This window comes from Myodes glareolus, chromosome 2 (genome assembly GCF_982192425.1).
Source record: "Myodes glareolus chromosome 2, mMyoGla1.1, whole genome shotgun sequence".
Lineage (NCBI taxonomy): Eukaryota > Metazoa > Chordata > Mammalia > Rodentia > Cricetidae > Myodes > Myodes glareolus.
Window position 1 is genome coordinate 107,086,723 of NC_142027.1, and position 53,022 is coordinate 107,139,744.

The 53,022-nt window shown below is 47.2% G+C and overlaps 7 protein-coding genes across 11 annotated transcripts in view; 3 read left to right on the plus strand and 4 right to left on the minus strand.

The window, feature by feature from the left end:
- Positions 1-628: 628 nt before the first annotated feature.
- Positions 629-1,807, minus strand: Mblac1 (metallo-beta-lactamase domain containing 1). The gene has a single exon (XM_048428847.3). The coding sequence runs from the start codon at positions 1,715-1,717 to the stop codon at positions 935-937; it is 783 nt and encodes a 260-aa protein (XP_048284804.1). The 5' UTR covers positions 1,718-1,807; the 3' UTR covers positions 629-934.
- Positions 1,808-2,566: 759 nt separating this feature from the next.
- Positions 2,567-8,742, minus strand: Cnpy4 (canopy FGF signaling regulator 4). The gene is made up of 6 exons (XM_048428848.3): positions 8,492-8,742; positions 5,432-5,558; positions 5,234-5,330; positions 4,215-4,337; positions 3,490-3,607; positions 2,567-3,404 (listed from the first exon to the last, which is right to left on the minus strand). Exons 1-6 carry the CDS (start codon positions 8,625-8,627, stop codon positions 3,277-3,279), a joined length of 729 nt encoding a protein of 242 aa, XP_048284805.1. The 5' UTR covers positions 8,628-8,742; the 3' UTR covers positions 2,567-3,276.
- A 189-nt stretch (positions 8,743-8,931) lies between these two features.
- On the plus strand, positions 8,932-17,613 carry Taf6 (TATA-box binding protein associated factor 6). 3 transcript variants are annotated; one of them, XM_048428840.2, is made up of 15 exons: positions 8,932-9,071; positions 11,867-12,082; positions 12,326-12,412; positions 12,529-12,682; positions 12,889-12,945; positions 13,053-13,172; positions 13,713-13,858; positions 13,943-14,020; positions 14,121-14,222; positions 14,335-14,517; positions 15,018-15,092; positions 15,196-15,321; positions 16,283-16,456; positions 16,629-16,826; positions 17,077-17,613. In XM_048428840.2, exons 2-15 carry the CDS (start codon positions 11,927-11,929, stop codon positions 17,455-17,457), a joined length of 2,037 nt encoding a protein of 678 aa, XP_048284797.1. In that variant the 5' UTR covers positions 8,932-9,071; positions 11,867-11,926; the 3' UTR covers positions 17,458-17,613. The 3 variants fall into 3 exon arrangements, with proteins under 3 accessions (XP_048284797.1, XP_048284798.1, XP_048284799.1); XM_048428841.3 differs by having other exon boundaries at positions 9,013-9,157; XM_048428842.3 differs by lacking the exon at positions 8,932-9,071 and adding an exon at positions 9,174-9,476.
- Positions 15,395-23,217, minus strand: Ap4m1 (adaptor related protein complex 4 subunit mu 1). Its single transcript, XM_085682966.2, has 15 exons — positions 22,983-23,217; positions 22,803-22,891; positions 22,328-22,434; positions 22,152-22,248; positions 20,968-21,078; positions 20,803-20,883; positions 20,069-20,131; positions 19,919-19,985; positions 19,774-19,827; positions 19,561-19,667; positions 19,370-19,464; positions 19,068-19,112; positions 18,305-18,355; positions 18,098-18,209; positions 15,395-18,005 (listed from the first exon to the last, which is right to left on the minus strand). Exons 1-15 carry the CDS (start codon positions 23,038-23,040, stop codon positions 17,781-17,783), a joined length of 1,362 nt encoding a protein of 453 aa, XP_085539092.1. The 5' UTR covers positions 23,041-23,217; the 3' UTR covers positions 15,395-17,780.
- Positions 23,218-23,347: 130 nt separating this feature from the next.
- Positions 23,348-30,995, plus strand: Mcm7 (minichromosome maintenance complex component 7). 2 transcript variants are annotated; one of them, XM_087903401.1, is made up of 15 exons: positions 23,348-23,506; positions 24,835-24,914; positions 25,595-25,759; positions 25,847-25,971; positions 26,044-26,224; positions 26,492-26,629; positions 26,947-27,096; positions 27,262-27,376; positions 27,462-27,593; positions 27,865-27,948; positions 28,057-28,450; positions 28,713-28,796; positions 29,437-29,605; positions 30,359-30,468; positions 30,642-30,995. In XM_087903401.1, exons 1-15 carry the CDS (start codon positions 23,476-23,478, stop codon positions 30,841-30,843), a joined length of 2,160 nt encoding a protein of 719 aa, XP_087759527.1. In that variant the 5' UTR covers positions 23,348-23,475; the 3' UTR covers positions 30,844-30,995. The 2 variants fall into 2 exon arrangements, with proteins under 2 accessions (XP_087759527.1, XP_087759528.1); XM_087903402.1 differs by lacking the exon at positions 23,348-23,506 and adding an exon at positions 24,222-24,373.
- A 767-nt stretch (positions 30,996-31,762) lies between these two features.
- Positions 31,763-34,809, minus strand: Cops6 (COP9 signalosome subunit 6). Of its 2 annotated transcripts, XM_048428845.2 has the most exons (10): positions 34,659-34,809; positions 34,328-34,450; positions 34,005-34,136; positions 33,572-33,660; positions 33,416-33,478; positions 32,976-33,023; positions 32,510-32,624; positions 32,339-32,431; positions 32,143-32,243; positions 31,763-32,010 (listed from the first exon to the last, which is right to left on the minus strand). In XM_048428845.2, the coding sequence occupies exons 1-10, from the start codon at positions 34,792-34,794 to the stop codon at positions 31,870-31,872; spliced, it is 1,041 nt and encodes a 346-aa protein (XP_048284802.2). In that variant the 5' UTR covers positions 34,795-34,809; the 3' UTR covers positions 31,763-31,869. The 2 variants fall into 2 exon arrangements, with proteins under 2 accessions (XP_048284802.2, XP_048284803.2); XM_048428846.2 differs by lacking the exon at positions 34,005-34,136.
- Positions 34,810-45,974: 11,165 nt separating this feature from the next.
- Znf3 (zinc finger protein 3) overlaps positions 45,975-53,022 on the plus strand; it is a 12,350-nt gene continuing 5,302 nt past the window's right edge. The window contains 5 exon segments of the mRNA XM_048428862.3: positions 45,975-46,107; positions 47,690-47,832; positions 49,238-49,364; positions 50,942-51,033; positions 51,893-52,019. Of these exon segments, the coding sequence (XP_048284819.3) occupies positions 47,794-47,832; positions 49,238-49,364; positions 50,942-51,033; positions 51,893-52,019 (385 nt within the window). The 5' untranslated portion in view covers positions 45,975-46,107; positions 47,690-47,793.

A 53,022-nucleotide genomic window follows, 5' to 3' on the forward strand; every position in this document is an offset into this window, starting at 1 on the left:
TGGGACATATGACTTCTGTATGAAGCAGGGATCTGCCACGTGCTCACTGTAGTGGTATCACATGACCTACATCAGTGCCCAAGACATTACAGGTGTTAAATAATTGTCCACCGGATGAATTCAATGAATAAGTGAATGAACTAACATCATGGGAAGGCCAGGTGGCACTGCACATACCTGTAATTCTGTAATCCCAGTACTTGGGAGGTGGAGGTAAGAGAATCAGGAATCAGACTGGAGTACAGGAGACGAGAGAGAGAGAGAGAGAGAGAGAGAGAGAGAGAGAGAGAGAGAGAGAGAGAGAGAGATCCTGGGAGAAACAAGCCATTGGCCACAATGTTCCTCTCTTGTAGCTTCTGGTTATAGTCCCCCAATGATTATTGTTATCAGCATTTTGCATTTACATCAGGACAGTGTGTCGTCTAGTTTTTGGGTTTTGTTTTTCGGAAGATCTTAACAAGAATATTCATCAAGATGGCTCAGTGGGTAAAGGTGCCTGCTGCCAAGTCTGACAACCTGACAACCTGAACTTAATCCTGAGGATCCACAGGGTGGAGAGAACCAACTCCTCCAAGTTGCTTTCAGTCCTTCACGGACACACACACACACACACACACACACACACACACCAAATCAATATTTTAATTTAAAAAATATTTTCTCTGAAAAAAAAGAAAAATATTTTCTTTGAAAAAAAAGAAAAAAAAATTGGTGTGTTTTACAAAGGCTCACAGAGGATGCAGAGATGACCTAGTCCTTCGTCCTACTTAGGTTGCAGACATTGATAAAAGTGGCTGATGTCAGTCATTCCGTTCTGTTTGGAAGTTGCCTCCTGCAAGGCTGAACGTGACAAGCCCTGCTAGCTCTGACTGTGTCCTTTCAGTCTCCTGGACTCCAGTTCCTCACTGGAAGGACTTTCCTGATGGGAGTCCAGTTAAGTAGCTTCCTTGTCTTCACATACCAAATCCTCCGATCTCTTCACTGCTTCCCTGACCACCCGAAAGGGGGCTCCGTGACCAGGCACCACCACATCAGCCACACCCAGGATCCTCTCCCGGCTCCGCTGCTGAGCTACTGGGTCTTCGCTCAGGGCCTGCCAAGAGTCCTCGTCCCCAAGGCGCTCGAACACATCGCCAGCCACCACCACGGTGCCCAGGCTGGTGCCCTCCACTACGACGCTCACATCGCGCTGTCCTCCGTGGCCCGGCGTAGCCCACACCTGCAGCCCGGAGCCTAGTATCAAGGGCTGCATTTCACACAGCCCATGAGGTAGATAGAGGCCCCCGGGAAGGCAGAAGTCATGGGACACTAAGAGAGCCGCCCGGAGAAACAGCCCTAGGTTCCCGATATGATCTGAATGCCCGTGGGTCCCCACCACCAGAGTCACGTCTCCGGGGACCACGCCCTGCCTAGCGAGGGCTTCCAGCAGCGCCTCCCGAGCCCAAGGGCCCCCGGTGTCCACGAGGATGGGGCCACGCACAGCCTCCTCCAGGGCAGTCTCCGTGCCACCGTCTACGGACGGGGCCATTGGGCGACTGGAACCCGAAGTCCAGGCCCGGGGCAGGACGAGGGTCACAGTGCCATCAGCACGGACCACGTCGCCCGCCCCCTGCGGCTCCGCGTAGCCGCGCTGCAGAACCATCACCGAGTAGGAGTCGCTGGTCGCCAGCAGAGGAGTCTCATCGTGCAGCGGCTCAGTCCGCACTGGACCGCTCATGGCGGACACGGACGTCTGCACAGCCCAATTCTTACGGCAAGCCCCGCCACGCTTTCCTTCTCAACTCGTTGCCACCCCCAGTACTTAAAGTGGTATCGCCCTCCACCCCTTGCCTAAGATGGTATCGCCCAACCCGCCTTTCCACGCGACCTCGCCTACCTAAACTTTCTGGCTCGGGTCCCATTAGGCTTGTAGTCGGTAGGTCTTCACCCATCAACGTTTTAACGATATCTTTTCCCCCCTCATTCTAGCTCTAGCCGTTGACTAATTTGAAAAAAACAAAAAACAAAAGCAATCGCTGTCCTTAAATCTTTTTTACTCTGGGAAAAGTCAAAAGTCGGGAATACGGGAAGAGTTTTGCTCTTCACAGGCTTCCGTACAAATTTTGGCCGCTTAAACGCTAGCCACGTTGCTTAATCCTAATCTCCGTGTAGTTTACACCTGTGTTGCACGAACTTCGAATTTTGTTTTTGTTTTTTTTTGTATTTTCTGATACAGGGTGTTATGTAGCCCAGGATGGTCCTGAACTTGTAAGGAAGACCTTAAACTCTTTTTTTTTTATTTAAAATATTTTTTTTTCATTTATTTATTTATTTATTTATTTTTAAAAAATTTCTACTTCCTTCCCTCCTCTGACCTTAAACTCTTGATCCTTTCGCTTCCCCCTCCCAAGTACTGGGATTATAAACGTGTACCTCCACTCTGGTACAGTTGCTTCCCCAACCCCTGCCAGTATCTTTGGGGCCCAAAATTATCAGCACCATTAGCTGCTGATAGACAGCTGGCCAAAGGCTCCACTGTTTTGGTGCTTGGATAATGTGTACATGTTTGAAATGGGGCTCAGTCAAGTCATACAGAAAAGGTTTAATCGCGATATAGAAAATATGGTACTTGTAAAATATGAAATAGATCATATATCTACCCCACCTAACCTATTGGCATTGCTTCCAGTGCCCTGTTCACAGACTGATGACATACAGTCTCATGTTTGGCTTCCCTTTTTGGCTTCTTATTTTGAGAAAGGGTCTTGTGTAGCTCTGGTTGATCTTGAACTGCCATGTAGCTAGATGACGGCTTTGAACTTCTGATATTCTTGCCTCCAATTCTCAAGTGCTGAGATTATAGGGGTTTGCCACCATCAGGTTTTATGTGATCCAATTCACATCCTTGTCCATGCTAGGTAGACATTCTACCAACTGACCTACATCTGTATCCCTCCTCTGGCCTCTTGAACAGGTCAAAATAGACCCCCTTCAAAAAGTAAGGAGACTTTCTCACAGCTCATACCATCACTGACCAATTGGTGCAGGTGAGGACCAAAAAATATAGAGAAAGCTTCAACACTGTCACCACACACATTTGGTCAATTGAGTGGCGGCATGTGGCTCATCTCTGAAGGCAAAACTTGCCCCAGCTTCTTTGCACCTTTTTCTCCTCTCATGTTGCCGTTCTGGGTCCCCAGGATCATGCCTGAGATCATAGGGAAAGGACGGTCACAAGCTTTGGCATGGGGAACGGAGAGTGAGTTTAGAAAACTCCCCATGACCCTTCCTGGGGGTTCAAAGGTCCTCTGGGTCATGCTTGGAATTGTCTGAAGCCTTGGTTATCTCCTCCTCTTCCTCCTCCTCTTCCTCCTCATGCCCATCACTGATCTTCTCCTTTCCAGTCCAGGTTTCCTGTAGACAAGCTAGGTCGAATGAGAGAAAACAATTTCAGGAGTAATGTTGGGGTAGGGGAAGCTGGGAGAAGAGAGGCCCAACCTCTACACTTACCAGTTTCAGAGGCTGGAAGCACATGACCTTTGCAGAGAAAATGCTGCAGGGGCTGCTCCTGATGGTGGAAATACCAGTCTCCCACAACATCTTCAAATTCCTCCAGCATTGTCTCACACTGGGGAAGAGCAGGAAGAGGATCTGCTCAGATGAACTTTGGAAGGCCTCTGCTCTTCATTCCCTGTCTTCCTTCTCCATTGACTGCTTTTCGAGAGGCAGGCAGCCAGAAGGTTATACCTGTATTACTAGATGTGTGATTCTCTTCATTCAACATTTGCCAGTATCTATTACTATCTGATACACAGTATATCTATGCAGCTAGGTGGCAATGTCTGTAGCCCCAGCGGGTAGGTGAAGGCAGAAGGGTCATATATTTAAGCTCGTTCTCAACTACATAGCGAGTTTCAGACCAGCCTGGACTACGTGTAATCCTGTCTCAGAAACTCAGTATGTCTCCAATTATAGCCTGTAAAGTAGGAACTGGTAATCACACCTGTCACATGGGAGTAACACAAGGCAGCAGTGTGTGGCCCAGAACCCAGAACATAGTAGGCACCCAGTAGGCAGTGAGAGGTATTATTAGCGTCACAATGTAACTTCTTGGTAAATGGCACTGCCTTCACTCTTTGTCTCCCCCCTGCTCAAAGGTCGACATCCCCCCTGCATTGAGTTCAAGGGGATGTAGCTCTTTTCACCTCCCTGGACAGAGTAGTCCCCCATCCTACCTGCTTCTTGAGGAATGTGACCTCCACACTGGGCTCGTCCCACAGCTCCAGAGGGATCCCCAGATCCACTTTCACTCCCTTCTGTACCAGGCCTTTCAGTGTTGCCATGGTCTGACTCTGACCCTGTGGGATGGAAAATTTGGTATTAGTCCCACCCACCTCACTTCTCCATTTTCACCACATCAGCCCTATCAACTGCTGGAGTCTAGATAGTGTGTTCTGTGAGGGAGTCTGGTTATAATAGGGGGTCAGATTGCCAATTATTCCTCAAAGATCTTCGATGATATAGGTCTCTGTTTCTGAGAAACAGGGTCCTGGGCTGAGGAAGAGAGCTCAGTTGGTAAAATGTCTGAGGACCTGAGTTCAATCCCTAGACTCCGTATTTAAAAAAAAAAAAAGGCATGGCAGCACAGGCTTACAGTTGCACCCTGGAGAACAAACAGGTCAATTCTTTGGGATCTCTGACTAGCCAGCCTAGCTTGCTTAGAAAGTCAGTAAGCTAGTGAAACCCTGTCTCAAAAATCAAGGTAGGAACTGGGTGTGGTGGCACACGCCTTTAATCCCAGCACTCAAGAGGCAGAGGCAGCTGGATCCCTGTGAGTTCAAGGCCAGCCTGGTCTACAGAGCGAGTTCCAGGACAGCCAAGGGTATTAGTAGAGAAGCCCTGTCTGGGGGGGGGGGGGGGGGGAACAAGTTGGGTATGGCAAGATGTCTTCATGGGTAAAGGTGTCCCCCACCAAGCCCAGTGACCTGAATTCTATCCACAGGACCCACATGGTGGAGAGACCCAACTCCCACAAGCTGTCCTCTGACCTGAGTAGCGTGTTGTGACACATTTCACACATAAAATAATTACGGAAAAACAAAACAAGGTGGATGGCTCCTGGGGGAAAACGCCCAAAGCTGTCTCTGGCCTCTCTACATGCCCGTGTGCACATACATGAACATACAAGGGCACATGCAAAGACTTGGGGGGAAAGAAAGAAAAGCAGCAAGGCCCTTCCTAGGAAACGCCTGACCTTGGCATATCTCAACGAGCCTTTGCGCTCAGCATGAACACTGTAGTCCAGGATCCGCTCACACAAATTCTCCAAAGCCTCTTCCAATCTTGTCTCGCTGTGGGAACAAGGGAAATAAGACTCCGTGTCAGGATGTGACGTGTCAGGAGCCTGGCAGCTCCCCTGAGGTTGGTTAGAAGGTGGGCTTAAGAGACTCACGAAAGGCTATATGGCACGTGTCTCTTCCTCTTGCCGGTGTCTAGCACCTGCCCCAGCTCCAGCACTTCTCGAGATCGACCCGTGCGACTCAGCTCTTCCTGAAGCTCCATGCTCAGCAGCTTACACACTGGTAGTAAGGAGATAACCAAGGGGATGAAGACAAGTGACCCCACCAGCGTCCTTCTGCTCATGATCCAAGGCAGCAGAGCACATAAGCAAACATGCTGAGCCATGAAGACCGGAAGACGAGACTGACTCAAATCTCAGTAGCTGTGTGACACTTGGTGTGTCTCAGCTTCTTCACCTCTAACACGTGGGTGAGACTGTGTCCCTTATAACTGTGTGATGAAAATTTAGGTCCATCAGCATATGTAAAACCCCTAGAGTCGTGTCTGGCATACAGTGAGCATTGTGTAAGTATGTGGTATCGCTCTGACCTGACTCATTGAGCTACTTCTCTATGTATACTAGAGTACAGATAGCATAAAACCCATCGGTATAGTTTGGGACTGTCACGTAAACAACGATGATACAGTGGTAGTGCTCCAGGGTTACAATCAAGAAACCTGTTTCCAGGACTGGTAAGATGGCTCGACAGGTAAAGGAACCCGCTGCCAAACCTAGAGGACCCACATGGTGGAAGGTGAGAACAGACTCCTCCATGTTATTCTCTGACCCGCATACACTGCACATATTTACCCACATATGCCAAAAAACAAACAAACAAGCAAAAAACCAAAGAGACTTAATCTCACAGCAAATGGAAAAATACAGAACTCATCAAAGGCCACCTCCTCTACTGTAATAAGGATGGACATATCTTTTCCACTGTTGTCTTCCTCAGTACCTTATCTGGTACAGTAGACTGGGTTCTCAAAGTAAGAGTCTCCCCTAGAAGTGACAAACTACACGGGTAAATAACAATAGTGCTTACTCAGCTACAACCTGAGACACACAGGCACTCCCTTTTCCCTAGGACATGACACAGCAGGTGACAGCAAGGAAGGAGTCCAAAGGAGACATTAAACTCCACAAGAATGGAGAGGAGCTTAGCAAACACAGGAGAGTGGGGTGGGGTGCACAAATTTAACCCCAGGACTCGGGAAGCAGAGGCAGACAGATCTCTGTGAGTTTGAGGCCAGCCTTGTCTACAAAGCGAGTTCCAGGATAGCCAGGACTGTTACACAGAGAAACCCTACCTTGAAAAACTTTAAAAAAGGAAGGAAGGAAGGAAGAAAGGAAGGAAGAGAGAGAGAGAAAGAAAAGAAAAAATACAGAAAAGTGGGAAAACAGCGAAGGGCATACTCATTGACTGTGAGAAGTTGGGTGTGTCTGGAGCATAGTCAATTTTAGGATGGGAATGAAATATGAAAGTATAAGGATGGGCCTGGCAGTGGTGGTGCACGCCTTTAATCCCAGCACTTGGGAGGCAGAAGCAGGTGGATCTCTGTGAGTTCGAGGCCAGCCTGGTCTACAAGAGCTAGTTTCAGGATAGGTTTCAAAGCTACAGAGAAACCCCGTCTCGATAAAACAAAAACAAAAGAAAAGAAAATGTGTGGATGTTTGACATTTACAAATACAAGACATTTACAGACCCTGCTCCCCACCCCAGAAGAAGGTTGGCTTAGGGTCTGGGAAACCATTCAGCAAGTAAAATGCTTGCAAGCTTGAGGACCTGAGTTTAGATCCTCAGAACCTACAGAAAAAGTTGGGCAAGGTGGCACTTGTAATCCCAGTGTTTTGAGAAGAGAGCTGACTTCTGTACCTAAGTTCCAGGGGAATGAGAGAACCTGTCTCAAACAAAAGGTAGCCATTTCTCCTGAAGGAATGACACCTGAGGTTGTCCTCTGACCTCTACGTGTATATCACCCAGGCGCATACAAGGGGTCTTTGTCTGACAACAGCAGTGGTAAAGCAAGAGGCCAACATTATGCCTGTGTTAGGAAGATTAAGGAGTTCTAGGAGAGCCAGGCAGTGGTGGTGCACGCCATTAATCCCAGCACTCAGGAGGCAGAAACACACAGATCTGAGTTCGTGGCCAGCCTGATCTACAGAGCAAGTTCCAGGACTACACAGAGAATCCCTATCTCAAAAAAACAAACAAAAAAATAAGTCTTAGGAGAGCAGGGCATGGTAGTGCATGCCTTTAATCCCAGCACTTGGAAAGCAGAGCAGGCGGATCTCTGAGTTTGAGGCCAGCCTCAGCTAGAGAGAAAGTCCCAAGGTAGCCAGGGCTACATAGAGAAGCTCTGTCATGAAAAACCAAAAAAGAAAAGAAAAAGAAAAAAAAAAAAAAACAGTCCCAGGAGAAGAGTGGTGCACAGATGCAAAAGATTAGGATCAAATAATGAGTGAGTAACAATGATAAAATGCAGTTGGCTGTAAGGAGAAGAGAAAAAGAGTCCAAGAAAAAAGTTAATGTCAGGGAGAAAACAAACTAGGAAACTACAGGGTATTCAGTGACTTGGCTCCTGACTAATACAGCCAGAGACCATGCTGCTTGCTGTAAAATCCCTAAAGTACACCTCAACTGCAAAGCCTCACACCGGTGGTATGGTGTCTCCATCTTTTGTTTATGAGCGTCAGTCACTGACCTACTCACCTTTAAATCCCTGTCATCAAGCCTGTAATTTGCTAGCGTCTCTGCCTGGGCGAGGCACAGGATGTCTATAAGGTATGAACCTTACACCCCACCTATGCAGGCTGTCCAAATTTAGGTCTGGTTAACAAAGCGGGAAACGCACCGAGGAAGATGCTCGGTAGGATCCGCGCTATAGGTTCTGGAACTACAATTCCCACAATCCATTTGGGCCCGAGCCTGCAAGAAAAACCTGGCTCCTTCTGGATGCCGCCTGGGAAATGTAGTGTCATCAGAACCCTGCTTTTTGTTTTTTTTTTCCCCCATCCCTTGTTCCCATTCAAGAGTTACCAAGCTCCAAAAGAACTTCTTTCAAGAGGGTCGAGTGACCCATCTATCTTAGTCCATTTGATCCAGCCTAGAGTTAGAAAAGCAGGAGGTGGGATAGACAGATGCAAATAAGAACAGCTTCTTTTCTATACCTTCGCATTTGCTGGGCAAACGTTCTGTATCATCGTCCTCCTTTTTCGCCGTCTCAGTCCACGCACTGTACGCTACCAGGATGAAAAGCAGTATTTCCAACCGCACAGGTCCCATGACAAAACGCTGTCCACACATACACACAACCACCGTGTCCCTTCAGACTAACTTCTGGAAGGGAGCGGGCCCTTTAAATTTAGACGCAGCGGGCCACAAGCTTTTTTAAACAAACAAACAAAAAAAAATCCGTCGTGGAACGGTCAGCGCATGCTCAGAGCTAGCCCGAAAGTGGGTGGAGCGTCATGGCTCAGGACTTCCCCGCCTCAGTTTTGTGGCGCCTCCTGCAGGTCCTGGCAGCTGGGTATTGAAGACACAGATTTAAGTAATTAGAATATAATAATATCATCTTTACACATCTACGTAGAATGTAAATTTTGTATAATTTAAGACCGTGAGACGAGATGATCTATTTTGACGTACGGAAGAGCAGCGATAAGCTCTAGGCTTCTGCCAGGACCTACTCCTGCCAGGGGGCGGGGCCAAGATGGCGCCGAGCGCCGGGTGAGCGGCGCTTTGGCAGCGGTGAGAGGCTTTTACTGCTCCCAGTGCTTTGCTGGCGGGGGAAGGTGTGAGGTGTATCCGTGAGGAGACCCTTTGAAAGGGCCCATGTGAGAACTGGGAAGAGGCCGGTTGGTTGTGTGTCCGTGCTCGTGGGGACTCTGTGCGTGTTTGCACTGGAAGGATGTTGGGGAGATGTAGTGGATTGTGAACCTCCTGTAGCGCTGCCGGGGGAAATCTTCGAATCAGTTCTCTTCTGAGGAAAATGGTGCACAGATCTAGCTCAAATTATCCGCCCTCTGAGAAGTCTTCCTGTCGCTTCCACTGATCTGAGACGCTCCTGAGGCTGTTAGAGTGTTTTATGAACCCTAGTGGCAGAGGGTACCGCAGGGGACTGGGACACGACTACTTCTTGTATACTGACACCAGGTACAGAGTATGTGCTGAGTAATTGTATTCCCTGTAGACAAGAGTTAACAAAAGTCTGAGAAAACGTGGGATGGCTTGAAAAGAACCAGTGCCCTTTGGCCTCTTTTCCCTCGTCTCCCTAGCGCTCAGTTCTGAACACTCCTGAGGTTGCTCTTCCTCATGTCCAGTGTCAGGCAAGCGCTTTTCCTTTGGCCACAGAGTAAACTCTAAGCTTGAGTCTGTGTCTTTTTCATTTTGGAAATTGTTGTACCAAGTATTTAGAGAACACTTACACCTTTAAGACTTAAAATCCATTTATTTTCACCATGTCCCAGGTACCAAATAGGTCAGTAAACATAACAGACATTCCTGTCCACTGGTGAGATCGGGATGATAAACAAGAAGAAATGATAGCTGAACTTGGTGCTGCACAGCTGTAAAAGGCAGGAGAATCTCAATTTCAAGACTACAGAGAGAGTTCCAGACAAGCCTCAATAACTTACTGAGACCCAGTTTAGCGGGGTTGTTTAACATGTAGAAGGTCCTAAATTTTATATATGTATATATATATATAGTTAAGATCAGTGTTGTCTCCATAGTGAATTTGTAGGCCAGTCGGGACTACATGAGACCCTGTCCCTAAAGGGGTGGGGTCATGTAGCCAAACTCATTTGTGAAGACATCAGCAAAAGCTATAAAACCAAGGGCATGTCTGTCAGATGTAAAGGACAGCAAGGAGAATGGTATGACAGAATCAGTGGGAGAAGGAAGGATAGATAATCAGAGATATGATGAGAGGAAGAAAATTGAAAAGAGAAAAAAACACTTTAGACAGGAACTTACTGCATGGCCCAGGCTGGCCTCGAACTTCCTGTCTCCCTACTTCAGCCTTCAGAATGCTGGGATTACAAGTGTACCCTATGTAGGGTCTCACTCTGAAGCATATCCTGGTATGATACACAGGGGCAGTCCAACACCTGGACAGAACACATTTTGGTTTGTTTTTGATTTTGTTTTGTTTGAGACAAGTTTCTCTGTATGTAGCTTTAGAGCCTGTCCTGGAACTAGCTCTTGTAGACCAGGCTGGCTCAAACTCACAGAGATCCGCCTGCCTCTGACTCCCGAGTGCCGGGATTAAAGGCGTGCGCCACCACACCACCCAGCTACAGAAGACATTTTGAAGGGAGGGTTTGAGGAGGGTTTTGGAAGGGTTTTATGGCAAAGGGGCAACAATTACAGCAAAGAGATGGTAAACTAGACTATATTTCGACAGCAGCACTTTGGTTTTAAGGAGTAAATGCAGGGAGGCTCAGATGGAAACACGAACACCTTGTCTAGGGACTTTAGATTTCAGCAGGTGATAGGTGATGGTCACCTGGGCCAAAAAGGGTTTGATTGGGCTGTCTGGTTTTGAAACAGTGCTGGGAATCAAACCCAGGTCCTTGTGCATGCCAAGTACTTTACCATTGAGCCACATTCTCCAGCCCTGACCTGGTGGATTTGATTCAAGGGTTCAGATGAGAATGAGGTGTGCTGGGTGTGATGATACATGCCTATAGTCCCTGCACTTGGGAGGTATAGATAGCCGTATCAGGAGTTCAATTTCAACCTTGGAGTAGGAGGCCATCCTGGGCTACAAGAGGCCCTACTTAAAAGAAAAAAAAAAAAGCCAGATAGTGATGGCCCATATCTTTAATCCCAGCACCCAGGAGGCACAGAGCAAGTTTCAGGCCAGCTAGGGCTACACAGAGAAACCCTGCCTCATAGAAAGAAAGGAAAATACTAGTGTGGAGATGTAGCTCAGTTGCTGAGAGTATTTGCCTAGCAGACACAAAGCTCTGGGTCCGATCCCCAGCACCACACAAACGGGGTATGGAGGTGCATGACTATAGTCCCAGCATTAAGGAGGGTAAAGGTAGAAGGATCCAGGCTCAAGTCTATCTTGTGTTGCAAAGATTGAGATTAGGCTAGGCTACAGTAATTCTATCCCCAAAAGACAAAACAAACCAAATTGTCACTAGTCATAGCAGTGCTTGAAAAGCAGAAGTGGAAGCCGAATGTAGCACACACCTTTAATCCCAGCACTTAGGAGGCAGAGGCAGGTCGATCCCTTGAGTTCAAAGCCAGCCTGGTCTACAAAGCAAGTTCCAGGACTTAAATAGAGAAGCCCCGTCTTGAAAACGAAAGAGAGAGAGAGAGAGAAAAGAAAGGCAGAAGCAAGCTGGAATTGGAAGTGTCTGGGCTACATAGCCCCTGTGTCCAAATAAATGAATAAATAATGAAAGGACAAGCCAAGCTGTTGGGTGATAGCATTGTTTAGAAGATGAGCTGAAGTTGAAGCAAGTTGAAAGGGAGCTCAAGTTTAGGTTTTGAATTGTTTTTCTTTTTATCTTGCCCCATCCCATTACCAGTGGCTCCACCTCTCCGCCCTGGGGTGGCATCCTTCCAGGGACAGGAGTTGGAATTCCAGCATGGCCGAAGAGAAGAAGCTGAAACTCAGCAATACTGTATTGCCTTCTGAGTCGATGAAGGTGGTGGCAGAATCCATGGGCATTGCCCAGATTCAGGAGGAGACTTGCCAACTACTGACGGATGAGGTCAGCTACCGCATCAAGGAGATTGCTCAGGTAATCCTGCCCAGCCTTGCTCTGTGTTAAAGATTCAGCTTACTAGTTACTGAGGCTAACCTTGAAGTTCTGATCCTCCTGCCTCTGCCTCCCACTGCTGGGACTGCAGGGTGTGCCACCATGCTGTTTATGTGATGCTGGGCATTGAACTCAGGTCCCTGTGCAAGCTAGGCAAGTGCTTTACTCACTGAGCTATATTCCGCAGGGTCTTAGATTAACATCTCTTCTCTTCCCAACCCCTAGGATGCTTTGAAGTTCATGCACATGGGGAAGCGACAGAAGCTCACTACCAGTGACATTGACTATGCATTGAAGTTAAAGAATGTGGAGGTGATTTGGAGGGATTCAAAGGGGACAGGAGGCTTCAGAGTGGGGAGACAATGCGCATGTAGCCATGCCTCCCTTGGCTATTTCTCATGTCCTTCTCTGTCTCTCTACCAATATAGCCACTGTATGGCTTCCATGCTCAGGAATTCATCCCTTTTCGTTTTGCCTCTGGTGGGGGCCGGGAGCTCTACTTCTATGAGGAGAAGGAAGTGGACTTGAGCGATATCATCAACACCCCTCTGCCTCGGGTGCCTCTGGATGTCTGCCTCAAAGGTGGAGGGAGGGTAGAGCTGGGTGCGCAGGGAGGAGGGAAAGGAGGCATGTGACTGGGAGGAACTGCACAAGTGAAGAACAAACATCCAGTGTGAGATCCTGGTGAATGGCAAGAATGGGACCAGGAGGGAACACACACCTTCCTTCGTATGGGGTGACTTCCCAGTGTCCATGCCCACTAACTCAGCTTCACATCTTCCTTACAGCCCATTGGCTGAGCATCGAAGGCTGCCAGCCAGCTATACCAGAGAATCCACCCCCAGGTAACATTTTCCTTGCCCAGCGCCAAGCCTCCTTACTCTCTCCTCGTCCTTGGTCCTATGGGGCTCCTCCTACCTTTTCATCACTTCTGTGACCACCTTCCCACCAGCACCCAAAGAACAGCAGAAGGCTGAGGCTACAGAACCCTTGAAGTCAGCAAAGCCAGGCCAAGAAGAAGATGGACCCCTGAAAGGCAAAGGTCAAGGGGCAGCTGCAGCTGATGGCAAAGGTCAGGATTCAGGCCAGGCCTCTTTCTACTCTTACCCCAGACCAGATGGTCTTCAGTGAAGGGGTTGAGGTCATGGATGAAGGAACCCCAGAAAGGCCTAGAAGCCTAGAGAAGGGCTACATGTTACAGTGAGGGTTTGTCCTGTACAGAAGCCTCTTCTGGAGCTTACCTTTTTGGTACATGTGTGTATACATGTGTATGTGTGTTACCAACCAGAGGATCATCTTAGCTGTCAAGTCCTCATGTGCTGTCTACCTTGGGTTTTTTTGTTTGTTTGTTTGTTTTTGAGATTGGGTCTCAGTGTCCTGGAAGTCTTTAGTTATGCTAGCCTGACTAGCCAGCAAGTCCCAAGGATCCTCCTGTCTCCACCTCCCCAGCGCTGGGATTACAAGCATACACTACCATGGCCATCATTTTTTATTTTTTTTAATGGGTTCTGGCCATCGAACTCAGTCCTTGTGCTTATAAGGCAAGCACTTTACTGAGCCAACTCCCAAGCCTGAGCTTTCTTTTTTAAGCCTGTCTCCCCAACTCACACAGGAAAAGAGAAGAAAGCACCTCCCTTGCTGGAGGGAGCCCCTTTCCGCCTGAAACCCCGCAGCATCCATGAGCTGTCTGTGGAACAGCAGCTGTACTACAAGGAGATCACAGAAGCCTGCGTGGGATCCTGTGAGGCAAAGAGAGCGGTAAGCCTGCCCTCTGGCCTGCCTTCACTGAGGGAAGTTTTCCTACAATAAACCGTCTCACCTGACTCATTGCCCCTCCAACAGGAAGCTCTGCAGAGCATTGCCACCGACCCAGGACTCTATCAGATGCTACCACGATTCAGTACTTTCATTTCTGAGGGGGTGAGAGAACTGGAAAAGGCCAGAAAGGGGGTGGTAAGGGGAGTCTGTCTGAGGGGTCTCTCTGTGCCCCCATCACCACCACCACTTTTCCCTCTCCTAGGTCCGTGTGAATGTGGTTCAGAATAACCTGGCCTTGCTCATCTACCTGATGCGCATGGTGAAGGCCCTGATGGATAACCCCACGCTGTATCTAGAGAAATATGTGAGTGGTCTTGCCTACCTCCTGTCTTTTCCAAGGTCAGAGCCCCATTCTGCGGACTGCTCCACAGGAGGTCAGGTATCAAAACTGGCTGACATTGCCTGGTTTCAATCAGGTGCACGAGCTGATTCCAGCAGTAATGACCTGCATTGTGAGCAGACAGCTATGCCTGCGACCGGATGTGGACAATCACTGGGCACTCCGGGATTTTGCTGCCCGTCTAGTGGCCCAAATCTGTAAGCATTTCAGCACAACCACCAACAACATCCAGTCTCGGATCACCAAAACCTTTACCAAGGTGAGTGCCAAAAATGTATCAGATGCTCAGATAATGCAAATCTCTCCTGTAGGGTTATCTCCAGGAAAGAAAGAGCTTCACCTATCTGGCAGTGGAAAGATACCCAGAACATAGGGCAGAAACTGAAGCCAGGGTGATTGGGTCCAAAGGACTTGAGCCTCCGTGTCTAAGTGCTGATAGGTGATATTAGTCCTTAGCAGTTAGCCTTTTCTTTTTTGAAACGGGGTGTCATGTATTCCAGGCAAGCCTTAAACTCTGTATAACTGAGGATGGCTTCGAACTTTGTTTTGTGAGACTGGGTTCCTCTGTGTAGCCTCCAACTCAGAGATCTGCCTGCCTCTGCCTCCCAAGTGCTGGGATTAAAGGTGTATGCCACCACTGCCTGGCAGCTTTGAACTTCCCATCTTCCTTTCTGTACCTCCTGTGTGCCAGGATTCAGACATGTACCACCAGGCCTGGTTTAAAGTCTTCTCATCTGGAGTTTTCTTCTTTCTCTACAGAGCTGGGTAGATGAGAAGACTCCATGGACAACTCGATATGGCTCCATTGCAGGCCTGGCAGAGCTGGGGCATGATGTTAGTACCCAGGGCGAAGAGCTAGGAGAGGGGTGGTTACATGTGGAGTGGGAGAGCCCCCTGGTGACCTTCTAGTCTGGCTTCTCCCCTTCCTTCCCACAAGGTGATTAAGACACTGATTCTGCCAAGGCTGCAACAGGAAGGGGAACGGATCCGCAGTGTCCTGGATGGGCCTGTGCTGAGCAACATTGACCGTATTGGAGCAGATCATGTGCAGAGCCTTCTCCTGGTGACGAACCCCTGCCAAGCCCTCCCCTTTCCCAGCAGTCCCACACCCAGCTCCCACAAACACAGCTACAGTGTTTAGCAAGCACGAGGCACATCTTAACTCTTTTACTCTTCAGAGGCCAGCACTGTGGTGCACATGAAAAGCTAGACACAAACAGAAACAGAGGCCTTAACTTAAGAAGTTCCTAACTTCTGGACTGCACTGCCTTCATCCTGCTGTCTCACCCTATACAAGGCTCATGAGCACCCCACGTAGGTCGTCACTAGATACAGCAAATCCTTTTCATACCAGCTGATCCCTATGCAAGGAAACAGTCTTTAGGTTTTTTTGTTGATGCCTACAGATGGAGTCTTGTGTTGGCTAGCCTGGAACTTATGAGGTAGACTATGCTGGCCCTGTGACAATCCTGTTGCCTCTGCTTTCTTGAGTGCTGAGATTACCGGAGTGTACCACCACACCCACTGAAATCCTTTTTATTTTATGAATGTACACCGTGTGTACAGGTGCCCACAAATGCCAAAGGAAGGCAACAAGATGCCTGGAACTTGAGTTCCAGATGGTTGTGAGCAACCAACCTCTGGAAGAGCAAGCATTCTAAACCTCTGAGCTCCACCTCCAGTCTCCCATTTCCTTTTTTTGTGTGTTGTATGTGCTGCTGGGAATTGTACCTAGGGCCACATGCCTGTTTCCACAATGCTCTACCACTGAGCTATATTCTCCTTGTCCCCCGCCCCCAGCATACACAACTTTGAGACATTCCATCCACCCAAGTTAGCCCAAAATTCTCTTTATAGCTCTGGCTAGCCTAAAACTCAGATCTTCCTGCTTCAGCATAAATGCTGGGACTACAGGCAGGAACCACCACACCCAGCTCAGTTCACTGTGGCCTCTAACTGTAGCGGTGGGTGAGCCCCTCTCACATTTGCTGCAGAGTACCAGCCTTACTTTGCCGTCTCTACAGAAACACTGTGCCCCAGTACTGGCGAAGCTGCGCCCTCCACCTGACAATCAGGATGCCTACAGGGGAGAATTTGGGTCCCTTGGGCCCCTTCTCTGCTCCCATGTGGTGAAGGCCAGGGCCCAAGCTGCTCTACAAGCTCAGCAAGTCAACAGGACCACTCTCACCATCACACAGGTCAGCTGCTGAGGGAGGAGCTGCACAGGATTGTGCAGGTTTGGGACAGGACTTGCCACAGCCAGCAGTCCAGGGAGCTTGACCCTATTCCTACCCCCAGTGAAGAGCTAAGAGCAAGCACAACCCAGGTCTCCCTTCAATGGTGACATTTTCTTCCTGTCTCTCTTCATAGCCTCGGCCCACGCTGACCCTCTCACAGGCCCCTCAGCCAGGCCCTCGTACCCCTGGCTTATTGAAGGTCCCTGGCTCCATTGCCTTGCCTGTCCAGACACTGGTGTCTGCTAGAGCTGCTGCCCCTCCTCAGCCTTCTCCTCCTCCAACCAAGTTTATTGTCATGTCCTCATCTTCCAGTGCCTCATCAACTCAGCAGGTATGTGGGGCTGGGTGAAGGATGTGAGGGGCACCTGGGGAAGCCTCCCAAGTGGAGGCCTAATTCTTCCAGGCCCAAACTCAGAAGGTAGGAGGGCCTCTGGTCAGGATCTTAGAGGGTTCAAGCTAGCAGCACTCTCCTGGATCTTGATCCTTCATTGGGAGCAGAAGGAAGCAAGAACAGCATGACCAAGGCCTTCCAGGTGTGAGGTAGACAGCACACAATCGCCTTGCCTTCCTTTCTCCCCCAGGTCCTGTCCCTCAGCACCTCAGCTCCTGGCTCAGGCTCTACCACTACCTCTCCTGTCACCACCACAGTTCCCAGCGTGCAGCCCATCGTCAAGCTGGTCTCCACTGCCACCACAGCACCCCCAAGCACAGCCCCTGCTGGTCCTGGCAGTGTTCAGAAATACATCGTGGTCTCCCTTCCCCCAACAGGGGAAGGCAAAGGAGGACCCCCTTCTCATCCTTCTCCAGTCCCTCCTCCATCTTCCTCACCATCCCCACTTGGGGGCAATGCCCTCTGTGGGGGGAAGCAGGACGCTGGAGACAGCCCTCCTCCAGCTCCAGGGACTCCAAAGGCTAATGGCTCCCAGCCTACTGGACCTGGCTCCCCTCAACCTGCTCTGTGATAACGATAACGTCATATCTACTGACCTCCTCTTCTGCGGAGTCCTACACGCACAAAAAATGCGTGAGGGAGGAGGGAGTAGTAGGCTGTTTCCCCCAGTGACTTTCTTTTTAGATACTGTACAGTAAGTTCCTCAGAATAAAAGCTGGATTTGTAAGTTTGTGAGCCTCTGTGCATCACATACAACAGAAAGGGTGAGTCCGTGGAACCTTCCTGGTCTTGGGATTCTTCTGTCCAGATCCAAAGACACAAGAAAGCAAATGTCCTTTTCCTGTTCAACTGCCCGCTGCTGACTTTGCTGTCCATATCCTTGTTTGGGGAGCTTCAAATCCGAATTACGTAGGCATTGCTGTGGCTCAGGTGTCGTACCCACTTATGAGGGTTGGCACTACCACAGGTGCTAAAGGACAGCCTAAGGAAGCGAACCTGGAGGCCAGAGCATGTGTGCCGAGGGAGTTCAAAGGAGAGGCTGGCAGGACCCAACCCCAAGGGGGCTGCCGAGGGAGAAGGCCCATGGCTGGGAGGCCCCTGTGAGCCAGGGACATCCATCTGTAAGGAAAACAGAAGATGTGAGGCTAGGTAGCTACCTGGTACCAGGACTAGGCTATTGCCAAAGGTGCATGAGGATGGAAAATGCGTACCTGAAACAGGCCTGAGAGTTGAGAGCCTCCTTGTACCCGGGGCAGGTCCCAGTGGAGGGCTCCTTCTCCCAGTTCTGCTTTTTGATCTGGGCTGCTCAATTCCTGAGACAGGCTGGAGGGTGGACAGGGAAGATGCTGAACTAAGTGGCTACTTCCTTGGTAGAGCAGAGGCTCCACCCAGGAAATCTTCCCAGCAAGCACGCTGACCTGACTACCCCCCGAGGCAGGGGAAGGTGCAGATGAATGTTGAGAGCTTGGCTGCAAAGAGGAAAAGAAGAGTCAGCACCAGGATGGCAGTGTCTTACCCTGTTTGTATTGTACTTGAGACAGTCTTAAGCAGTTGAAGATGGCTTTGAACTTCTGATTCTCTTTCCTCCAGTGCTAGGATTGCAGGTATGCACCATTACACTTAGTGTGGTGCTGAGGACCAGGGCTTTAGCCATGCTGAGCAAGCACTCAACACGTCTATCTCCATCCCCAGCTACTGCTGTTCCTCCTAATGTCCCAACAGGAGTTCAGCACAGATGCATTCCCTTCTCTAACACTTTCCCAAATGCCACAACCTCGGACTCAAGTGGAATTTAAAGTTGGTGGATGCAAACACTGGTTTGTTTTGAGATGGAGTCTCTCTGTGAATCCCAGACTGGCTTCACATTGGTGATTTTCTTGCCTCAGCCTCCCAACTGATGGGATCACAAATACACACCACACTTTTAGTGGGCCCATCTGCAGGAAGAATTACTGGGCCTTGGCCCTGTTTCCTATCCTATACAGTTGAACTGGGCTTGAGTAACATCACTCTTTTGTATCTTGTTTTTTGAGACAGGGCTTTATGGAACCCAACTTGGCCTCAAACTCCTTATGTATTTGGATTTGACCTTAAACTCCTGATCTTTCTGTCTCTATCTCCCAGGGGCTGGGATTATAAGTGTGTGCCCCCATGCCCAATTTAACCAGCCCCAACTCTTACCTCTTTGGGGGTAGGTCACACCGTAACTTCAGGTAAATCTGGAGCCTGGAAAAAGGTGGCATACAATTACTTACATTGTACCCTATTGGCATTCCATCACTGCTTATTCAGGGCCTCCATGGGAGGCTGTCTAAATTGTACCCCAAGAAGAATAAGGGCTGATATCCACCCCAATAACACTAGCCAATACTTTTTCCAACCTGTGCCCTATCATCTCTACTGCCACCCTTCCATATTAACCTTAACCCTTCAAGATTAAGCCCTGGTTTAGAGGAGTTCGAAAACACAGGAGCAAGTCTCACCGGCCTGAGCCTCGGTCCCACTGTACAGAGGGAAAGAGCCGGAAGGGGAGTGGTGAGGGGAGGTCATCAGAGAGCTGGTATCTCATCACAGTCAGCTGAGGCCAGAGAGGAAGAGGTCAGCGTGGCCCTGCACTGGCACCGCCTCCCTCCCCTCTGCTGAGTGGATAATACCAGGCCACCCTGAACCTGACCTCGCCCTGAGGTGGCTGCAGGCGGAGGATCCGATGAGACTCAAACTCATCTAGATTGACAGAGCTATGGAATGACACCTCATCAACTCGAATTCCTGGCCCATAACCTGCAAAGAAAAAAAGGTAGCTCTCCTGACCTGTGTTCAGAAGGGAAGAGACATTTCCAACGCTTCTCCATATTTTTGGAGAGAAAAAAACTCATGCTCTCCTTACCTCTCAGCTCTGACTTTCCCACACAAAATTCTTCTGTCAAGCCAATGTACATCTCTGTGGTAAAAAAGGACATGAGAAAAGGGGATCAAATACCACTGCACACATCACCAGGAAGCCTGTACCACACTTAACCATGGGTCCTCACCAGAACCGCTCGGAAGGAAGCTCTTGAGCCGTATCTCTCCTTGGACGTCCACCTTCAACAATGAGCCCTGGTGGGTGGGAAGGAAGTTAAGACTTCATCTTCCCCAAGTACCATGGCCCTTCAACTCCAGGGGTGGGAACCCAGACTTACATTAGATGCGATCAGTACAGACAGCCTCTCGACCACATCTAAAAACACTTCATTCTTTTGGCTCTAAAAGAGAGGAAGTAAGTAGTAGAGACTGAAAACCTGTCCTAAAATGGATAGGCAACGTCAGGCACGGTGACACATGCCTGTAATCCCAGTGATTAGGAAGCCAAAGTAGGAGGACTGCCATGAATTCAAGGACAGCCTGGGTTACAATGTGAGAGCCTGACTTACCAGATGTCTCAAAAAACAAAAGAACAGGGACTACAGAGATGGCTTGCTCAGTAAAGCGCTTGCCATGTGAACATGACAATCTGAGTCTGATCCTCCAAATCCATGTGAAAGTCAAGTGTGGGAAAGTGAACCTATAATAGCTACACTAGGCGGTGAAGGTACAGTCTCCAAGGCTCACTGACAGGCCAGTCAGCCCAGTCTAGTCAGCAAGCTCCTGGCTAATGAAAATCCTGCCTCAAAGGAGGTGAATGGCGCTCCCGAGGATGACATCAAAGGCCTGGTCCTTTGGCCTCCACAAAATGCATGCACAGCATATATACATATACACGCATAAAATAAAAGAGGCAGTAGAAGAGACAGGATAGTTGAAGTAGAGCCCTGGAACAGAAACCCAGGGATAATGGAAGGAATACCATGTCAAAGGAACGAAAAGATAAGCAAGTTCTTGGACTCTGAGGTGTTAGGACAAAAAAAAAAATCAATTCTGTCCCCACTGATCTTACCTGGTCAGAGCGACTGGACAAGACTGGACGACTGGCAGCACTGCTTGGGGCCACTCTGTTCTGCTGTGTCTCTGCCCCAAACTGTAAGGCATCCAAGGCAATCAATCCTCAGCTTTGATGCTCATAGCCAACCCTCCTGGTCCCTCCTCTTTCCCTGCCACTGACCAATCCGACGCTGCTGAGGTCAAAGAGACTGAAGGGCTTGCTGACCACAGCTTCAGTTTGGATGAAGTTCCTCAGCATTTCCGTGGATGTAGTCTGCACATAGCCATAATCCTAATGGACAGAGAAAGTAAAATGGAGTAGATTTAACCTCCTAACCACAAAACACTATGATAGAAGAGAGGACATTTTTTTCAGGTAGCAGGGAACAAGAGAGGGAAGTCCTTGGGACTGGGGAGATGGTTCAGTGGGTAAAGGACTTGCTGAGCAAGTGTGCAGACCTGAACTCAATCTCCAAAACTCAAGTTAAAAAACGCTGGACATGATAATGAGCCTCTGTAATCCCAGTGTTCTCACTAGAGATGAGGATGGAGACAGGAGAATCCAGAAAGCTTGCAGGCTAGTTTAGTGTGCGTGCATGGCAGAACAAAGAGACCTTGCCTTTTTTTCTTTTTGTCTTTCCCTTTCTTCTCTCCCCGGCTCCCCCCAATTTTCCAGACAGGATTTCTCTGTGTAGCCCTGGTTGTCCTGGAACTCACTCTGTAGAACAGACTGGCCTTGAACCCAGAGATTGACCTGCCTCTGCCTCTCCAGTGCACCACCACACACACCTGACTCCTTTTACCTGACTCCTTTTTCCAATTTTTTTGAGATAAGATCTCACTATGTAACCATGTAACCCTGGCTGGCCTCAAACTCATTATGTAGACGATGCTTGCCTCAAATCCATCTGCTTCTGGGTGCTGGTATATATTTGTTTTTCGAGACAAGGTTTTTCTTTAGCTTTAGAGCCTGTTCTGGAACCCGCTCTGGACAGGCTGGTCTCAAATTCACAGAGATACGCCTGTGTCTGCCTCCCGAGTGCTGGAATTAAAGGCATGCACCACCACTGCCTGGCTGGGTGCTAGTATATTAAAGGCATGCACCACGGTGACTAGCAAAGGACTTTGTCTTGAACAGGTAGAAGGTAAGGACCAATACCCAAGACTGTCCAAAAAAAAAGAGAGAAAGAGAGGGACCCTGTAAGATGGCTCAACTGATAAAGGTGCTTGCTACTAAGTCAGCCAACCTGAGTTCAATCCCAGGGACTCCAGAAAGTTGTCCTCTGAACTCCACACACGTGCAGTGGGCAACCACATACATACATAAAGTAAATTTTGAAAAAGAGGACAATCTTTGGGCTTTACCAGCACTTCATCCAGGAGTTCGTAGACAAGAGCCACATTCCGTGAGATGGTTCCCTCACTGAGTGAGCCACAGTAGTCACCCAGGAGAGTGGCTAACCTAAAGAAACACAGGTGAGAACGTATGAACGAATAAACTTCGCAGGCCCGCTTTAGGTGTCCGTCCCAGCCGTACTCACCGGGAAAGTAGCTCCAGGAGGCAGAAAGGAGAGACGTTTTCGGAGGTTGTGGCCACCAAATAGAGACCACTGTGTCTGATGTGAATGAAATGACGATCGTCATGATACTGAGGCGGAGTTGGGAAGAGACCAGAATTAAAAGACCAGAATTGCAGTAATGTGGTCCGCGAGATGGCACTCTAAGATCGCTACTAGTGATGTAGATAGTGTGATTTGGGGCGATCCCTGAGACCTCTCAAAGATCTGGCCTCCTAACGTGTAACCTACCTCGCAGAGTTGTTGACAGTCGCGAGATGGGGGAGCAAGGCTCCGTTTCTGGCGTCTTGTTAGCACTCAATACATTTTTCTTACCTGGGGAAGCGCACCCCCTCCCCTCCCTGGAAGCTTTCTATCAAGCAGCCCTTGAAAGGGAGAGATGAGGCACCCACCACACTCCACACTCCTAAAGCCCTGCTCGCCCGCCACGAGTGGTTACCATGACAACCGGGGACTCGCCTCCAGGCAGTCCCGTCAGCTTCCGGTAAAAGAGCTCGGCCACATCACGACCACCACTGTCCCCGCGAACTGCAAGGGTAGTTAAGGAACAGGCGACACAGGATGACTCTGGGTTCGATTTCTACCAGCTACTCCTCCCTGTCTCGCGGGTCAAGGATACAGTCTTTGTAGATGAGCGGGTCCCCCTTGGAGGACAAAATGAAGAACTGGGAAATCATGGCCGTTCTGGAGGACAGACAAGAAGACGGTGAAAGTTGAAGCCACCCCGCCCTGCAGTCGCGGAACAAAAGGACGCACGGAGGCTGGCGCTTTAAGAAACACTCCTCCCACACCCACACTGGCAAGCAGTAATTTTGAACCGCGGGAAACCCGGGGCCCAACCCGCCAGGGTCTGGCAATCTTCCTCCGGCCCGCCCTCTTGTCGCTTGTCACTCAACCCAGTCTCGGACAGTGATTGGTTAAAATTGGGTGCCGGCAGCGGTTGAGGGGCACCCTCCTGATTGGTCGGTACTCAGCGGCATGGGTCACGTGAGTGACGACGTTTCGCGCCAATTTCGGTTGGTCGGGCTACTTCGCCCCGCGCGCTCGGTCTCTGCTTCCCCAGAGTGAGACTTCTCAGTTCGCCCGCTCCTGTCGCACGGTCCCCGGCAGCGATGGCGCTTAAGGACTACGCGGTCGAAAAAGGTGATATGCTCTAGGGCGGGGAGCGGCGTTCTTCGAGGGAAACTTCTCTACCTGCACCTGTTTGGGGGAGCTGGGGTCTTGGGGGCAGCTGGGATCTGTGACTCTGGAGATAGGCGGACTGCGCCAGGAACAAGTGTAGTGGGCATCAGAACGGGAGCAATCCTGCTTGGAAAAGGTGATGTGGTGGTGTGACGGTGAGGACCCAGCGGAGGCCACGGAGAGGAGGGGCGCTCCAGAGAGACACTGGTTGACATTGAACGTTCCTTCCGTGGCCTGAGGGCCCGGAAAACCGGGCCTGCCTCTGCGCTTTGGGGTGCTAGAGAATTCCCGCGCCCACTCGAGACGCGCCGGGGTTCGGAGGCGGGGCTTGACAGGCCGCTACGCGCCGGGATTGGTTGTTTCAGACCGCCCTCCAAGCGGAAGTAGAGGCGGGCGGAAGTGGCGCTGCTCTGTCGGAGGGAGTGTCGTGTGTAAACAGTGTCCTTCCGCGCGGTGGCCTTATCGGTAGCTGCCGTGGGTAGGGGCGTGCCTGGGGTTGGGAGGCTGAGCGCCCGGCGGCGAGAGGTGGCAGTGAAGTGGACCCGAGTGGCCCTTTGGTGTGCTGGCCAATCGCCGCGCGGCCACCCGCCTCAGGCGGAGGAATCCTGGGCTGTGAGGCGGCTGGAATCCGGGCCCATGTGCTTCTTTGTTTACTAAGAGCGGAAGCAGTGGCGGGAGCGGGGTGTTGGGTGCCGAGGAGGCCTAGTGGCGGACGTCCTGGCGGGAGCAGAAGAAAAAGAGTTGTCCTGGTGGAAGAGAGCCCAGTCTTGAGAGTCGATTGTGTGAGAGCTGAGAGAATTAAAGAAAAACAGATTACTAACTAAGGCAGTGAGTGAAAATCTCTTGGGGGAATGTTGGAGTAAGACCCTTGTAACTGCCCGGGGACCTATCTTCCCCAGGAAAGAGCAGACTTGTGAAAAGGCGTACTGCCTACTTGGAGGAGAACTTGGTAGGCTTGTTTTGAATGTTCATTTAACTGATTAGTTTATAGGTCCCATCTTAAATGAAACTGGGCTTCTTAATTTTGCGTTAAGACTGTAAAGAACCCAAAAAAAAGATTGTGTCTGAAATATTTGGTACATTATTGTGTGTGCAAGCGCGCGTGTGTTCTACATGGGTATATCACGGCTTACACGTGGGTGTTGGACACCAGCGGTAGTCTGTTCTGTTCTCTTCCAACTGTGGGTGGTCCTTAGGGATTGAACTCTGGATCATGAGGCTTGGCAGCAGTGATCTTTACACCTCACTGTCCCTGAAGATTTGTTTTTGATTCTAACGTTTGTTTACAGAAAAAGTTAAGAAGTTCCTGCAAGAGTTTTATTATGATGATGAACTTGGAAAGAAGCAGTTCAAGTATGGGACCCAGTTGGTAAGTCCCAGGGTTGGTTATGGGGAGTTGGGGTGGAATGCGAGAACTTACAGGGGTGGCCTACCGTGTTACAGCAAGTTTGGCTATTGGAGAATGGCTTGACTTTGGTTGTTTTGTAGAAAGATTTTTACTTCTATTTAGGTGTGGGTTTTGTCTTTTTCTTGACTATTATACTTATTTGTATATGTGTGGAATTATATGGATATGCTATAGCAAGTGTGGAGGTTTAACGGACAATTGTTGGAGGTCCATTTTCCTACCTTGTAGGTTCTGGGATCAAACTCAGTTAGTTCTTCAGGCTGGTTGGCAAGTACCTGTTGAGCCGTCTCTTCCATTCCTAGCTATTGGTTTTTAGAGATACTGTTTGTGCAGCCCGGAGTGGCTTCAAGAACACCTGTGTGGTTAAATAGCTGGGGTTGGCTTTGAGCTCCTGATCCTCCTGTCTTGTGCATCCCACCATGCTAGACTGAGTGGCTAGTTTAACAGAGTACTAGCCTGATACGTGGGTATGACACCACGTTCATAAAAACTAAAAATGTTTTTAGGAGTCAGGAAGTTCTTTTCAGAGCTGAGAAGTATCTCTACTGTGTTTCCTCTCTAGGGGATGGCCATGACTTAGATGAGCTTTTGTGGGTGAGGTAAGCCTGATCCTAAAGATTACTGTTTCTTCCTTGCCTCAGGTTCATCTGGCTCATCGGGAACAAGTGGCATTATACGTGGACCTAGATGATGTAGCTGAAGATGACCCTGAGTTGGTCGACTCAATTTGCGAGAATGCCAAGCGCTACTCAAAGCTGTTTGCTGATGTTGTGCAAGAGCTTCTGCCTGAGTACAAGGAGAAGGAGGTAGATTGCTGGCTTCTGAGTTCTCCTGCCTGGTTTTCCCCTGTACTCTTCTTTTTCTCTCCTGCCTCTCATGTTCCCTCTCTTTAGGTGGTGAGTAAAGATGTCCTGGATGTGTACATTGAGCACCGGCTGATGATGGAGCAGCGGAGCAGAGACCCTGGAGCAGTCCGGAACCCTCAAAACCAATATCCTTCTGAACTCATGCGTAGATTGTGAGTGTCTTTGTGGGTAAGGCTGGGGGCTTGTTCTCCAAGACCTTGCTGACAAATGTTTCCTTCTCTTAGTGAGTTGTATTTCCAAGGCCCAAGTAGCAGCAAGCCTCGAGTGATCCGGGAAGTACGGGCTGATTCTGTGGGGAAATTGGTAACTGTGCGTGGGATCGTCACTCGTGTCTCTGAAGTCAAGCCCCGAATGGTGGTAGCCACATACACTTGTGATCAGTGTGGGGCAGAGACTTACCAACCGGTATGTATACAGTAGGGAATAGGAAAATACTTGTCTGGGTTCATTGTATCTGTCATTTTCTCTCTGACTGTTGTAAAAATTGTTGCAGTATCCATTCTTAATTCTTTGGTAGTGGTCTGATCTCTCTGGTCATTTTATCGGTGTTTTTGTTTAACTCAGAATATTTCAAGGGGTTCTTAATGCCTTCAGAATGTCTCATCACAGCAGAAATGATTCCTATGGTGATAGTAAGGCATTTTTGGTTTCCTATTCCTTTCTCATGTCTAGATCCAGTCTCCCACCTTCATGCCTTTGATCATGTGTCCCAGCCAGGAGTGCCAAACCAACCGCTCAGGAGGGCGACTATACCTGCAGACTCGTGGTTCCAAATTTGTTAAATTCCAGGAAATGAAGATTCAAGAACATGTGAGTTTGGGAGATGTGAATCCTGCAGTCAGATAAAAGTGGCAGGAAGAAATATAAGTGAAGAGCTAGGGAGAAGAAGTCATCTATAGTGGGAACAAAGTTAAACTATAAGTTTTTACTCTTGCTTTTAGGCAGGAAGTCAAGAAATGATTTAATTGAAATTTTCAGGTTGAGCTGGGAAGAGATTAAGAGCTCAGCTTCCCTCCTGAAGTCTTAGGACTAGCTGAGTCTCACCATAAAGTGGTCTGTTGGGTCGTGTCCTTATCTGCCTCACTTTGTTTCTCCTTGTCTCATGTTTCTGTCCCCGGATCTCTTAGAGTGATCAAGTTCCTGTGGGAAACATACCTCGTAGCATCACAGTGGTTTTACAAGGAGAAAACACAAGGACTGCTCAGCCTGGGGACCATGTCAGTGTCACTGGTATCTTCTTGCCAATCTTGCGTACAGGATTCCAACAGATGGCACAGGTGAGAGTTTTGAAATGAGGAAATCGTTCCCTTTCGGCCTCATTCACCCACTTACTCTCTTCACCCCCCACAAGGTGGAACTTGTGGTTGTTAGAAAATTCTTAGGGGTTCTGCTGATGACAGTTTAAAGAGAAGCCATTCCCATGCTGCCATTCTTCTGCCCAGGGTTTACTGTCAGAGACCTTTCTGGAAGCCCACCGGATTGTGAAAATGACAAAGAGTGAGGATGATGCAGCTGGTGCCGGAGAACTGAGCAGGGAGGAACTAAAGCAGATTGCAGGTGAGAGGCTGCAAGGTCAAGGTGATAGTTGAGACTTATCCTGGCTTTTGTCCTGGAGTAAATGCTGTGGCTTAACTTTTCACAGAGGAGGATTTCTATGAAAAGCTGGCTGCTTCTATTGCTCCGGAGATCTATGGGCATGAAGATGTGAAGAAAGCGCTGTTGCTGCTCCTAGTGGGTGGTGTAGACCAGTCTCCTCAAGGCATGAAGATCAGGGGTAAGGACAAGAGAGACTTGAAGTTGTTTGGAAGGGTGAAAAGGGATCACATGACCAAATACTCTATAAAGAGGTGAAAAGGGATCACATTACCAAGTGTTTTATAAAGAGGTGAAAAGGGATCACATGACTAAGTGTTCTGTAAAGAGTGGATGATTTGGCTTCATCATGGTTGTCTGTGTCTTAGAAGAAATAGTATGGGGTTTAGGAGGGGAACTAGGTAGACAGCTTGGGTTGAGCATGCCACTTAGGCTTCCTTCCCATTTTCCAGGAAACATCCATATCTGCCTTATGGGAGATCCTGGTGTGGCCAAATCTCAGCTCCTATCATATATTGATCGTCTCGCCCCCCGAAGTGAGTATGGGCAGGAATGGGGCTTAGTGTTTGTTTGAAACACTAAGGCCTCTGGAAGGCCTGGGAAAGTGGTTCCTTGCTTCAACGGTCTGCTGTTTCTCTTTACAGGTCAGTACACAACAGGCCGGGGCTCCTCTGGGGTGGGGCTCACAGCAGCTGTGCTGAGAGACTCTGTGAGTGGGGAACTCACCTTAGAGGGTGGTGCCCTGGTGCTGGCTGACCAAGGTGTGTGCTGCATTGATGAGTTTGACAAAATGGCCGAAGCTGACCGCACAGCCATCCATGAGGTCATGGAGCAGCAGACCATCTCCATTGCCAAGGCAGGAATTCTCACCACACTCAATGCCCGATGCTCTATCCTGGCTGCTGCCAATCCTGCCTATGGACGATACAACCCCCGCCGGAGCTTGGAACAGAACATACAGCTTCCTGCTGCTCTGCTTTCCCGATTCGACCTTCTCTGGCTGATTCAGGACCGGCCTGACCGAGACAATGACCTCCGGTGAATGAAGTACAATACCCATAGAAACAGCCCATTTTAGTGGTTTTGGGGGAGGAAGGTAAAATCCCAAAGATGCTCAACTTGTCTGTGCATGGACACATCAACCACTATTTCTTGTCACAGTTCCTAGGGAGATGGAAGGCTGGGGGCTGAGATGAGGATCTCCTGGGAGGCCTATCTCTGCTGAGGTGGGACTAAGAAGGGATCCTGAGTTGGAGCCTCAAGGTGTGTAGTAACTCTTAATGTTGCCTGTGTTCTCCAGGTTGGCGCAGCATATCACCTATGTTCACCAGCACAGCCGGCAGCCCCCTGCCCAGTTTGAGCCTTTGGACATGAAGCTTATGAGGTAGGGTATGGAGTAAATCCAGGTCTAAGTTTGTAGCCTAGCCACACAAGGCAGGGTATCATCAGAAGTTTTTTCTAGTTTGGGGTGATGGTGCACCAGGCTATAATCCTAGCTACCATGGAGACAGGAGGATCTTCTGAGATCTTTTAGGAATGTCTCCAAAAATTACCCCTCCCTATGTACATAAAAGAATTAGCCAATGGGCAGTGGTGGCGCATGCTCTTAATCCCAGCACTTGGGAGGCAGAGGCAGGCGAATTTCCAAGTTCGAGGCCCTGGTCTACAGAGCAAGTTCTAAGAGCCAGAGCTACACTCAGAAAAACCATGGGGGTGGGGCAGACAAAAAAAAAAAAAACTTAGGGCCCACTTCCAGAGGTCCTGAGTATCTCTGATCTTCAGGTTTCTAAGTTTTCCACTGGGTCTCTGAAGTTTTTCTCCTTTGTGACAAGTTCAGAACCACTATAGGTGGTTTTCCATTGCTTTTGCAAATGTCATTTTCCTGAAAAGCTGGAAGTTGCTTGAGCAATTGCAGCCATTTGGAGAAGTCTCTCAGTGATGCCCAAGCAAATAGCTGTTCACTTCCTGCACAGAATATTAAGTAGGGAATCTATAAAGCATGCCTGTGTTCTGCTTTCCCACAGACGCTACATAGCCATGTGCCGTGAGAGGCAGCCCACAGTGCCTGAATCTCTGGCCGACTACATCACAGCAGCATATGTGGAGATGAGGCGAGAGGCCCGGGCCAGTAAGGATGCCACCTATACTTCTGCCCGGACCCTGCTGGCCATTCTCCGACTTTCTACTGCTCTGGTGAGTGCTGTGTCCCTATCATCTGGAAGGCTGACCCTTGCCTGCCACCTCACCTTATTGGCCCTCAGGCTGCCTGCTCCTTCCCACCAGCCCTGCTGGGGCTAAAGTGCTGACAGTGCAGATAGTGGTCCTCTCTGTGCTACCGCACTGTGGGTACTTGCTGCTCCAGCAGGGCACATACAACACCCATGGAGGGAAAGGCTGCTTGCTACTTAAATCCAAGAGGGGCAGAAGGACTTGTTGAATTCCTGATGTCCTAGATATGGTCTTAGAAATCTCCATTCTGTCCGTCCCTCTTGGATCTTAGTCATGGGGGCTCCAAAGTGCTGTTCGTGCAGGTAGTGTAATTACCTGACCTACTGCTGAGCTAGCACTTCCCGAGCCCCCAGGACACAACCTCTCTGACAGTGACCCTAGCTGAGCTCCCCAGGCTCCATTTGTCATGATGGGGAACCTAGTGGAGTTCAGAAGGGTTTGGTCTCCCTCACAGGACAGCTGAACACCCACCGGGACTGGCCAGTGTTGAGAGGCGGAGACTTGGGCAATTGCTGGAAGCTGCCCTGGGCATTGCACTTGTCTCGGTCTGACAGTGCCGGCCCAACACTGCAGATGTGGGGGCAGGGAGAAGTCCCCATTTTTGTTTTCAGCAGGCAAACATGGCTTGCTCAGCCTTGAAGCTGGAGCAAGAAAGATTCTTGACTTTATTCCCCTCCTCCCCTCCTATCCCCATCTTTTCCCTGCCTTCCCCCTTAGGCTCGCCTCCGGATGGTGGACATAGTGGAAAAGGAAGATGTAAATGAAGCCATAAGGTTGATGGAAATGTCAAAGGACTCCCTTCTGGGTGAAAAGGGACAAACAGCTAGGTGCGTGTCTTAATGAAGAATGAAATTGGGCCACTTGACTTTATTGATAGTGAGCTGGTCACTGGCTTTGTGGCTTCTGCACTTACAAGTATAGAAATTTGACCTCAGAATTTGATGCTAATTGCTACTCTGTTTGCTTAACCCTGTACCCTGATTTTTCATTCATGTTTCAGGACCCAGAGGCCAGCAGATGTGATATTTGCCACAGTCCGTGAATTGGTCTCAGGGGGACGAAGTGTCCGGTTTTCTGAGGCTGAGCAGCGCTGCATATCACGTGGTTTCACACCAGCCCAATTCCAGGCAGCTCTGGATGAATATGAGGAGCTAAATGTCTGGCAAGTCAATACTTCTCGGACAAGGATCACTTTTGTCTGATGGCTACCTTTGAGACTCATCTTCAATGGCCAGCTTTTAAGGCCCTGCTACCCACCCACCAACCCAGAGCGTGTGCTTGATGCCCCAGAGAGGAAGATTCCATTTTCCCATGCTGCACTTTTTAATTGTTTGTTAATAAAGTGTTTTGATCACTTCTGTTTGGGCCTCTGTTCTGTTAAGATAGCTCAATTGAGGAACGTGCTAACACCCTTCTAAGCATATCCTATTCTACCAAGGCAAGTTTCTACTCTACCTTGCCACATGCCCAGTCAGTAACTAGGACTAATTGGAGCCTGTGGAGTTCTTGGATCTCTCCTCCCCTAATCTATGTGTCAGGATGAGGTCCAGGGCCTGGGGCCCACTTCTTGAAACATGGTTGCTGGGAATTGAACTCAGGACCTCTCAGTGCGCTTAACCTCTGAGCCATCTCTCCAGCCCTCTTGAAATGTTTTTAATCCCTGCCTAACTCAGAGGGTGGTGGAATGGCAGGTGAAAGAGAACATAAAAAGTAGCACCTGGCACAAGAAATGACTAAAGTGGACATCTCATAGCTGGGTTGAAATGTTAAAGCCGAGATGCAAAGAAATCATTGGCCCTTGCTACTTGGTGTCCACAGGACCAAAGATTTGCATTATCCATAATTACAAAGATGGGTTTGGTATCCCTCCCCTTTCTAGCTTGGGAAAGCAGTCATTTCTCATTTCTGTGGGTTGGCCTATATAAGTTGATATCACAGAACTGGAAACAGGCAGTCCTACCACATTCTGCCTACCTAGACAAGGGGTTACCTCAAATCCTTAAAAAGTACCCACCTTTTAAGTGCGGATGATTGGATTTTGTCTCTGAGCAAGGCTGCCTTGAGAATTCCAAGCTGAAAAACCAGGGTGGTACTGGCAGGACAAAGCCATGGAAGGGCTGCTAAGGGGCTGCTCTTTTATTAATGACAGTTTCTCTAAGGGGAATGTAGTGCCCAGTCCCAGTGAACAGTTATCTGAGCCCTGTACATCATCCCTTCCAGAACCCTCATCAGAAAAACAGTCCCCGCATTCGCCTGCCGATGCCTTGTCGGTCGTAGAGGACGTTGAACTTGTTCACAAACTGGTTCATTGTGTTGCACGTTTTGGTGATGGTGCCGAGGTAGGCCATGAGCCCCACGTCATTGCATTGCTGGGAGGGAACAGAAAGAACCAGTTCCCCAGGGATCCCTCACATTAGGGCGAAGGACAACTGAGTTTCACCTCCTGCCTGCAAGAGTGATGCTGTGAGCCCCACCACCCCATCACAGGTATTAACACTCACATCATAAAAGTCTGTCTTGAACTTGTCTGTGCTGAGAACCGGAAGACAGTGACATAGGGCATAGGCCTCCCGCAGGATCTCATGGTTGAAGGGAACCTCTCCTAAGGGTACAATGAGGCTGCACTGATGTGGATGCTGTCACTTCTCCAGGAGGGAGGAAAAATGGTTAAATGTGACAGAGAGGCACCTGTCCTACCTGCTTCAGAGGCCTTGACATATTCTAAAATGAGCTTCACACGGCTGTGCAGCATCTTGATGGCACTATGCTGAGCTATCAGGTGTTCAGCCACTGCAGGGGAACGGGGCAAATGAAAGAAGGTATGCGACCACAATCACCCCACACTTCCAAAGAATTCACCTCCCTTACCTGTGGAGTTCTCCCCACTGCCTGTTGCTGTCATCCGGGCCACATGGTCTACACCGATGCGTTCAGCTTCCTCAGTGGCCAGTGTGTAAGTGAGCTCGGCAAACAGCATTGTGGCCTGCAGAGTAAAGGATTCCCACATAGGGAGAGTGAGAATTGGGAAATGGAACTGGGCAGATGGCTTAGTGGGTACAGCACTCGCTGCACAAATCTGAGATGTGTGTTTAGATCCACAGAACCCACACTAAGCTAGATGTGGTAGCATGTGTCTACTCCCAGCACTCCTACAGCAAGATGGGAAGTGGAGACAGAATTCCCAGGAGCTCACATGACAACAAGCCTAGCAAACAAGAGACCCTGTCTCAAACAAAGCAAAAAGCTGGGACGGACATCCAGGGTTGTCCTGTGACTGCATACAAGTGCACGACATGCAGGAAATAGGATTTGAACATTACAGAGTAGGTATTACCTCTCCGTTGATTATATCAATGACAGACTCAAAAACGCTGACAGGAAGCTGTAAAACAGATGGAGACAGAACAACTCTTACTAAGAGCAAACGCACTTGAACTTACACACGTGCCACGCTGGCCTCAAACTCACAACCCTCCTGCCTCAACCTCCTGAGTGATAAGATTGATTACATGTGTGTCACAATGCTTGGCTCACATTGTCTCTCTCATTTCCCCAGAACCTCCCAGAGTTGATTTTACCCATATTACAAATGAATATGCCCCTTAAGAGACTAAGTCCTGCAATTGATGGGTAACTAGCAGCATGGAGATTCAACCGAAGCATTCTCTAACACAGATGATGTCACAGAGTAAACTATAGAAGAACATGAGGATAAAAACCAGGCATAGTGGTAGCTGATCAAGACAAAGGGGACTCAGGGTCAGCAATACTCACGTCTGTGTGCTTGGTCATGGGGTTCAACTTCAGAAACAGGGGACTCTCAATTATCTCGCATACCTGGAAGAAAAGACAAGACCCAGAAAAAGTTCCCCTTTCATCCCCTAATCTTCAGTTCTCTTCCCCAGCATGTACACACTTGAGCCTGTATACCTGCTTATGGACGTGGATGTCGGAGGGGTCAGGCGGCCCCCCTGTGGTATACCAACCCAGAAACTCCAGCTCCTTGAACACCTGTTTAACTGGAGAAGGGACCAGAGTAAACAATATTTCCTTAAATCGCTCTTCCTTAGTTTGGTTGACTTGATATATTTCTTTTGGCTCAGTTTAGAATAACTACACCTTTCTAGTCTGCCATCACTCATCCTTTACTTGCTGAAGGTAACACTTTACTTCTGATCCTCCTGTCTCCATCTCCTGGTTTATATGGTACTTGAGGACTGAACTCTGGGCTTCCTGCATGTTTAGGGCAAGCACTCTACTCACTGCCCTACATCCCCAGCCCTCTTATCTTAAAACCAAACAAAAAGCAAACAAAAAAAATCTTCCCACTTCTCTTTCCCACCCTCTTCTATTCCCCTCTCACACTGCTCCTCCTTGGTGTAATAATATTCCTTGTCAATGATAATCTTCTCTTCCACGGTGTGGGACAGCAGCTCAAAGGAGTTCATCACTTCGATATTTCGCCCCTCCTGCTTCCCGATCAAAGCCCCAATCACTGAGAGGGAGAGAAGCACACGAAAAATTGGTGAGGGACAGGCATTCCAAACCTCTCCTAATAACCCGAGGCTCTGAGGTCAGTGTGAATCAATGATTGGGGAAACTAATTTGGAAGGAAGGCGAGGCAGAGAAACAGTGATTGGAGGAGGTCTCCAAGAGGAGGGTTTGAAACTTACACGCAACACTCACCCTGCACAGGCCGCCCCTCCTGGGAGCGCATGCGGATCCAGTGGTCTGAGATGTTGAGGATGACAAGGGGATGAAGAGCGACAGAAACACTCCCAGTCACTCCGGAGGCCATCACGCTGGGAACTGTTAAAGGTGAAAGGAAAACATAGCGGGTGAAAAGCTCAGGCCCACACATTCTCTCCTAGACATGGGAGTAGGGGACCGGCAGAGCCGGGCCGTTCATCCCTGCCCGCAAGTTATCCTGGGAGAGATGTCGCTTCTCCCGGGTTTAAGAAGTACTCAAGATACTCCGCAAAGGCGACTCCAGAAGTCGCTCCGCAGAGCCGGTTACCTGCTGCATCCACCTCCATGCCGCTGCTGCCTCCGCTCCCGTTCGCCGCCGCCACCGCCGCCGCCGCCATTTTCCCCGCGCCCGCCAGCCACGGCCCGCCCCCTTCCTTCCCGGCTTCCGTAGGCGAGCAGCGCATGCTCAGTATGTGCTTGGCACTGCTGAAGGGCGGGGCGTCTGCCAGTACTTGATAGCCCTGGATGTGTGTTGTGCTGTGTTTCTGTTGCTGTTACCGGTTCTCACGTAACCAACCGTGACCTTGAACTCTGTATTGTGTGTCGGAGGATGACTTTGAACTTTCAAACTTTGATCCTCCTGCCATCCCTCCCAAGTGCTGTGATTACAGGTGTGCACAACAAGCCCTGGTATTTCATGCTCAAAGCTCAGAGATTCTGAATCACTAAGCCATGGGTCAGCAAGAAATCACTGGAGAGTAGGGCTGTTAGTTTCCAGGGTTCAGAGATGCATTTTATATACTGGAAACAGAGAAAATTGCAACCAAAAAAAGCAAGGCTATTAGGAGAATGGGGAAGGCAATTTATTTAAGATACTAAAAGTTTTCGGGTTGCATATAATCTGTACCTGGTCGCTTGTTTGTTGAGAAAAAGATTTCCCTGTGTATCCCAGCTGCCTGGGAACTTGCTATTAGAGCTAGCTGACTTCAAACTCACAGAGATCCACCTACCTCTGCCTCCTTAGTGCTGCGATTAAAGGTGTGCACCACTACGCCCAGCACGCCTAGTGTGTACTGCGGATTTAAACTCAGGTCCTGATACTTTACTCACTGAGTCATCTCCCCAGCTCTGACTGCTCTTGAACAGATGCTTCTTCAGTTGCATGGCAACCTGATTCCTAATACCATGTAGGGAGTGCTACTGACTGGGAGGGCTTTGGGCACATAGTGGGATGGGTGCCAAGTAAATCTGAGGTCACTTTGGTATGGGCATCTGCTGCTTACTAACACAACCTCTTACGGGATCGATCAACCTCCTAGAAGTCTCCCCATCTTTTCAACAGTCAAACACTCATGCAAAGGATGCTTTAGCCTTCAAGCCGCCACCAGCAAACCTCATAAGAGAAGCGTTTATCATGCCTGATTGTACCAACAGGGCAGGTGGAGTGTCGTGGTGGTTTGAATAAGAATGGCCGCCAAAGGGCTGGAAAGATGGCTCAGGTTAAGATCACTGGCTGTTCTTCTAGAGGACCTGGGTTCAATTCCCAGCACCCATATGCTAGTACACAACCATCCATAACTCCAGTTCCAGGGGACCTGACACCCTCACACAGGCATAAACATAGGCAAAACACCAATGCACGTAGAAGTAAATCTTTAAAAAAAGAAAGTATGGCTCCTATTGACTCATATATTTGAATACTTAGGCACCAGGAAGCGGCACCATTGGAAAAGATTAGAAGGATTAGAAATACTAGCAGGTGTGACTTTAATGGCAGAAGTGTGTGAATGGGGTTAGGCTTTGAGGTTTCAAAAGCCCATGCCAAGCCCAGTCTCTCTCTCTCGGCTTAAGGATCAGGATGTAGTGCTCAGCAGTTGCTCCAGCGCCTGCCTGCTGCCACTCTCCCAGCCATGATAATGGACTGACCCCTTTTAAGGGCAAATGATTTTAGCTACTTTGCTGTGCACAGACTTTTATTTTTCAGTTCGAACCGTGAGAAAGAGTTTCCATGAGCCATGAGATTGGTTAATAAGGAGAGATTTATTCTACAAGAAAGTTTAATTGAAACGAAATAGAGTGGGAAGCCCCCAAGAGAGGGGGCTTCACCCCGGAATTTACCACTAGGCACCAGAATAACATGGAAGTACACATCACCAATAAACATCACAGGCACAGGCTTACACATCACCGGAACAAAACATCACCGGCATAAGCTTTACACAGCACCGGAACAACATGGAAATATGCATCACCAGTACAACATAACAGGCACAGGCTTACATTCATCTGACTGCATGTCTCTCCTGGGTTGAGACAGCAGCAGCTAGAGGCATTCTGAGGCAAGTTTTAAGCCTCAGGAACAAAGGGGGCTCATTGCCCAATCATTGGCAATCATCCAAACACCTGGTCCAGTACGCACATCCACTCCCAGACATTGGCCAGATGTCAAGGTTGTGAAGCGCATCAACAGGTCTCTATCTTAATTAAAACAAAAAACACTCCCCGTTCTCAATCCTGAGAACTGGCTGGGTTCTCAAAACAGAGAAGAGGGGTCATCTACAGTTCATGCCTTAGACTGTGCAGAGCCTTAACACAAAGTCTCTCCATTTTAAAATTACCCTCCTCGCAGACCTAAAACTATAAGCAAGACCTCAACTAAATGTTTTCTTTTTATAAGCGTTGCCTTGGTCATGATATCTCTTCACAGCAATAGAATAGGGACTAAGACAAGTGTACTTCCTAGTTGGACCATTAAGTAAGGCTAAGCAGCCTGCTTATATAGCCAAGAAAGATTATTTGGCCCAGCCATTCATATTGGGCCGATCATAGTCATTTGTTTACCAATCATAGTCACTGAAGGGAGTCTTTTGACCAATCTGAATTTGCACTAATTCACAGTAGTTTTTCCGCTAGGGGAACGGCTCCCCCTTCCTGTCAAAGTGGAAAGGACTGCAGGTTCTTTGGGACCTAGGACAGCAAACTATCTGGTAGCAACTGTCAAACACACAGGTGGGTCTAAGTCTTCAGAAGCTTGGGAAGGCATCTGCAATCTTTACACACCTGTCTCAACCTCTGTGGAGTGTCCCAGACAGCTGATGCTGGTATAAAGCAATCTGGCTAACTGTGAGGTGGATAATCCTTTGCCCAGGACAGCCTGGGCAGTAAGGGGAAGGAGTACAATGGATGCTAATTAGAGTTAAATTGTCCAATTCCCACTGTAGTTTTTTTGCTTTGTTGTTGTTGTTGTTGTTGTTGTTGTTTTAACTCTTTGTCTCTTTTCAGGGCCTTCACTCAGCTCCCAAATAAACGCACACAGAGGCTTATTCTTATTTATAAATGCCCAGCTTTAGCTTGGCCTGTTTCTAACCAGCCTTTCTTATCTTAAATTATCCCATCTATCTTTTGCCTCTGGGCTTTTATCTTTATTTCTGTATACCTTTCTCCTCCTCTTCTTTCTCCTCCTCTTCCTCCTCCTCCTCCTCCTTCTCCTCCTTCTCTTCTTCTTCTTTTGTTTTTTTTTGTTTGTTTGTTTTTGATTTTTCAAGACAGGGTTTCTCTGTAGCTTTGGAGCCTGTCCTGGAACTAGCTCTTGTAGCCCAGGCTGGCCTCGAACTCACAGAGATCCGCCTGCCTCAGTTTCCCCAGTGCTGGGATTAAAGGCCTGCACCACCACTGCCCGGCTCTCTTTACTTCTTTCTTCATGGCTTGCTCTGTAGCTGGGTGGCTGGCCCCTGATGTTCTCCTCTCCTTGTTCTCTCTTGTTGTGTCTTCCTCTCCTCCAAGATTTCTTCTATTTATTCTGCCTGTCAGCTCCACCTATCCTTTCTCCTGCCTCGCTATTGACAGTTCAGCTCTTTATTAGAACATCAGTTGTTTTAGACGGGCGAAGTAACACAGCTTCACAGAGTTAAGAAATGTAACATAAAAGAATGGAACATATCTTTGCATCATTAAACAAATATTCCACAACATAAACAAATGAAACACATCTTATAATATTCTACAAGATGCCACAAACCCAAAAGCTAAGAATATCATCAGATAGCCTCTGAGCCTATAGAAAATCTTGCTACAGCTTGCTGTAGTCCTCTCTCTAATGTTTTTTAACTGGCCATAATGTGTTACTTTCATTGTTCTGTACAACTAGAACATTATATGAAACTGCTTCCATGTGGGAACATGGAATTTGGGGTAACCTAAATCTGTGTTCCTGGGCCTTGATCACTCAACTAGAACTTAAAATAAACTACCTCTTGAGACTGGATGAGACAAGATAAATCTTGTTGGTTAGAGAGTCCTTAAGGTGTATTATTACATGCCATTCTTTTACATGGCATGGACAGAAAGGTTTGGTTATACAGTCCAAACAAACTTATAAAGTTGGCAGAGCTCTTTTAACCTGTTCAAATATAAAGCAAAAAAGTATCTTTGGTTGACTTAATGCATAATCCATATTTGTTACTTTCAAAGTTCGTGTGTTTCAGAGCAAGGGGACCAGCCATGAATGAAAATGGGTGGTCCAGGTGATCCAGCCTTTCAGAGTGCTTCTGTTGCAGTTTCCTTGGGGTTCTGCATTCAGAACAACTTTAAGGCTGCTAGTTGAGATGATCCAGCCTCACAGACTATTCTAGCCAGGATTTCAGATAAGTTTTGTACTTTCCCATTACACAGAGACTGGGCAACAATTGTTATAGCTAGTATTCTTAGAACTTGACCATTATCACAATTTTCTCAGGGTCCTCTGGAGATGCTATTGCCCCCATACAACAGGAAGCCGTCTAGAGAACATAACGCCCACATTCCCAAGAAGTGGGGTGGGTGGTTTTTGGTCATTTGGTAGATTATAAATGTTTGTCATCATTTAATGGGGATATAGGAATACAGGATAAAAAGACAACTATTCATCTCAAATATTTTACGTTGGTATGGATTTTTGTATATTGATACAGATGTAAGGGTTTTTTTTTTTGGTTTTTTTAGCTAGAACATACTGCACATACATTGCTACTCTTGTTTCAGGTATTGTGCCTATCCAGCTCATTTAACAATGTAATTTTATTTGTAAACTTTTAGTCCTTGAAAGTTACTATTACAAACTATTTAGGATAATAAAGAAATGCAGGTTAGTAATTAGTCACTGTACTGTGGGATGTCCTCCTGTGTATATGTTGTTTTTATTCATTGATGAATAAAGGTGTTTTGACCAATGGCTTAGCAGAGTAATGCCAGGAGGGAAATCTAAACAGAGATAGAGATAGAGAGACTAGGTGGAGTCAAGCAGATACCAGCCAGTTGCCAAGGAAACAAGACATGTAGAAAATGAAGTAATGCCATGGCCATGTGGCAAATAGACAATAGAAATGGGTTAATTTAAGATGTAATAGTTAGTTAGAAATATGCCTGCGCCATCGGCCAAACAGTATTGTAATTAATATAATTTCTATGTGATTATTCAAGTCTGGGAGGCGGGTAATGGACATGCAGCCTCTGACTACATCACTTATGACAATCAAACTTGTAGTCATGTTAGGTATGCTTTCAAGGTTAAACAGAAATATTTTATATAGATAGATGATCTTCAAATGCTTCAGAGCCTTTAAATATGGCATTTAAGATGTTTAATAACTTAAGCTTTTCATGACTCTGAGTGATGTCTGCTTCTGGCTGTACCAATTTACTTCATTAAAGGATGATGGGTATTGAAGAACCGCCATATGGAGTTTGCTTTCATTGTGGCAAAGATAGAAATTTGGGCAAGAAAATGCCCTTGCCTTGACTGCTAACAGTATGCTGTACAAACTGGACAAGCAGGACACAAAGGAAAAAGATTGCTGAACTTTGCCAAGACAAGGTGTAACAGTCCTTCAAAATTCCTGTTTCACAGAAAGGTCCATCAGATATTCTAGGCCTGTGGGCTGAAGGTGGATGCTCCAGTGATGCAGAGGAACCTTGGGTGACTGTCCAAGCAGCCAGCTGCTTCTGTAATTTCTATAGTTTGGGAAGTTGCTCACTCTGCATTTCTTGTTTACTCAGATAATAGTATATCCTTCTCTGGTCCCCGATGGAGGTGAAGATGAGATAGTTACAGTTTTTCTGGTTACCAAATTCAGAAAAGAAACAAAAGAGATGTAAAGTTTATAAGGTTGAGAAACATAAAAGCTTATATTGTTTATCTAAGAAAATGTTATGAGGTCTAAAAAGATAATTTTGGGTTGGTAATAAAAGCTACAACGGGAAGTAAGTTAGGTACATGATTTTCGATTCATCAAGATAGAACAGATAATGGAATATTTTCTCTGAATTTGCCAAATGTAAATGGACTAGATATTGTCAGTGTAATTCTTTTTTTTTTAAGATTTATATATTTGGGCTGAAGAGATGGCTCAGCGGTTAAGAACACTGACTGCTCTCCCAAAGGTCCTGAGTTCAATCCCCAGCAACCACATGGTGGCTCACAACCATCTATAAAGAGATCTGGTGCCCTTTTCTGCCCTGCAGGTGTACATACAGGCAGAACATTGTATCCATGATAAATAAATAAATCTTTTCTAAAAATCATATATTTATTATGTATAGTGTTCTGTCTGATTGCGTGTCTGTATGCCAGAAGAGGGCACTGGATCTCATTACAGATGTCTGTGAGTCACCATGTAGCTGATGGGAATTCAACTCAGGACTACTGGAAAAGCAGTCAGTGCTCTTAACTTCTGAGCCATCTCTCCAGCCCCATGTAAGTATAATTCTTACTTGATAATTGTTCTTATTGTATATAGTCTTACTATGTTAAAACTAAAACCTTTCTTTTTATTTAGTCAAAAGGGAGAAATGTTGCCTAATATTTGTTTAACTATGTAAAGATATGTTGCATTTGTTTATGTTGTGAATATTTGTTTAACTGTGTAAAGATGTGTTGCTGTTTTACCTTGCCTGCCTAAGGCACCTGATTGATCTAATAAAAAGCTGAATGGCAATAGCAAGGAAGGAGATATAATCAGAACTTCTGGGCAAGAAGAGTAAGGAGGAGGAGAAATTTAGGCTCAAAGAAAAAGAAAATGAGATGGCAGGAAGACACCAGGGGCCAGCCAGACACGGAGGAAGCAGGAAAGTAGGACATACAGAATGAAAGAAAGGTAAGAAGCCCCAAGCCAAAACGTAGATTAATAGAAACTTATTAAATTTAGTTAAAAGAGCTGGCAGGATAGCCTAAACTAAGTCCAAGCATTCAGAATTAATAAACTCTGTGTCTTTATTTGGTTGGAGGCCCAAAGAACATTCCAACTACAGCCTCTTGTTCTCAAGAAGGTGACAGCTGTGGTTATGCACCACCCAAAAGCTTCCATTCCCTGAGCCATCGCACTCACCCAGGGAGAGCATCTTATGTCAAACAAAGATTTTGTTTGAATCAGGCATGATAGCGCATACCTTTAATCCCAGCACTTGGGAGGCAGAAGCAGAAGGATCTCTGTGAGTTCCAGGCCAGCCTGGTCCACAGAGCAAGTTTAAGGTCAGCCAGAGTAGCACTAATTATTAACTAATTAACTAACGGATTAATTAATTAGCTAAAAGATTTTATTTGAAAATGTTGGGCTTGGGTATAGGACTAGTCAGGTCATGCTGTGAAGCCGCAGGGCGATTGGTAATGAAAAGTCCCCAGACTATCTTAATACAAAATATACAGCTTTAATAAACAGAAGTAAGACTTACACCAGTTTACACCAGAATCCAAACGATCCGTCTGGACGCAGGAGCCAGGCAAAAGAGAGCTAGCGGGAGCGCGCTTGCTAGGTTTAAAGGCAAGCTTTAGCCTAAGGGCGGCACGCCCCCAAAACAGAATGTGATTGGCTGAACTCCCCAATCATCTCCCCATTTTTTCTAAAATAAGACAGAACCAAACCAAATACAACTATATACAATAGAAGCAAATAATAAATATAAAGTTACAAACAACAAACAATGTTAAGCAAGAAACATATAACAAAAGTTCTGCTAAACATTCTATCTCAGGGAGTCTAAATAATGTAGATGGTAACTACAACTATCTAATCTTCAACTCCATCAAAGATCTGAGAAGGAAAATTTTACTCAAGCAGCCCGGAAGTACAAGCGGGAAACTTCCGAAATGTGCAACGAATGGAAGAGACAACTGAATACCTGGGCAATCACCCAAAGTCTCGTATGCAATGTTGAGTCAACCAACTTTGGCTAAGGCCTGATGTAACTGACATGTCACTTTTCAAAGGCAAGAAACCTTTTAGGACTCTCTCACCCTGTCTTGGCAAGATAAGACAATCCTGTTTTTATCCATTTACGGATATTCTGTAATTCTGTCAGTGGTTGAGGTATGGGCTTTTTCTTTGCCCAAAGGTCAGTTCTGCCAGGAAGAAGACAAGCTCCATGTGGAGTGTCTTTGGTGCTCAACGTTCTCTCGGGAGTAGAGCGGTGATGCCAGGAGCGATTGTGTCTCACTACTATAGAACTATGAGTTAGATTAAAGGCCATTTTCCACAGCTCTTCAAAGAGGTTGAAGATTATACTATCTATACTAAGTATGATCTCTATGCACCTAAATAACCTGATTAGCCTAAATATAAATATAATAAACATATATGACTATTGATTTCTATCTACCTAACTTGAAGACTAAGAGAATGAACAACTGTGCAATGAGTGAGGACAATGACCTCCAAATGTAAACAATGTACATAAATATCTTAATCGGAGGTAGGAATGTAAATATATGTATATATATTAATACAAATAGAGGTAGAAGCATACTCACATACAATACTTAATATATCAATGTACAAAAATCAACACCGATACAATTTTCTAAAAACAATAACTCACAAATGCCAATATATTATTATTATTCCAATCAAATTACATAAATATCTTAATCAAAGGTATGTAAATATATGTATATATATCAATACAAATAGAGGTAGAAACATACTCACATACAATATTTAATATATCAATGTACAAAAATCAACACCAATACAATTTTCTAAAAACAATAGCTCACAAATACCAATATATTATTATCCCATCACCAATCAATCCCCCCCCTTTTTTTTGATAAACACCCCTGAGTTTATAAAATACCTCCCCCATTCCCTCATCCCTATATCAATTATAACCAATCCCTAAATGATGTCCCTAAACCTGAGGGCAAATTCTACTGGGAGAGGGGATGTCGTCCTCTAAAATTGCTTCCAGCTGTCATGGGGACGACGTTACTCTTAGGGGGGTCCTGTGAAAATAATTGATGGTAAAATTCCCATATAAACATTTGGTGTGAGAGAGTTGTAAATAGTCTCTGAGTAGTTTGAGGAAGTCTGGCCAGAGTGTTGTCAAATATTGTGCATCATCCGGAACTGTTTTGTGTAGCTGGTACCAAAAAACAGGTCTAAAAAAAATAGCGCTACGAACATTATGATGTCATAGTAACCAGGTGGAGTTGGTGTTGTGGGGCACCATCTTCATCCTAGAAGCTTTAAAGATTACTGCAGGAAAATTTATTGTTTGTCATGGGAAAGTTAAACATTATCTACAAAGACATATACAGACAAATATATAGATAGATAGATAGATAGATAGATAGATAGATAGATAGATAGATAGATAGAAACAGATGTGGGGAAAGGCAAAGAAAATTTATCAATTATAGTTATTCTGTCCCGTATCTTGGCTCTTGACATGAGACAGAAACTCTGGGATATCTCTTATCAACAGGCTTGGAAATGAAGAGGAACTGAGCCATTGTCCAACTCCAAAACCAGCTCTACATATTTATAAATAAATGCACATTAGTACATATTAAAAAAATAGTAATATTTACCTAAGCTGGCAGGTCATGCTGGTTGACAGGACCTCTTTCTCCAACCTCACAGCAGCTATTAAAAGAAATGGCACGCACCACCCTGTAATCCTCACTTCCCTAAGGAAGTGCACCAATCTCTAGCAATCAGTGGTGACAGGTGGCACTTCTCATATGATGGACACACATTAGCTGAAAGGCTAAACCTTTTCTCCTTCCCTTGCAGCTGAGGTTATAGGTGATTGTGAGCCTACAGTCATGCGTACTAGGAAATGAACTCCAGTCCTCTGGAATAGCAGTATGTGCTCTTTACCATCAAGTCATCCCTCCGTCCTCAAGCAGGTAGTATTGACTGTTCATTAATTACATGGAATGGGATTACCTGCTCCCCTGGAACTTGAAAGATGGGACACCATACCTCACTCCTGCTAGTCTCCTGGGCCTGGAATCTGTGAATTACCATACAATTTCTGTAGCATTAACAACGCTTCGAATAAATCATTTACTCCGAACCATAATCTGTCTCAGTATTCCTCTTAAACCCAAATGTGAGACTTTATAGGAAGCGCATTATAAATATGTGCATGTTAATAATGCAATTATTATTATTTGTTTTGAGATGGAGTTTTATTCTGCAATCTGGCCTGGCCTCAAACTCTTGGCTGTCCTTCTATTTCAGCCTATAAAGCACTGGGATTATAGGTGTGTACCCCAGGCCAGGTTAATAAGTGCAAAATCAATTATTATTTAAGTGAGACCTCTCAGGCAGCCCAGGCTGGCTTTGGACTCATTATGTACTGAAGAATGATCTTAAATTCCTGATCTTCCTGCAATCACCTCCCAGTGCTAGGAATGCAGTCCTGTGACACCTTGTCTGGTTTGTGCAATGCTGTGGTTGGAACCCAGGCTTCAGCCAGGTTAGGCAAGCATTCTAAAAGCAAAGCTAAGGGCTGGTTTAGCAGTTAAGAGCACTGACTGCTCTTCCAGAGGATCACGTTCAATTCCCAGCACTCAATGGCCAATCACAACCATCTGTAACTCCAGTTCTAGATGTGTTGATCTCATCTGACCTACACCTACATCAGGTGTACATACATACAGGCAGGGAAAACATACTAAAAAAATAAATCTTTAGCCGGGCAGTGGTGGCTCAGGCCTTTAATCCCAGCACTCAGGAGGCAGAGGCAGGCAGATCTGTGAGTTTGAGGCCAGCCTGGTCTGAGGAGTGAGTTCCAGGACAGGTTCCGATGCTGTACAGGGAAACCCTGTCTCGAAAAACAAAACAAATAAATAAAAATTTAAAAAACAGAGCTAATTCTTCAGTTCATGATGCACATTTTTTTGTTGTTGTTGTTTTTCGTTTTGTTTTGAGACAGGATTTCTTTGTACCGTTAAGAGCCTATCCTGGAACTCACGCTGTAGACCAGGCTAGCCTCAGACTCACAGAGATCTGCCTGCCTCTGCCTTCCGAGTGCTGGGATTAAAGGTGTGCGCCACCACCGCCCGGCTTAGCAGATTCTTCAAATTTCTTGTATTTGCTGTGGAGGTTTGCGTGATGGTGTTGACTGGTCTCTACCTATTGGACCTTCTCCCAGAGCAGCGGGACTCTGTGCCACCGAGCTTGTGCCCAGGGCCTCCAGCTTCTTCCACCTGCTCATCGTCCCTTCCCGACCTGGCCAGCAGGTGACGCCGTCGGGATCACTTGTTTTTCCCGTGCTCCAGTCCTCTGAGAGTGAGCGAACCATCAGAGACGAAGACCTCCCACTTTCCTAGAGAGATCAAACGGGCGTTTGGTTCATGGGGGTTGTAGTGGGTGGTGAAGAAGGACGACCCGGAAACGAAATGGGGAGGGGCAACTTCCGTTCTTTGTTCTGTTCTCGGTTGTGTGGGTCTGTGACAGGTTCCAACAGGGCCTGGTCCGTGTCCGGCCCCTAAGTCTTACGTCCCTGTCCCCAGGGTGAGTGGGCCGTCTTCGGGGACTCGCGGTGAGGCGGAAGTGTGGTCGCCGGGAAGGGGGTTGGTGTTCACGCCTCTGCGGTCCGCGGGGTACCGGGCATTCCTTGCCCCCGCGGCCGCTGCCCAGCTCCGCAACCCCGGCTCCACGAGCGCAGCGGGTTCCCGCGTGTCGCGGATTGGGACTCCGGGTCTGCTCGTGTCCTCTACCGCTAGCCCTAGTGTTTGAAATTCCCAGCGTCGCTGCAAGAGGTCCCTCTCTTTAAAACAGCTGATGACAGCCAGCCTTCCTAACTTGGTACTCTCAGTGCACCGTTTTCTGTGCTGGGGCAGGAGAAGGAAGTTTGTTTTCCCTCTGCTGGATTGGAGAGTGAGAGTAGTTCGGTGTCGCAGATGAAAACTAGGGCTTGGGAGGAGGTGCGAACTCGGGTCCTAGGAAAGATCCTGCGGGGACCTCACCAAGACGTTATGTCCTATAGATAGGTTTTAGTTTACTGCCTGATACTCTTTCGGGAAAGCTGTACAACGCTGGAGCAGACTCCCTGCAGAAAGTGGCTGAGTATGTCCAATGCATTGGCTGACTAAGACACTAAGAACCTAGATCGACACAGAGAACATTCAGTTCCTGTCAGCTCCCTAAGGACAACATGTGATGGTCTTCATTGGTAGTTATTAGCTTATATCCTTTTCCCCTCCATACCTCTTAAGCATCTATATTAGAAATAAACTTGACGTGATGTGTTTTTTTTTCCATTATGCTCCCTTAATCATACAGGACTGGTATCACCTAAAGCAGTGGTTCTTAACCTTACTAATGCTGCGACCTTTTAATACAGTTCTTCATGTTGTGGTGACCCCCAACCAGACAGTTATTTTTGTTGCTATTTCATAACTGTAATTTTGCTACTGTTATGAATTGTAATGTAAACACTTGTGTTTTCTGATGGTCTTAGGCGATCCCTGTGAAAGGGTCGTTTGACACCCCCTCCCGTTGGGAAACTGCTAACCTAAAAGGCATTTCCAGCCGTTAGTGAAGCCTGCTGGCTCACACCTGTAATCCCAGCACAGATGCAAATGAAGCAGGAATAGGAATATAATTTTGTGGCCAACCTGTACGATACAGTGAGTTCCAAGCTAGTCTGGGGTATGTCATGAGGTCTTCCCCAATTAAAAAAGACCAAAAATAAACCCCCAGGAGCTGAACAAAAGGTGCCAAATTTGCTTTGCTACTTTACCCTTACAGGGATTAAGTTCTTAGAAGAAGGGATCCTGGAAGGGAAGCTTCTCTTGACCTGTCCTCACTGTCATGTGGTCTTTCTTGGTCGGCCTAGCAGCTTGAGGGAGTGAACTTGGCATAAGGGCAGGGGAATGGCTCTGCCCACACCCAGATGGCAGGAGCACCAGAGTTTCTATGAGAAACATTGTTTACTCACTTAGACACTGGGGATTTGTCCTCAACAGTATGCCTTTGAGTTCCAGCTTCAATTAACCCAGCCTTGAATGGAGAGTATTGCCTTTTACGCTGTTTTTTGTTGTTGTTTTTTGTTTTTTTGTTTTTGTTTTGTTTTGTTTTGTTTTTGAGACAGGATCTCTGTACAGAGCTCTGGCTGTTGTTCAACTCACTAAGCATAGACCAGGCAGACCTTGAAGTCGGCCTCCCAAGTGTTGGAATCAAAGGCATGGGTTCACCATGTCAGCTTGCCTTTCACTTTGGAGTCAGCCTTGCAGAGTGAGTGTGTGTGTATGTTTCTTGGAGGTAGGGGCTGGGTTGGAGCTCACAATCCTGTCTCAGTCTCAGGTGCCGGGGATTTCAGGCTTGTGCCACTTATGCCAAGTTGTTGATCTTTCCCAACCCTTGACAGGGTTTCTCTGTAGCCTGGCTGTCCTGAAACTTGCTCTGTAGACCAGGCTGGCCTCAAATTTAGAGATCTGCCTGCCACTGCCTTTGTTGAGCTAGAATTAAAGGCTTGTTCCACCATTACCACTTGGCTGATTTGCCTTTTTAAAATGAGATAATTTTGATTCGTCTTTTTAAAAGGAGATAATTTTGTTGTTTTTGTCCTTTTTGCGATGGGGTCTCATAGTGTTGCCAGATAGGTCTGGGTTTTTTGGTTTGATTTGTTTTTTATGTGAATGGGTGTTTTACCTGTGTGTATCTGTTTACCATGTGCATGCAATATTCCCCAGAGGCCAAAAGAGGGCATCAAATCCCTGGGGACGTGAGTTACCAATGGTTGTGAGCCACCACATGAGTGCTAGGAATCAAACCCTGGGTCCTCTGGAAGGGCAGCCAGTGCTCCTACCCACTGACCATCACTCTAGTCTCTTGTTTGTTTTGAGAGACAGAATCTCATAATGGGCTATGATATCTGATTTCAAAAAGAAATAGGTGTGTAGTAGTTACTTTTATATTATATGTGTAGTGTTTTGCCTGCATATGTCTCTGTACCATGTATGTGCCTTATGCCTTCAAAGACCTGAAGAAGGCATTGGGTTCCCTAGAACTGCAGTTGCAGATGTTGTGAGTTGCAGTGTGGATGGTGGGAATCAAACTGAGGTCTTTCTTCAGGAAGGGCAACAAGTGCTCTTAACCACTGAGCCACCTCTCTAGTCTCAAGATAAGGCTTCTTTTCTTTCTTTCTTTTTTTTTTTTTTTGAGACAGGTTTTCTCTGTGTAGCCTTGGCTGTCCTGGAACCCACTCTGTAGACTAGACTGTCCTTGAATTCACAGAGATCCACCTCTGCCTCCCAAGTGCTGGGATTAAAGGTAGTGCCACTACTGCCCAGCAAGGTAAGGTTATAGCACAGGTTGGCCTTGAACTCCTGATCCCTCCCCCATCTCCCTAGTGCTGGTGTTACAAGTGCCTGCCACCATACCTGGCTCAAGGTCAGTCATCTCATGAACTACACTCCCCTTACTGCAATAGTTGTCACTCAGAGTGCTGGGTGGTTGGGGCAAAATTTGGAAATCTGGATTCCTTGTGTGGTCTCATTGCAGGTGTGCCCATATCCACAGGGATCTGAAAGAGCAGGTCTATGTTTCCTCTCACGATTCCTGTATACTGAGATGTGATTCCCTTTCTGAAGTTAGGAGGCATTTTCAAAACTCAGCTGTGGGCCTTTTGCCTCTGCAGTGCTCCTTCAAAACCTGCTTCCTGCTGCGTCTACACCCAGGAGAGCAGCAACCAGAACATTTCACTCTACCTATGGAATCTCAGGCTGACCTTGCATCTCAGGAACCTCCACTCCTAATGGAGAGTGGTAAGATGTGGGCTTGGGAAAGGGGGTTGTTCTTTTTTTTCCCTTTGAGATAGGGTCTCTCTTTGTTTTTTTTTTTTTATGTTTTCTTTATTATTTATTATGTATACAGTATTCTGCCTGCATGTATACCTGCAGGCCAGAAGAGGGCATCAGATCTCATTACAGATGGTTGTGAGCCACCATGTGGTTGCTGGGGATTGAACTCAGGACCTTTGGAAGAGCAGGCAATGCTCTTAACCACTGAGCCATCTCTCCACCCCCCCTTTTTTTAAATAAGTTTATTTATTTTGTGTGTTATGCATATAGACATGTATGCCACCATGCACCAAAGTCCATGCAGACAGAAGTGAAATAGCAAGCTCTGGAGCTGGTTCTCTCCTTCTATCATAAGAGCTGCTGGTGGGCTTCAAACCCAGGTAGTCAGGCTTCGTCCCAGTACCTTTACCCACTGAGCCGTCTGCCTGCCCAGAACTCTTGAAACGTTTTGTATTATCAATAGTAATTATATAGGATATTTTTGGTTTTTATTATGTTGCATGCTTTTTTTTTTTCAAACATTAAAGAGTTGTGGGGTTGAAGAGATGGCTCAGTGGGTAAAAGATCTTGCCACGGAAGCCTGAGAACAAGTTTGAATCCCCAGAACCTACTACATTAAACCAGATGTATAGTAAGAATGTCTGTAATCCCAGCATTCCTATGATGAGGTGGGAGCTAGAGACAAGGAAAGCCCCAGAAGCTCATAGGCCAGCTAGCATAACACATGGAGCAGAAAAACAACAAAATGTCCAGCCTCACAAGGTGGAAGGCAGGGGCTGACACTTGGGGTTGTCCCCTGACTGCCACATGTGCAGCGTGGCTTATGTGCACCCACCCTCACACAGACATTCTTACACAAAAGTTCCCCAAACAGTAAAAGTTGTGTGGGAATAGGACTTCCAGGACTCCCTGGGTATGGAACCCAGGGTCATACATTTGCTAGATGAGCACTTAGCTAACAGCTACCGGTTTCAACCTGAATGGCTCTTTCCATGCTTACTAGCAAAAAGCATTTAGAATCCGTTTTGTCAAATCTAGTTATGTGTAGTGGGTTAAACCCTGAGAGACAAACACAAAACTTATGGCTGATGGGGAAAGGTATGTAGTCAAGTGCAGAGCTAGGAAACATTTCTATCGTGTGTGTGTGTGTGTGTGTGTGTGTGTGTGTGTGTGTGTGTGTGTGTTTGGTCTTTGGGCAAAGAAAGAGGTGTGGATGTTGTGTTTTCTGTCGGGGCTGAAGGGAAGCTGCTTATTTTTCTCTGCCTAAGATCTCTTATGAGAGTTTGTGTTAGTGGAATGAGAATGGAACTGGTTCCTGGCCACGCTTGAAGAGCAGGCCTGAGCAGTCCGAGTGGCTGCTGGTGTAGCGCAGTGGTAAAACACCTGCTTAGTGTGCACAAAGCTGGGACTCTGATCCTCAGCACCGCCATGAGAAAGAGTATGGCATTCATGAAAGCAGAGACTGGGTGCTTGTTTTTAGGCATGTGACCTTCGGTCAGAAGGCAGGCAGATTGATTCCTGACCCTGGTCTTGTCCTTCAGCTCTTTCCTCTTCAGAAGTCCCTTCCTTTCCTGACAAGGACAGTCTGGGACGTGAGATGTTGGCTGCTGCACTTCTGAAGACCAAGTCCCAGGTAAGCCATGCTTCCCTTCATTCTTTTCCTTCTTGTTCTGTGAATAGATTTTGTAGTGATGTATCCTTTAGTGCCCTAAACTCTAATTCTTTTTTTTTTTTTAATATTTTTCATTTATTATGTATACAGTATTCTGTCTGTGTGTATACCTGCAGGCCAGAAGAGGGCACCAGACCCCATTACAGATGGTTGTGAGCCACCATGTGGTTGCTGGGAATTGAACTCAGGACCTTTGGAAGAGCAGGCAATGCTCTTAACCTCTGAGCCATCTCTCCGGCCCCCCTAAACTCTAATTCTTAAAACTGTGGTTCTGGGTCCAGTGAGATGACTCAGTGGATAAAGGTTTGTGCTGCCAGCCGGGCAGTGGTGGTGCATGCCATTAATCACAGTACTTGGAAGGCAGGGGAAGGGGGATCTTTGTGAGTTCAAGGCCAGCCTGGTCTACAAAGTGAGTTCCAGGACAGCCAGAGCTACACAGAGATCCTGTCTTGAAAAACAAACAAAAACGGTGCTTGCTGCTAACCCTGCCAACTGGGTTCAGTCCCTGGGATCCACATGTTGGAAGGGGAGGACTGACTGTCACAGATTGTCCTCTGACCTCCATATGTGTGCAGTAGTACCCCTCCCAAAATAAATACACATTAATAAAAAAGTTATTGCCATTATGGACTCTTGGAAGGCAGATACACTCATCACTGTACTATCAATGCTGTACTCTGTTTTGGATGCTCATGCTGGCATTGCTCAGACCTGTCCACATCCCAAAGAGGTATTACTCAACCCGTCCTGGTGGCTCTTTGGTGCTGCCAGTCCTGACCCTTGCCATGAAATTGCATTTATGGCCACATGACTGTTTCAGGAGCTGGTGACATTTGAAGATGTAGCTGTCTACTTCATCTGGAAAGAGTGGAAACGTTTGGAACCTGCACAGAGGGACCTCTACAGGGATGTGATGCTGGAGAATTATGGGAATGTGTTCTCACTGGGTAAGGACCTGGGCCTTCTCAACACAACATCTACTTTCTCTAGGTTTCAGGGTTTGCTAGTGGCAGTGTAGTTTTTTATTTTGTTTATGTTTTCTTTTGAGACAGAGTTTCTCTGTGTAGCTCTGTAGCCTGTCCTAGAACTCACTTTGTAGACCAGTCTGGCCTCAAACTCACAGAGATCCGCCTACCTCTGCCTCCCAAGTGCTGGGATTAAAGGCATGCGCCACCACCACCCAGCTGGCACACGGCTTTAATCCCAGCACTCAGTAGGCAGAGGCAGGCGTATCTCTGTGAATTTGAGGTCAGCCTGGTCTACAAGAGCTAGTTCTAGGACAGGATCCAAAGCTACAGAGAAACCCTATCCCGAAAAAGAAAAAAATAATAATAAAGTCGTGTGCCACCACTGCCTGACCAGTGTAGTTTTAGAAAACTCTAATAATGGTGCCAGAGGGATGGCACTTTCTGATCTTGCAGAAGATCTAAGTTCAGTTTCCATTACTCACATGGAGGCTCTCAATTGTAACTCTGTTTCAGGGGATCTGAAGCCATCTTCTGGCCTCTAACAGCACCAGACACATATGATGCATACATACATGCAGACAAACAATCATACCCATTAAATACAAATAAATTTTTAAAAAAAACTAGTAACAGTAAGAATGATCACAGAGCTGGAAGGTGGTGGCACACGCCTTTAATCCCAGCACTAAGGAAGCAGAGGCAGGCAGATCTCTGAGTTTGAGGCCAGCCTGGTCTACAGAGCTAGTTCCAGGACAGGCTCCAAAGCTACAGAGAAACCCTGTCTAGAAAAAACAAAACAAAAGAATGATAACTCACATTTATAGTATAATTTGTTTCTTATAAGGAGGTTTCACAGATATCCTTGCATTTAACTCCATAGTTGAGTCACCCCATAGTTGAGGTGGTTAGTAATAGCCTCATTTTATAGGCGTGAAACGTGAGGTCAAGATGTGCAAAAGCAGAGCTAGAGAGGCAGCTCGGT

Coding starts and splice junctions, on each gene's coding strand:
- Mblac1 (XM_048428847.3), bottom strand. CDS start 1,717: ATGAGCGGTCCAGTGCGGACTGAGCCGCTGCACGATGAGACTCCTCTG.
- Mcm7 (XM_087903401.1), top strand. CDS start 23,476: ATGGCGCTTAAGGACTACGCGGTCGAAAAAG. Junction 26,225..26,491: donor GGGCAGAGACTTACCAACCG/GTATGTATACAG, acceptor TCTCATGTCTAG/ATCCAGTCTCCCACCTTCAT. Junction 27,377..27,461: donor GGAACTAAAGCAGATTGCAG/GTGAGAGGCTGC, acceptor AACTTTTCACAG/AGGAGGATTTCTATGAAAAG.
- Ap4m1 (XM_085682966.2), bottom strand. CDS start 23,040: ATGATTTCCCAGTTCTTCATTTTGTCCTCCAAGGGGGACCCGCTCATC. Junction 20,132..20,802: donor TGTCCAGTCGCTCTGACCAG/GTAAGATCAGTG, acceptor CCTCTCTTTTAG/AGCCAAAAGAATGAAGTGTT. Junction 18,006..18,097: donor AACTCTCAGGCCTGTTTCAG/GTACGCATTTTC, acceptor TTTTCCTTACAG/ATGGATGTCCCTGGCTCACA.
- Cnpy4 (XM_048428848.3), bottom strand. CDS start 8,627: ATGTGTGGACAGCGTTTTGTCATGGGACCTGTGCGGTTGGAAATACTG. Junction 5,559..8,491: donor TTTGCCCAGCAAATGCGAAG/GTATAGAAAAGA, acceptor CCTTACTACCAG/TGTGTAAGCTGCTGAGCATG. Junction 4,338..5,233: donor GCTCGTTGAGATATGCCAAG/GTCAGGCGTTTC, acceptor TCCATCCCACAG/GGTCAGAGTCAGACCATGGC.
- Cops6 (XM_048428845.2), bottom strand. CDS start 34,794: ATGCGCTGCTCGCCTACGGAAGCCGGGAAGGAAGGGGGCGGGCCGTGG. Junction 33,661..34,004: donor TTACACCAAGGAGGAGCAGT/GTGAGAGGGGAA, acceptor TCCCTTCTCCAG/TTAAACAGGTGTTCAAGGAG. Junction 33,024..33,415: donor CCATGACCAAGCACACAGAC/GTGAGTATTGCT, acceptor TCTGTTTTACAG/CTTCCTGTCAGCGTTTTTGA.
- Taf6 (XM_048428840.2), top strand. CDS start 11,927: ATGGCCGAAGAGAAGAAGCTGAAACTCAGCAATACTGTATTGCCTTCT. Junction 12,946..13,052: donor ACCAGAGAATCCACCCCCAG/GTAACATTTTCC, acceptor CCTTCCCACCAG/CACCCAAAGAACAGCAGAAG. Junction 14,518..15,017: donor TCACCAAAACCTTTACCAAG/GTGAGTGCCAAA, acceptor CTTTCTCTACAG/AGCTGGGTAGATGAGAAGAC.